Here is a 72,089-nt window from a genome sequence, read left to right on the forward strand (position 1 = left end):
CAGATGTTGGGAACCTCATTGCAATACATCAGCGTATCATTATTAGGCTTGCCCAATGGAATCGGGGATGGGAGGGCCTGAGGATGGAAGGGGTTCTGGGGGGGAAGGGGTGTGAAAGGCGGGAAGGGGTGCGAATGGGGGAAGGGGTGCGGAGGGTGCAAGGGGGAAGGGGTGTGGAGGGGATTGGGTTGTGAATGGGGGAAGGGGAAGGGGTACAGAAGAGGGAAGGTGTTCAAAAGTAGGAAGGGGTGCGAAGGGGAGAAGCGGTGTAGAAGGGGGATGCGCAGGTGACTGGTAGGTAATGTGAATGGGAGGGGTCGGATAGGTCTATGTCTGCCTCCTGAGGAGTGAACTGTGGGTGGGCTTGGTATAGAGGAAGGGTGAGAATGACCGAGGGCAGAGTGAGGCGGTAGGGTGGGAGGATGAGGGTACGAAGGGATGGTGAGGGTGGTTAGTGGGGACCGGAGGCAGACACGGACCCTGAGTGTGGGAAGGAGGAGATTGGGGAGGTGAATTTGGATGAGGGTGGGATTTTCGGGAAGGAAGGGAATGTGCATGTTCACCAGGACATCCCCGAAGGAAAAGGGTTGTGACTGGTAGGTAACGGAGGGGAGGTGGAAGATGATGCCGGGGGGGGTCAACTGTGATGGGGGAAAGGAAATGCGGGACTGGAGGGGCAAAGATGAGGGAGCTGATGATAAAGCAAATCCAGACCGTGCTGTCCAAATCGAAAGTGAAATGATAGTCATGGTCAGGGAGTGTGGTCAGTGGGTGGGCGGAGATGCAGTCAGTTCAGATGGACAAATGAAAGAGAGCCCCAGCAGGCAGCATTGAAAATGCTCAAGACATTGAGATGAGCGTGAAATATGAAGGATCTGCATGTGTGTGACAGTGCTTGCATGAGGCTCTGAAAGGTCCTGCCACACACACACTTATCCCTCCAGAATCACTCACGGGCAAGTTGCTCCCTCTGCGGTGAAGAGGATGAGGTCAAGAGGATGAGGTTACAGGCAAAGGGGACTCAGAGGGAAAGGTAAGCCTCTGAGATTCCTCAATGGATGACCCAGGAGTATCCAGTGTTGCTCCTCCTCCTCTCGGGTGCCTGAGGGCCCTGGCCTGAGTCCTTGAGGGGAAGGCGCACCTGGAGGGACTTTGAGGTTCCCTGTTTCCCTCTTGAGATGCCAATGCAGGAACTCAGCCATGCCTACCATGATGGAGTGCAGGTCTGCGCACATCTTTCTTTTCTGCTGGACCAGGGTCTCCATGGTGTCTGCCATCCTTCCCATGGATGCGTGCACTTGTGTGCACCACTGTATCAGAGAGCAAGTGGACACACTCCTCCAACTCGTGTGCCACTCTACTGAGGGCTTTCAACAGCTCTGCGTGATGCTCCCCTGCCTTCTGCTAACTCTCCATGATGAGTTGGAACGCCAAATCCAGAGATTTGTTACTTGACGAGCACTTCGCGGATGTCTCTTCCCCAGCAGTCCTCCAAGTGCTGGGGAGCTTGGCTGAACCTGCCTCTTCCTGCTGCAGACTCATATCCGTGAGGTGACCACCAGATTGTGAACTCAAGCCTGCCCTAGATCTATGTCTTACCGAGGTGTGTGTCTGTGTGCTGCTGGAGGGTGTGGGTAAGTGCTGTGACACGTTTTCCAGGCTGCTTATTTCCAGCCCATCAATGGAGGAGGTGTCATGTTGGCTGGACATGAGGATATGGATGGAGCTGAAGGACTGGCTGGCTGACGGTTTCGGTCGCTTGGCAGAGCTCCCTGTGCACCAACATAGAGATAATTAGTGCATGGCAGCAGAGTCAAAAACAGGGGAGAGAGCACTCACATTTGCATTGAGGGGGGGATGATGTGGTACAAGATCCCTACAAGGGTGTTCACCGCCAACCTCACTGTTGCCACAGGCAGGGTCAACATCTTCACCAATCAGCACAATGGCACACTCCTCAAAGTGAGTGAGGGGCCTAATGTGGGCCACTCCATACCCTCCAGTTTGGGACATCTCCCTGCTGATGTGAGCCAGCTTCTCCTGCATGGGAACAGATGGAGAGAGTGTGAGCAGGACGCATACAACTGCGTGGAATGTTTGTGTGGTGGGCGGAGCCATGGACAAGATGAGGATGTGAGCTCCAGAGGATTTGAGCCTGATGGAGATGTGAGGGTGTGTGTGAGTTAGAGATGTTGTCCCTTGAGGTGTGAGATCCCTATGGATGTGTGATGGGTTTATGAGTGTGTGAATTGAGAGTGATGAGAAGAGTGAGTTACCCTGGCGGAATGGATGAGACCATTTATCCTGTAGCGGCACTGGGTGGCTGTCCTCTTTTGCAGGGCATTGGCACTGAGTACCACTGCCACTGCCTCCCAGGCTGGATTGGTAATGCCACTGCTCGTCCTGTGGCCAGAACTGGGGTAGAAGACATCACAGTGGGCCTCCACTGCATCCAAATAGCATTCCAGTGATGTGTCATTAAACCTGGGGTTGCAGTCTTATTGCCTTTTGTAGACATCTTCCTTGTAGTAGTTGTTAGCTGGAAGAACTGAGATGAGTGTGCACGGCTGGACTTTAAATGTGGCGCCTGGTGTGATGAAGTAGCAAGGTGATGGCATGGCGGGCGAACGAGAGCCCACCTGCCATGGAAACTGCGTGTTTCCTGGGAATGCATAACTAATGTGGTGGGTTTGGGACGATATGGTGTGAAAATCTGCTATCTCCTGCTACAGCACTTAGTGCAAATCTGGGACAATTCCACCCAGTAGGAAGGTTTGGGGATGACATTCCCCCACTACCTGAACATCTGAGAGAATTGCATAAGGAAGTAGAACAATCCAGATGAGTGTTCTATCAATTGCAACAACAAAACAGTTTGATTCTAAAACAGTACAGGTAATCCCTGACCAGAGTGGGTGGGAAAGGCTATGGAATTATGCGACCAATATTCTGATCCGCCCTTGGATCTGTTATCACTTGCATGTTTTGGTTATTGTACAACTGGTTGTTGCATTGAATTTGTTGTGGGATTTATGCTATGGACGCAGACAAAAGAAATTAGTATGCAGGTACAGAAAGTGATTAGGAAGGCGGATGGAATGTTAGATAAAAACAAAAAAACTGTGGATGCTGGAAATCCAAAACAAAAACAAAAACAGAATTACCTGGAAAAACTCAGCAGGTCTGGCAGCATCGGCGGAGAAGAAAAGAGTTGACGTTTCGAGTCCTCATGACCCTTCGACAGAACTTGAGTTTGAGTCCAAGAAAGAGTTGAAATATAAGCTGGTTTAAGGTGTGTGTGTGGGGGGGCGGAGAGATAGGGAGAGAGAGAAGTGGAGTGGGGGTGTGGTTGTAGGGACAAACAAGCAGTGATAGAAGCAGATCATCAAAAGATGTCACATTCGTTTAGATAATATCACCAACTTTAACTTTAACACCTATGTGTTCTTTTATTCTATTGTTGTTGACATCTTTTGATGATCTGCTTCTATCACTGCTTGTTTGTCCCTACAACCACACCCCCACTCCACTTCTCTCTCTCTCTCTCTCTCTCTCCGCCCCCCACACACACACCTAAAACCAGCTTATATTTCAACTCTTTCTTGGACTCGAACTCAAGTTCTGTCGAAGGGTCATGAGGACTCGAAACGTCAACTCTTTTCTTCTCCGCCGATGCTGCCAGACCTGCTGAGTTTTTCCAGGTAATTCTGTTTTTGTTTTTGTTTTGGAATGTTAGAGTTTATTGCGAGGGGATCGAGTATAATAGTAGGGAAGTGTTGCTACAGCTGTACAGGGCTTTAGTTAGACCACATCTGGAGCAGCCAATGTGTGCATGTCCCCCGCAAACAACAATGTGATAAATGATCAAATAATCTGTTCTAGTGATGTTGGTTGTGGGGTAAACGTTGACCAGGATACCAGGAGAGCTCCCCTGCTTTTCTTCATGGGATCTTTTACATTCACTTGAGAGAATAGGCAGAGCCTGGGAGTAACATCTTATGTGAAAGACAGCACCTCCATCAGTGCAGCACTCCCTTAGACTGATGGAGTTTTGTCCATGATTATGTCTTCAAGTCTCTGGAGTAGGGCTTGAACCCATGACCTTCTGACTGAGGGGCAATAGAGCTACCACTGAGCTAATGTTTAACAAAGGGTGGTGTCTTGTAGGAATTACTGGGGACAGTCTGACTCTGTGGGACACCATCCCTGCCTGAGTCAGGAAGGGGGATGAGATATAAAATGAGAAACAGAGGATTAAAAATAAACATCTAGAAAGTATATAAAAGAGACTGAGAGAGTCAATGTGAGTATTGATCTTCAAATGTGTTACAGCATTGTAAAAATAGGCTGCAGAGAAAGTTCCAAGCAGTTGCCATTGTTACAGAATCAGGAACATCAGAATAATGTCAGGAGGTCAGACGAGAAAACCAGATAATTGGTGAAGAGAATGGAAGCAAAGAGGGAGCTGAAACCTCACAGCAGAGCCCAGGAGGAGCAAATCAATCTAAGGGAGAAGCAAAAACCAACAGAAAGACAGAACTGGAGAAAAGGAAAGAGAAAGATTGTGTTCTAACGTAGCAGAGGTTGTCAGGGAAGGGTTAATCACACTAGCCTGATCTCTGCTTATGTTACAGCGCTATTGATTTTTCTTTATATTGTAGTAATAGTAACCTTTAGCTTTTGCCTGTCCTATGGGGAAGGGTAAATCAATTTAGATGCAGCGACCATTGAACAGTTGAATTAAGACTGACCTTAAATCAATGGTTGGTTTAGTCATTTCTGTAAAGCTAATTAATAGAGATCCCAGTTTATGCTGGACAAGTGCAGGGAAAACAGTTGGTTCCATATAGAGGAACATCTGAGTATACATCATCCTTTTCAGATTCAGGAGAAAGGTATGGAATGGTGCTGAATCAAAAATCATTAAAGTTTCACTTGGTGGAGTCGCAATTACATGTAACAAGAGTAAAACTATCACTAAGATAACAAAGCAGGGGTGTTGTACAGGTTGACAGGAAAAGATTTTGTGAGGAAAGCTATAGTTATCGATAAGGGAGAAATCAATTAAACTTTCCTTAATTGGTGCTATATTCTAACAAGTATCAACTGTGTGGATAGCTACATGCTGGGAGTAAGATAAATATGTAAAAACTGACAGTTTGTAATGAGTGCTCAACACTTGATAATAAATAAAACAGAAAGATTGAATCAAAAAATCATCAACTGGATCTCTTGCAAGAATATAAAGGCAGCCATCAAAAGTTTCTACAAGTATATAAAAAGGATAAGAATAGCTAAAGTAAACATTGGTCCCTTTGGGGATGAGACTGGGGAATTAATACTGGGAAACAAGTAAATGGGAGAGAATTTGAACAAGTATTGTATATATGTCTTCACAGTAGAAGATTCTAAAAGCATCGCAACAATAGTTAAAAATCAAGGGAGGAATGTAAAACAATCATCATCATTAGAGAATAAATACTAGGAAAACTAATGGGACTAAAGGCTGACAAGTCCCTTTATATATTTTATATTGCTTGTTAGTTTACTTTCATATTCTAATTTCTCACTCTTTAATTTTTTTAGTCATCCTTTGTTGGTTTGTAAAATAATTCCAATCTTCTGGTCTATCACTTATCCTCGCTGCATTGTAAACATTTTCTTTCAAATTGATACCACCTTTAACTTCCTTAGTTAGCCTGCATCCTAGGGTCTCAAAAGGGTTGGCTGCAGAGAAAGTCGATCCATTATTTGTAGAACTCAAGAAGCTCAACACCATGCAGGACAAAGCAGCCTGCTTGATTGGCACCCCATCCACCTTAAACAGTCCCTCCACCTCTGAAACACAGTGACAGCAGTGTGTAACATCTACAAGATGCACTGCAACAGCACACCAAGGCTCCTTCAGCAGCATCTTCAAAATCCATGACCTCTGCCGCCTAGAAAGACAAGGGCAGCAGATGAATGGGAACACCATCACCTGCAAACTCCCCTCCAACCCATACACCCTCCTGACTTGGAATTATATTGCTGCTCGTTCACTGGCACTTGGTCAAAACACTGGAACTCTCTTCCAAACAGCAGTTTGTGTCAATCTACACCATGAGGACTGCACAAGTTGAAGAAGGCAGCTCACCACCATCTTGTCAAGGGCAATTAGGGATGGGCAACAAACGCTGGCCTCACCAGTGACGCTCACACTGAAAGAATGAAAGAAATAATTATTATGAGGCCGGTAAGTTCTGTCTCCAAGTAAAACCTCCCTTGTCGGTTTTAGCATAAGATTTTTCTGTTCTTTGTTGCTGTTTCCATGGTGAAGACAGAACTCAGGACCTTGATGATAATAAGAGTTCTAACAGTTTCATACTTAGTTCTTGAAAATTAGCAAAAAGATTTATAACTGATTTTATTTCAACAGTTTAGAAATGCTCTGTGCATTCCCGTGTTCAGAAGAATGTACCCTTTGTTCTTTCCTAGCGATAGTGTGTGTCTTTCAAAACCAAGGCATACAGAACCTTGAGCCAGCAGAAAATTCAAGGCAGAAAGAAACATTTCAGAGAAAAACGCAAGGCTATTTAACTCTTGCAATGCCTAATCCCTCAAAATATCCTGAAAAATCTATATTCTCACACTACATTCTTCGCAATGTCTAGTTTCTGCAGACATTTTATTCCAGCTTCCACTGAAACCACTGCCCCCTCTCTGCGTCTTTCCTGGCAAAGATGCTAAGTGCTTATGGATTGATGTCCACACAGGGTCAGTGTCCACATTAAAACTGGGATTGTATTAGGAGTCGGACTTACAGCTTCCACTATTCCACTTTTCATGCTCTGCCCAGCACCTTCCACCCATCGTGTTGTTGCCTCTCGGAGCCCTACACCAGGAAAGGTGAAGAAACTTCTTTCACAGATACAATATTCAATGGGATCGAGGGTCACTGATTGTGAGCAGCAATTCCCAGTGTTATTCCGGCCCAATATTAAATTCCACCACATCATTAGTAATTCAGGTTGAGCCTATACACATCACACTCATTGGGCAGAATTTTCCGTGCCCGCTGGTAGCGGGCGTGATGGGTGGTGTGAGCAGACAATATGACGTGATCGGTTTCATGACAGCGGGAAGGCAGGTCGCGAATTGTCCGCTCAGCCCACCGACGGTTGTCCGCGTTTCCTGCCATCGGTCATCAGGAACCTCAATGTAATACATCAGCATTTCATTAGCAGACCATCCCGCAAGGCTCTTTCACTCCTGCTGGATCGTCCGTCCACGTTGGCGTGCTTTCCGGCTGACGTGTCTCACAGCAGCACAGAGGTGACATGCACTTGGCGGCCTTCACTTTATGTGAACTGGAGGTGAGTGAATAGCATTATTCTGCAGAGCTTACCAGAGTGGCCTGTTGCTTTGCAAGCTTCAGGGGTGCTGGGGAGTCGGGGTTAAGTACCGCCCTGCCCAACTGGTGGCAGGGGGGGTATCAGGGAGAAAGTGCAGCCTTGCCGTTGAGGTGACTGGTGGTGGGGGTGGGATGAGTGCTGTGGCGGGTCTTCAGGGAGGGTGCCTCCAAATTTCCTCTTCAGAGGTTTCTTCGGGGCTTGATTGGAGGCCCTGGGTCATGGGTTCTGTTGGCTGTTTGGCAGAAGTGCCTGTGAAAGCAAGGGGAGATAATTAGTGCATGGCAGTGGCCTGTGAAAGACGGCACATCACTCACAGCATGGTTGTCTGATGGATGTTGCACTACTGGATCCTCACTTGGTAAAGCAGCGCCGATGTCACCGTCAGCACAGGACTGGTCCAGATCATGGCCGACCAGCTGGATGGCTCTGTTTTCAAAGTCTGTGAGGACCTTGATTTCAGGTATTCCACCACTGGTCTGTGACAGGCTAATTTGGATTTGGTAATGTGTAATGAGGCAGGTTTAATAAATTATCTCAGAGTAAAAGATCCTCTGGAAAACAGCGACCATATCATGGTAGAATTTAGCATTCAGTTTGAGAGTGAGAAGCTTGGGTTGGGGACAACTATGCTAAACTTGAATAAGGGTAATTACAAAGGAATGAAGGCAGAGTTGGCTGGAGTGGACTGGGAAAGGAGTTTAGCAGAAAAGATGGTTGATGAACAATGGTGACGTTTAAGAAAGTAGTTCCTGACTCACAACAAAGATATATCCCAGTGAGGAAGAAGGATTCTAGGAAGGGGATAAACCAACCATGGTTAACCAAGGAAATTAAGAAGTGTATCAAATTGAAAGAAAAAATGTACAATGTGGCAAATATTAGTGGTGAGCCAGAGGATTGGGAAAGTTTTAAAAACCAACAGAAGACCAAAAAAATAATAAATAGGGAGAAAATAAACTTTGAGGGTAAACTAGCAAGTAATATAAAAACAGACAGTAAGAGCTTTTTAATTATATAAAAAGGAAGAGAGAGGTCAAAGTAAACATAGGCCCCTTAGAGAATGAGGCTGGAGAAATAATAATGGGGAACCAGGAAATGGCAGAAGAATTGAATAAATACTTTTCATCAGTCTTCATGGTAGAAGACACTAATAGCATTCCAACAATACTAAATAATCAAGGGGCGGAGAGGAGATAAATACAAAAACTATCATTAGAAAAAGTTCTAGAGAAACTAATGGGGCTAAAAGCTGATAAGTCCCCTGGACCTGATGGGTTGCATCCTGGGATATTAAAGGAAGTAGGAGATAGTGGATGCACTGGTAGTAGTCTTCCATGAAGCCTTAGATTCTGGAAAAGTTCCAGAGGATTGGAAAACTGCCAATGAAAAATCCTTATTCAAAAAGGGAGACAAAAAACAAATAACTATAGGCCAGTTAGTTAACATCCATCATTGGGAAAATGTTAGAGTCTATTATAAAGGATGTAATAGCAGAGCATTTAGAAATGCATAATATAATCAGAGTCAACATGGCTTGAGGAAGGGAAAATCATGCCTGACAAATTTATCAGGAGGAGGCAACAAGCAGGATAGATAAAGAGGAGCCAGTAGGTGTAATATATTTGGATTTCCAAAAGGCATTTGATAAGGTACCGCAAATAAGGCTATTTAATAAGATAAGTGCCTTTGGTATTGGAGATTGTATATTAGCATGGATAGACGATTGGCTAACTAATAGAAGACAGAGAGTTGGGATAAGAGGGGCATTTTCAGGATGGCAACCTGTGACTAGTCGAATGCCACAGGGATCAGTGCTGGCACCACAATTATTTACAATATGCATTAATGACTTGGATAAGGGAAATGAATGCACTATCACCAATTTTGCGGATGACAGAAAATAGGTGGGAAAGCAAGTACTGAGGAAGATACAAAGAGTCTACAGAGGGATATAGACAGGTTAAGTGAATGGGCAAAAACTTGGCAGATGGAATATAATGTGGGAAAATGTGAGGTTATGCACTTTGGCAGGAAGAATAGAAGAGCTGAATATTATTTAAATGGAGAAAGACTGCAGAAAGCTGCAGAACAAAGGGATTTGGGGGTTCTCGTGAATGAATCCCAAAAAGCTAGCATACAAGTTCAACAGATAATAGGCAAGGCAACTGGATTGTTGGCCTTTATTTCAAAGGGAATGCAGTATAAAATGTGAACAGTTTTGGTTCCCTTATCTAAGGGGAGATGTACAAGCATTGGAGGCAGTCCAGAGAAGGTTCACTAGGTTGATCCCAGGTATGGAGGGATTTTCTTATGAGGAGAGGTTGAGTAGATTGAGCCTGCAATCATTGGAGTTTAGAAGAATGAGAAGTGACCTTATTGAAACATATAAGATTCTTAGGGGTTTGACAGGGTAGATGCTGAGAGGTTGTTTTCCTTTGTGGGAAAGTCTAGGACCATGGGGCATAATCTCGGAGTAAGGGGTCGCTTATTTAAGGCAGCGGTGAGGAGGAATTTATCCTCTCAGAGGTTAGTTAATCTGTGGAATTCTTTACCACCGAGGGCAGTAGAGGCTGGGTCATTAAGTATATTCAAGGCTGAGATAGGCAGACTTTTAATCAGTAAGGGAATCAAAGGTTATGGGGAAAAGGCAAGAATGTGGAGCTGAGGATCATCAGATCAACCATGATCTCATTGAATGGCACAGCAGACTTGATGGGCCGAATGGCCTACTTCTGCTCCTACATCTTATGGTCTTGTTGTGTGCCAGCTTGTTCTGCATGGATAGAGATGGAGAAAGTATAAGCAGGATGCCTGCCAGGCCAGATGACATGTATGCCTGACCTGTGTGGGTGTTGAGTGGTCCCATAGGTGGGATGAGGACAATAGCAGTGAGTGTGTGAGAGAGTGAATGGTGATGTCCCTTGAACTGGCAGTGAATGCGAGCCCTGTGGATGTGTGAAGGGTTTGTGAGTGTGAGTTGAGTGATGAGATGAGTGACTTACCCAGGCAGAATGGAGGAGATCATTCATCCTCTTGCGGCACTGGGTGTCTGTCCTCTTTTGTAGGGCATTAGCACTGACCACCGCTGCTGCTGCCTCCCAAACCTGGTTAGCGCTGTTGCTGCCCATTCTGCAGCCAGAGTGGGGATAGAGGACATCCTGGCGTGCTTCCACGGCATCCAAAAGTCACTCTAGAGATGTGTTGCTGAACCTGGGGGATACAGTCTTCTTTAGATTCAGGCCATGTCTTGCGTGCAGCAGTGGTGAGCTGGAAGCACTGAAATGTGTGCTGGACTTTAAACATGGAGCCAGGCATGATGCAACGGCAGGGTGATGGCTGGTGGGCGTATGAGAGCACGTCTTCCATGAAAACATCATTTTACCCGCCTGTTACCTCACTTAGTGCAAATTTGGGAAAATTCTGCCCATTGTATTGTGTAGAAGGGGAGTTTAACGGATGAGAATATGTCCTGTAACCACGCACACACCGGCTGATGGTTTTAACTTCCCAAAATATCACTACACATAATCTGAAAGGACCTTGTCCAGCAGTGTGTGGTTCGTACATACAGACTGTCAATGTATGAGCCTTTTCACTGTCCCTGGATCAGGGTATAGATATTCTACTTGTTCAGTCTGCTTCTGCAGACCCTTTGATCTTTAAGGCTCTAATAGCCTTGCACCATGAGCTCATTCAGATAGTCCAGGATATTCTTGCAGGTGAACCTTGAATTTAGAGATACTCCCTGAGTATCTCTAAGCTGCGACTTGGTGACCTCAGTGGAATGAATCCATCCAAGATGGATTCCCCAGTTAACAATTCCCCAGTGTGCATTACAATCCTTCCTCCCACAAGAAGCAAGCCTTGTTTCACACTCAACTCCCACAGCACATTGGGGATGGTTGCAGGTTGGCTACACAGCTGAGCTGTGTCAGACTGCAAGAGCAAATAAATATCTTCCAGTTATTGTTGATTCTTTCACCGAATGACTCAAAGCCATCCATCCTCATCCGCTTGACAGGACAGTGGATGGTGGAGATTCCATGAGAGGGTTTGCTAATGAATTCTTAAATGGTGCATTAGAACATTGAGCTTTCGATGATTCTGGCCTTGACATGAGACTGATATGGATGTCGCCATGCTCACATGTCTGACTGAAAACGTGTGGCCTTGATCAAAACATTGAGATTATTGCAATCAAAACTTCAAAATGGAAGATGCAGAAAATAATACAGCTTCAATATCCTACACTCTGGACAGACCCATAGATGAACCTGAACCCTAAATTAACATGTACACATGAAGCTTTTTATCATGATTTGTGATTTGAGATTATTCCAACTTTGGTAAACATTTCTGTATCTTTGTGATCCACCTTATATAATCATATACGTCCATATTATTGATGTAATGATAATGGAAGTGGTTCACGATTTTACTAAGCACAATTCAGGACGAGATCCAGATGGACTATGACCCCCTTAGTGAGGAAAAAGTAGAGGGTCTGCAAATTAGGAGAGATTTAAGGGAATAGCCAGGATCGGAGCAGCTGAAACTGCAGCACCAAGGAACAGGAATAATATTAAGGGAGGGTGGGAACATAAGGAAACACTATGGAACCAGATAAAAGGGCTACTTCAAGGAATGAATAGCCAAACAGGGATATGATTTCAGAGGTAAGAGAATCTCTGGCGTCAATAGCGGCAGTGAAAGCAGGGTTAGGAAAGGGTAAATTTCGTTCTGTAATTATTTACAACAACAAACATTATAGAGAACAACTGATTCCAAAGGCAATCATTGGCAGTGTGTGCAGAGGGTTTCTGTTGAAACAAATTGAGAAAGAAACAAAAATCCCTAATTTTATATTGGACAAACATTAAAATCTGGGATCAGATGGGGATGTGGATTGGTGTACAATGTATAGATATGGATCAATGCATAATGCCAGGAAGTCCTGCAAGGCAAGTGTCACTGAAAATATTTCACAAAGCATTTAACAACAATTTCAATGTGAACAGACTGGATAAGGATTAAAACCTGTGAGAGGATCCTAGCAGAGGGAGGCTAACCTATGTTATATTACCTTTCCCACCATCTCTGCCAGCTGTCTGATATCCTTTTCTACAGCCACATTTCAATGTTGCAGATCAATTCAGTGACATTCAGATGTGACTGTCCAGTGAAGTATTGATTTAAGACTCAGTGACAGTGGTGGAATTGGATTTCCAAACTGAATACTCGTATCAGCTTCCTTCCTTAAACCAATTTCAACCTGGATTTCACAACATTCTGAACATCCACTGGGATCAGGACCAAACTTGTAATTTTTGCAGGTAACTCAGGAGTACAGCAAATGAATAAAGTAATACAGGCCACTCCTGAATCCCATGACAGTCAGCCAAGTTCAGTGTTATGCTGTAATAAACCCCACCTCCCCCCATATATCCATGTCTTGCTTGTCCTGATTTGCATCTTTAAATACTAACAGTACAATTAGGGGAATGCTCATCCAGGGTAAATTCACAAGCTGGGACACTGTCCTGGGTGATATCACACTGACACATCCCTGTGTCTTTGATCAGAGTACAGCAAGATAAATCTGGTGCCACTCTGGTTTCGATGCTCTTTGCCAATACCTTTGGATAGTTAACCAATTATTTATGTTTCCCATTCACGGACACTTATGGACTCCATCTTGAATATCTTGAGAGGCCTATGGTTGGGTGGAAGGTGTGGAATTGTAATAGAGTGAAATATTGTCCTTCTTTCTAGCCTCAAGGGAGTGTTTTACTGGGTATCCAGATCCCAGGCTCGTCCATTTATCAGGGTGTTCATCAGTTATAAAAGAAGGGATATCATTGTTCTCAATATCTTCCAATCCCTTTTGTTTTTTTGACAGCAAAAACCAGCTGCATCTGCTGCACAGGATCCCTTTGGTGATCTGAGTTTCATATATCATTCTGTCATTTATTACTTCAATCATTTTCTCCTGAATTTGCTGAAGGTTGTCAGCCATTTTCTATACAGACAATAAAACTTGTTGCTGTTCACTCCCTGACCCGGTCAGTAACCAATTCCCTCCTTTCATAATGCTCTCTAATTGTTCTCACATGGCTTCATCATGTTCCCATATGTTTTCTTTATTGATCCTGTTCCAAGGAGCTATACCTGCTATAGCCACTATTCCCAACCATTCAGTTATATCCTGTTTCCCTCACTATCTAATGGGGTGTGCGTTGTTGTCCCTTGGAACAGCCTCTAAATCTCGATCTGAATTTCTCTCCATGAACAGTCTCAAGTTCACAGACAACATTTATTGGTTGAGATTCTCATAAGTTTTAAGGGGAACAAGGGGCAGGGCTGGGAACATGGGGCAAAGTCAGGAAACCTGGGGTCAGGGCTGGGAAACCCTGGGATAGGGCTGAGAACATGGGGCAGGGCTGGGAAACCCTGGTGAAGGGCTGAGAACATGGGGCAGGGCCAAGAACCCAGGGCAGGGATGGGTACTTGCGGCAGAGGGTGAGTACTTGGGGCTGGGCTGCCCCTCAGTTCTCTGATACAGACCTTGAGAATATATGAACATATGAAATAGGATCAGAAGTAGGCTCTTCAGGAGTCGGCCCTCAAGCCTGCCCCACCATTCAATAAGATCATGGCTGATCTATTTGTATTTCTAATTCCACATTCTCATCTACCCCTGATAACCTTTGACTCCTTTGTCTAACAAGAATCTATCTACCTCTGCCTTAAAAATATTCAATGACCCTGCCTCCACCGCCTTATGAGGCAGAGAATTCCAAAGTTGCAAAATCCTCTGAGAGAAAAAAATTCTCCTCAACTCTGTTTTATAAGGGCGCCCCCTAATTTTAAAGCAATTCCCCCTAGTTCTGTACTTACCCACAAGAGGAAACAGCATTTCTGCATCCACCTTCTCAAGACCGTTTAGGATCTTATATAACACAAATAAACACACACACACAAACACACAGAAAATGCTGGAAAAACTCAGCAGGTCTAACAGCATCTGTGAAGAGAAAAAAAAACACTCACTCCTCTAAACTCCAGTGGAAACAAGACCAGCTTGTCCAACCTATCCTCATAAGACAACCCACTCATTTCAGGTATCAATCTTGTAAACATCCACTGAACCACCTCTAATACATATACATTCTTTGTTAAATAAGGAGACAGCACACACTAGTCGAGATGTAATCTCACCAATTCCATGTATAGCTGAAGCATAACATCCTTTTATGTTCAATTCCTCTCATAATAAAGCATAGCATTCCATTAGTCTTCTCAATTACTTGTTGTGCTTGCATATCAACTTTTTGTGACTCATGCACCAGAACACCTAGATCCCTCTGCACCTCAGAATTCTGTGGTTGCTCTCCATTTAAGTATTTCTGTGTTTTTTTATTCTTCACATTTTCCCACATTATACTTCATCTACCAGATTTATGCCCATTCAGTCAACTTATCTATATCCGTCTGCAAGCTCCTTATGCCCTCTTCACATTTTCCTACCCATCTTTGTGTCATCTGCAAAGTTAGCTACCATGCCTTCATTCCCCTCATCTAAGTAAGATCTAAGTAAGACTTGTTTATGCATTCTTTCTGTTTTCTGCCAGCCAATTTTCTACCCATGCTAATATGTTACCCTTTACACCATGAGCTTTTATTTTCCACAATAACCTCTGATGCGGCTGGCACCTTTTCAAAAGCCTTCTAGAAATGCAAGTACACTACGTCTACAGGCTCCCCTTTCTCCACAATGCATAATACTCCTTCAAAGATCTCCAATAAATTGGTCAAACATGATTTCTCTTTCACAGAGCCATGCTGACTCTTCCCGATCACCTTGAGTTTTTCTAAGTGCCCAGCTAGAACCTCCTTAATGATGAATTCGAGCACCTTCCCTACGGCAGATGCCAAGCTAACTGGCCTATAGTTTCCTGTTTTCTGCCTCCCTCCCTTCTTGATTGGAGGAGTTATACTTGCTACTTTCCAGTCTGATGGAACCTTTCCAGAATGTTTTTGTATCCTCTGTAATGAAGACAGAAGAAAAAGTATTTGTTCATTTCATCTGCTTTTTTCCTTATTATCTACAATTAACTCCCTATTCTCACTCTGAAGGCAACCAACACTCACCTTACTTACTCTTTTCCTTTTTAAATACCTGGATAAGCTCTTGTTATCTGTTTTAACATTTCTAGCTAGCTTCCTCTCATACTCAAATTTCTTTCACTCCCTGCCATTCTTTATATTCTGTCAAGTCATCTGACCTGCCACTCATCTTTGCGCAGTTATATGCGTTTTCCTTAAGTTTGATGCTTCCCTTAACATCTTTAGTTAAAGGTGGGTCCTCCCCTTAGATTTTTCTTTATGGTAGAAATATACTTATTCTGAATATTCTGAAATTTCCCCTCAAATGTCTCCCACTGCTCCTCTATTGATCTTTCTTCTAGCATAGCTTCCCAGTTCACTTCAGCTAGCTTAGCTTTCATGCCCACATAGTTGCCCTTATTTAAATTAAAAATATTAGTCTTAGACCCACTCTTCTCCCTTTCAAGCTGGATAAAAATTCAAACATATTTTGGTTGCTGCTACTTAGGGGTGCCTTCACTCTGAGGTAATTAATTAATCCTGTCACATTACACAATACTAAATCAAATATAACCCGCTCTCTGGTTGATTCCAGAAGGCTCTGTTCTACGAAGCTTTGTCGAAAACATTCTATGAACTCCTCATCCAAGCTACTACTGCCAATCTGATGTTTCCAGTTTATATGTAGATTAAAATCACCCATAGTTATTGCTGCCCTTTATCTCAAACACCCAATATTTCTTCTTGCATATTTTGCCTTACATTGTGATTACTTTTAGGGGGCCTATAGATCACTCCCACTTGTGAATTCCTTCCCCTACTATTCCTCATCTCTACCCAAACCGATTCTACATTCTGATCTCCTGGCCCAGTCTAACTATTGCACCAATACCATCTTTGATTAACAGTGCTACGCCTCTACCTTTACCTAGCTTCCTATTCTTCTTGTATGTCATTTTTCCTCAATATTCAGGACCTTGAAAAGCAGGATGGTCCTCTTCCCTGAGGGGTCTGGGGAAGGCAGCCCACCCATACAAAGCAAGCTTGGCAGGACATTGCTGCAAACATTAGCAAAAAAGCCAGAAACTGTTCAACTACCTTGTATACTCTGGTAATGTGAGTGGCCAACCATTAGGATCGGCATCTGGATGTTCACCCTCCAGCCAATGCACTAGTTGTGGAGCCTCAGGGTGCATGATGCCCCTGAACATGACAGCATGGCTTGGAATGGCTCAGGACCATAGTGCCATTGACGATCTGTCACCATTAAGACAGATGACATTGCTTATGTAGATCAGCATTGCCTTATTTCACTCTCTTTTGTTTTTGCAGGAGAAACTGGCAGATAATGTGAGGGTGAGGGCTCAAATAGGAAGAGGTGTCCTCTACTTTCAAGTGATAACAGCCATGTAGGATCGAGCAATGGAAATGGCCAGGGTCACTGAGCAGTTGGAAGCCTGATCTGGTGAAATGTGCAGTAATGTTGGAGGTGGTGACTGCAGAGGACAATGTGCTTATTGAGATTGTGCATTGCACTCCATCGTGTCTGACAAAATGTTGAACACTGAGTTGCAATGGATTCTGCTTTCCAAGGCTAGATCTCATGATCCTTTCTCGTGTCTCCTACAGCTGCAGATGTCCATCCACGGTCTCCCAAGCAGTGGCCCAAGAGCAGCAGCAACAAACAGAAGAAGCACTGTCTCACCTGACAAGTGCACAATCCACCAACACAGATGCACTCACCTCAGTGGGTTTATGCACATGATTAGAGTCTGTCACTCAGAGGAGAACAGCACTACAGGAACTGCCAGAGTCAGAGGCAGCTGTGGTCAGTTCCCCCTGGAGGAGGGAGAACCGACGCAGTCCTGTTCAGCTGGACACAGACCTCAGGAGTAACACGAGAGAAGGTTTTACTTTCAACAGGGGCAGGAGATGTGCTCCCACACCATAAGACCATAAGATGTAGGAGCAGAAGTAGACCATTCGGCCCACCGAGTCTGCTCGGCCATTCAATGAGATCATGGCTGATCTGATATTCCTCAACTCCACTTTCCTGCCTTTACCCCAAAACTCTTGATTCCCTTACTGATTAAAAATCTGTCTATCTCAGCCTTGAATATACTTAACGACCCAGCCTCTACAGCCCTCTGCCGTAAAGAATTCCACAGATTCATTAGACTTTGAGAGAATAAACTTCTCATCTCTGTCTTAAATAGGCGATCTCTTACTCTGAGATTATGTCCTCTGGTCCTAGACTTTCCCACAAGGAGAAACAACCTTTCAGCATCTACCCTGTCAAGCCCCACATCAGATTTCCCTGAGGCAGTGTGAAATCTTGGGCAGAAGATAGAGGAATCCATCCAGCTCATGTGAGCCACCATGGATAAGGGAAATGTGTACATGAGATCCTTCAGTGAGAGAGTGGCCCACCTCATGGAGAGCCATTTATGGGATCACTCTAGGAGGATGCAGGAGCAACACACCAGCATGTATAGGACGCTTGTACAATGTGCAGCCTGGAGCAGTCCATGACACTGAATTATTTGGAATGGATGCCAGTTATACCTCAGCTGGCTTCTCCCTTCAGCCATCCAGCATGCCTGCCAAGGGCTGAGAATATCACAGAGGAGGATGAGAGTTCCACCTCTCATGGGGACCCTCATCATTCTAGTCCTCTTTGGCTCCTCTGTCAGAGGGAGTGCCTGTACAGTAGGGCCCAATGATGTACACTGACCCTGCAATGATGCTGTTGCAGCAGGAGGTCACCACCTGATCAGTCCAGACACCAGAATTGCAACTTCAGAAGCCCAATGGGCTCCTCAATACTTGCCCTAGTGAACAGGTGGCATTAGTTGTATGGCCTTTGTGTGTCTGCCGCCCTTGTAGATCAAGAGAGATCCCTGGTCCCCTAGGATCCATCCACAGACAGGCAGAGGACAAAGGAGTCAGGGCTGCCAACAGCATAGCAAGCACACACTTGGAGGAAGCTCTTTTTGTGGTCACAGAACAGCTGAATGTTGAGGTGTTGCAAGGAAGGTTGTTAGCATTTATTGCAAGAGGATTTGAGTACAGAAGTAGCAAAGCCTTGCTTCAATTGTTTAAAGCTTGGTTAGACCGCAGCTGGAGTACTGTGTGCAGTTTTGGTCCCCTTACCTTAGGAAGGATATTATTGCTATAGAGGGAGCGCAACGAAGCCTCACCAGACTTGTTCCCTGGATGGCGGGACTGTCTTATGAAGAGAGATTAGGGAAACTAGGCATGTATTCTCTCGAGTTTTGAAGAATGAGAGGTGATCTCATTGAAAGCCTCAAAGGGCTCAAAGACAGGGTAGATGCAGGTAAGATGTTTCCCTTGACTGTGGAGTTTAGAACCAGAGGACACAATTTCAAAATAAGGGGGAAGCCATTTAGGACCGAGGTGAGGAGAATCTTTTTTACTCAGAGAGTTGTGAATCTTTGGAATTCTCTACCCCAGAGGACCGTGGAAGCTCAGTCATTGAGTATGTTTAAAGCAGAGATTGACAGGTTTCTAAATACCAATGATATAAAGGGATATGAGGATAATGTGGGGAAAAAGGCATTCAAGTGGATGATCAGCTGTTATCGTATTGAATGCAGGAGCAGGCTCAATGGGCGGAATGGTCTAATCCAGCTCCTATGTTCCTAAGCCCTTCCTGTTCAGGAATATGATTGTTTTTGTCATTGAGTCGCATGGGTTTAATTGATAGTGCCCTGCACCTGAAGGAATCCAGTGAGGGAAGGTGAAACGTAATGCTCTCTGTGACTGTGATGCCTCGTCTGTCAGGAAATTATTGTATTGTCCAGTTTTGGCAAAAAAAACAATATCAGTGACCTGTGAGATGCAGTGTTGTGTAGCTGTTTGCAACATGGAATGTCCAGAGTTGATCCTTAGAAGGAATGAAAAGCAAAGAAATTCAAGACCACAGTGGCTACTGGCAGGGCATGGTGAGCGTTCCTGCGTGGTGTGAGGGTACAAATCTCTGTTGCCATCTGCATGGAGAGTCACAGTCTCCTCCAGCCCCGATTCTCAGTCATCTCAAGGTAACTCTGTATTTGTCTGTGGATCGTATGCTGTGTGGCATCTGTGTCCTTCTGGCCTCTTGTTTCTCTCTCCTGCCCTCTTGATGTCCAAGCTGTGCCCTTCTAGCTGAGGGTGTTGCCCCTCATTGCCACTGGTCCTGACATTGGAGAGTTTTTCCCCCTTGTCATTTGCAGCGTTCCTTGTGGTCAACCATTGTCCTTGGCAGCCTTGCCCTGGATCTTCTTTCCCTGTAATGCCAGGAGGGTGATGGCACTACACTGCCTGAGTGCTGACTGCCCAGTATGCCCAGCACCTGTGCAGTGCCAAGGGCACCTGTTTAGCAATATCCAAGACCCTCTCTCCTGAAATGTTAATGGCTCCAGGGTAATTCCCTATAGCAACCATGACTGGCTCCCCACTCTGTATCTGTCTCCTTTCACTTGACCTGTCCCATCAGCATATAAAGCTGGTCAGTCCCCATGAAACAGCTTCATCAATGAGCACTTAATGAGCTCTGCCAGCCTCTTAATTGGTCTTAATGGAGGATGTGACAGGATTGTGATCCTCCCCTCCTGTCTTTCAGCCCATTCTCATGAGGCCCAATTGTTGACATACAAAATGTAGCTGGGGTTCAACATGAGAAATTGTGACATCATCCACTTTGAATCCAAGAACGATCAGTCAGAGTATTTTCTAAATGGTAAGAAGTTTGGAACTGTGGAGGAGCAGAGGGATTTAGGGTTCCATGTGCAGAATTTACTGAAAGGGAGTGAAGAAGGTACGGAAAAAAATGTAAGCGTCGAATGTGATGTTGGGCTTTACCTTAGGGCTGAAATCCAATGGGGTGAAAGCTTTGTTACAGCTGTCTAGACCTCTGGTTAGATCACATCTAGAGAAATACATTCAATTCAGAGTCTCACAGCTCAGAAAAGATATATTGGCCTTGCAAGGCGATCAGCATGGATTCACCAGAATGATGCCGGGACTTAAAGGTTTAAATTATGAGGGCTGGGGGTATAGAACAGGTTTTTATTCCGTTGAGCACAGTAAACTAAAGGGTGATTGAATCAACAAGTTTAAGATATTAAAGAACTTGATGTGATTGATGAAGAAAACTATTATCACTGGTGGAGAGTCTAGAACAAAGGAGCATAACTTTCAAATTAAAGCGAGATCATTCAGTGGTGATGTCAAGAGGTAATTCTTCACTTTCTACCCCCAAAAAGAGGCTGGGGGTCAAATGAAAACTTCAAAACCAAGATTTTGTCAGGCAACAAGAATATTAAGAGTTAAGGGCCAAAGATGGATAGATGGAGTTAAGATACAGATCAGGAACGATCTAATTGAATGGTAGAATAGGCATGAGGGCTGAATGACCTCCTCCTATTCCTATGGTAGAACTGAACATGGTATTTGAGATGTATCTGACCAGAACCCTGTACAGTTTGACCATGACTTCCCCTGACTGTATTCTCCTGTTTTGGATTCATCATCTAACATTATATTGTTGCAGCTCTTGCACAGTTTAGAGGCTTTTTGTGGTGAGTTTACTGAGACCTGTAGTCTCTGCTGCTCTGGTTTTTTTTTATCTCTTTGCCACTCTAATGATGCTTTTAACTTTTTCTGTAGATTTTTCTATTCCTCCCGGAAAGCTCCTTCCCCTTCCCCTTAGCATGATTTGTAAAATTTATTTGCCCCCTTTATATCATTTTAAATTCATTTGTTAAATGATTTTGGGTCTGGTATGAGCTTAAGTCTGTGTTTAATAAGCCCAGCTTGTGGTATTCTGGCTCCATACCGTAAAATTACAATCTTGTTTTTCTGTTTTGGTTCTGAACTGCTACTGCAGGCCTGAAAGAGTTAACCTTCAGTAAAGTGAGTCATGAGGTCCTTGCACTGAGTGTTTATTAGGATTTCACTTTGTGCTTTGGTTTCTCATTCTCTCTGATTCTGTATGAAACATCTTCAGCTGCTGCCACAATGGATCCTGAAGTTTTAGAGCATGAATTAACCTGTGCTGTGTGCCTCCACGTGTACAAAGACCCTGCGGCATTACCATGTCAACACAGTTTCTGTCTGAAATGCATTGAAAGAGCTTGGGCCCAATCAGCAGGCCAGGGAGCATTTGAGTGCCCTCAATGTTGCCGGAAATTCAAAAACAAACCGAAACTAGAGAGAAATGTCACGCTGAGTAATATAGTGGAAAAATACAACCAATCACGGCCTCCAGCTAATATATGGCGTACCAGGTGTGATAGCTGTGATGATAAACCATTCCCAGCTGCAAAAATGTGTCTTACTTGTTTAGCTTCCTTTTGTTTCGTTCATTTAAGACCACATTTACGGAATAAGGCCTACAAAGATCACACCCTCATTGAACCTGTGGCTGACATTACGGACAGGCAATGCAACGACCATAAAAAAAATCCTGGAATTTTACTGTAAAGATGATGCAGAGTGTGTGTGTGTTTCCTGTACAATAATAGGGAAACATAAATCCCACACATTGCTGAGCCTGGATGAGGCACAAGCTGCAATTAAGGTAAGTGACACAATTCCTGAAATTAAATATAGTGAGGGAGAGTTTTCCTGTTAATGACCAACATTAATTGGAACTGATTGCAGACAGTGCTGATTTAGTCTGGTGTTTTCTTGCTGTCCTGGGTCTGGGTTCATGGCTGTTTTTTGTCAGTTTTGCTCCCTTACCTTTGTCTTAAGTCTGTTTGAGCATACAGGGTGGGCCCTGAGAGAGGTGTGAGAGTGACCCAGGGTGACTGCCCCTCAGCCATGCGCAACCCTTCCTGGGTTGGGCACTGTAGAGCTCAGTGTTGGCACCTACGTGAACTGGAATTCCATGGCATTGGGCTGTGGAGCACAGCATGTTGTAGCTCTTTGTAATACTGTGGGATTCTGTCCTCTGAGCAGCAAGGATCATCACAAGTTGGAGGAGTGAGAGATACCCACAGAGGGAGACTCGGGGCTGGGTGTAAAAACTGTTCCTTGCAACAAGAGAGAATTGCTGTTGAGAAATTTTGGTTTGTCTGATTCGTGGAAATGGAGGAGCTGAGTCCATGTGCAAATGCAGCACATGGTGTATGACTGTGAAAAGAAACCGGTGTGTGTGTGGTTACTCAGTGTATACAGGGCAGGGAGAGTCTCTTTACTGAGAGCCACAGAGGGAATTTTCCTGCTCTGAGCCGAGACCCTGAGGTTTAGATGGAGGGAGTGCAGGAGCTGTAGCAGCCAGGAAATCTGGAAATGTCGGGAATGTGAAGTTCCAGCTGAATTTAATGTCAAGGCCTCATTAGAAACCTTTTACCCGGCAGTTGACCAGATTGAGACTGAGCACTGCCAGGTGAGAAATCCTGCAGTACAAGGCAGGAGCTGGGAACACTGGGAATGGTCCCAGTCAATCAAAGATCAGAGCTCAGTGGAAGGTTGGGGACAGGGATCGGAGCGCAGGGAAGAGGTCGTGAGAGGAAGAGAAAGAAATGGCAGAACGGAGGACAGAGAAATGTTGGGAGTGAGGGTGATGGTGGGAGGAGGGAGAGATGATGGAGTGAGAGATTGATGGCAGAAGTTAGAGAGAGATGGCATTAGAGAGAGGTGTTAGAGGGAGAGATGGTGGTGGAGACAGAGATAGCAGAAGGGAGGAGAAAGATGGCTGGGAGAGCGAGATAGCATGCAAGAGAGATGGTATTAGAGAGATGATGGTGAGGGAGAGACAGGCGATGGGCTGGGAGAGACTACTAGCAGGGGGGATCGAGAGATGGCACCAGCATGTAGCAATAGAGAAGAAATAACAGCAACAGAATAAAGAGCAGAAATACAAATCAGTTAAAAGAAGCAGAAACCATGGCCAGGATTTCACAACCCCCTCCAGCCTGGCGGGATATTACGGTCCTGCTGAACTGAATGGAGATTTAAATGGCTCACCGCATCCACCAGGGGGAGACATGCCACGGCAGGGCCATAAAATCCTGGCCCTTGAGACAATTGATTGAATAGTTACTATTGTAACCACTTACTTTGTAAGCTTATCCTGTTGGCAATAACAGGATGTTAGTGTGTTCATTTAATTCAAAATGAAAATCTTGTTTCCTCACCCTATCTGAAATGCAATAATAATGGAGAATCAAGGGGAAAATGGAGGGAGAAACCAAAAACCAATCATCATTGGAGAAAAGGTATGAAGCAAATAATGGGCCTAAAGGCTGACAAGTCCCCTAGAACTGATGCCCTGCATCCTAGGTTCCAGTCTTAAAAGAAGTGGCTGCAGAGATAGCAGGTGCATTGGTTGCAATCTTCCAACATTCCCTTGATTCTGGAAAGATTTCACCAGATTGGAAAACTACAAATGTAACATTCAAGAAAGGAAGGAAACAGAAATCAGGGACTTGAATTTATGCTCCCCCAATGGGTGGGTTTCAATGTAGGGGTCTCATAAAATCCACAGAATGTCACAGAAGGAGGCCTTTCAGCCCATCAGGTCTGCACCGGCTCTCCAAATGAGCATCAGTGCCATTGCCCTGCCTTTTCTCCATTGTAGGGGGTGGTGGTGTGTGTCAGTTTCACCTCTGACTTCTGAGCGGTCCGAATCGCTCCCAATCCCTGGGTTCTAGACCTTGGACTTATTTGGGGGTTGTGACAAAGTGCAGCAGACAACTGGTTTTGGTGCAAGAAAAAAAAACTGGGTTTGTTGAAGTCACAAATGAACTTATAACATTAGGATTACACTGAGATTATACAGACCTACAAAGTACACTTAGCTAAGAATGGGAACACACGGCATAATGAGGGAAAATCACACTACTAATCCCCTTACCCTTGTCCCACCCCCAAAACCTAACTAAGTTGAACTAGGAGAGGTCAGGGATCATGCTCACCAACCAGGGTTCCTTGACAGTTTGAAATCCAGCCAGGTAAGCTGGTTGCAGTTTTGGGGTACGCTCTTTGTGTCCTCTGGAGCCTGACGTCCCTACGTGGTCCTGGTCTGTGGAATCTGCGAAGGTTCTTTAGTTGGGTGGAGGGCGCGGTTGTGGGTGGTCAATCTTCGTGGAGGGCTGCGGTTGTGGCCTTGTTGTCTTCGGTTGAGCCTGCCACCCTGGTGCCCCTTGCCGTGATGTTGCTGCGGGCCTGCAAACCTCCAGATCTCCTCCCTCCTTAAACTCTGCTTCAACCACTCCAAAACTGCTCACCCTAAAATGGCTCACCCCTTCGTAACTGGTGGCCCAGTTATACTGTCTTTTTGGATTTCTTATCTGAAACCAAATCAAGGTTAGTTCTTTGTCTGATTTGGGCTTCTGCAGGTGATTGTTGTCTCATTGTTTTTAATGGGCTTGCATGATGTTATCATTGTCTTCCTGTCCCCGTAACTAGTTTTGAACTGAAAGCCATTGTATATGTGGAGTATTGATAGGTTCGCATAATTGCATTGATTGCGGCCTTCCTGCCTCAGTAGTTAGTAGCGATTATTTATGCAAGATTTTGATGGGCTTTAGTTTCGTGTAAGATTAAGTCTTTCTCTGGGTTGATTGTTTTAAAGGGGAGAATGCATACTCTGTTTCCTCTCGTCTGGTTACAGGCAACAATCCACACTACACTCAACAAGCCCAGGCATGTCCAGTCCCTGGCCTTCATGGGCTGCAGGGTTCTACACTTAACTCAGCAGTTGGGTCCTCTGCCTTAAATCATATCCTTGTTGATGATATGAAAAATGTGGGAATTTTGAGAACCTTCACCATATCCTTGCACATTGTTTCTATTCAAATAATCATCTAATGTCCCCTTGGATGCCTCGATTGAGCTTGCCTCTACCATACGTCCAGGCAATGCATTCCAGAGCCAACTTGTGTGAAAAAGTTTTATCTCACGTCACATCTGCTTCTTTTTCAAATCACTTAAATCTGTGCCCTCTCGTTCTTGATCCTTTTACAAGTGGGAACGGCTTCTCCCTTTCTACTCTGTCCAGCCCCCTCATGATCTTGAACATCTCTATCAAATCTCCTCTTAGCCTTCTTCTCTCCAAAGAGAACAGCCCCAACCTCTCTGATCTATCCTCATAGCTGAAGCTTCTCGTCCCTGGAACCATTCTTGTAAACATCTTCTGCACTCTCTCCAATGTGTTCACATCCTTTCTATAATATGGCGCCCAGAACTGTACACAAAATTCCAGCTGAAGTCTAACGAGTGTCTTATATAAATTCAGCATAACCTCCCTGTTCTTGTACTCTATGCCCCTATTAATAAAGCACAGGATCCTATATGCTTTATTAACTGCTCTCTTCACCTGTCCTGCTAACTCAATGATCTATGCACATATACACCCAAGTCTTTCTGCTCCTGAACCCCCTTCAAAATTTCACTCCTTATTTTATATTGTCTGTCCATGTCCTTCCTACCAAAATGCACCATCTCACACTTCTCTGCATTGAACTTCATCTGCTACCTATCTGCCCACTCCACCAACTTGTCTATGTCCTTCTGAAGTTCCACACCATCCTCCTCACAGTTCACAACACTCCCAAGCTTTGTATCATCCGCAAACTTTGAAATTGTCCCCTGCACACCAAGATCTAGATCATTAATATATATCAGGAACACCAAGGGTCCCAATACCAACCCCTGGGGACCTCCACCACAAACCTTCCTCCAGCCCGAAAAACATCCATTGACCATTACTCTCTGCTTCCTATTTTTCAGCCAATTTTGTATCCACATTGCTACTGACCCTTTTATTCCGTGAGCAATAACTTTTCTCACAAGTCTGTTGTGTAGTACTGTGTTAAATGCCTTATCAAAGTCCATGTACACCACAACAACAGCATTACCCTCATTGACTTTTCTGTTACCTCTTCAAAAAATTCCAGCAAGTTTTTAAACACAATTTCCCCTTTAGAAATCCATGCTGGCTCTTCCTTATCAACCCATATTTTTCCATGTGACTACTAATTCTATCCTGAATAATTGTTTCTAGAATCTTGTCCACTACTGAAGTTAAACTGACTGGTCTGTAATTGCTGGGCTTATCCTTACAACCTTTTTTGAACAAGGGCGTAATGTTTGCAAGTCTCTGGTCGTCTGGCACCACCCCTGAGTCTAGGGGAGACTGAAAGATTATGGCCAGTGCCCCTGCAATTTCTACTCTCATTTCCTTCAATATCCTTGAATACATCTCGTCTGGTCCCGGTACCTTGTCAACTTTAATTACCGACAGTCTATTCAACATTTCTTCCTTGTCAATTTTGAACCCTTCTAGTGACAGGGTTTCCTCGTCTGTCACCATGGCCTGGGAAGCATCTATCTTCTTGGTAAAGATGGATGCAAGGTATTCATTTAATATCTCAGCCATGGCCTCTTCATCCATGTATAAATTCCCTTTTGGGTCCCTAATCCTTTAACCAACCTTTTACTATTTATATGCCAAGAGAAGACTTTGGGATTCCCCTTTATGTTGGCTGCAAGTCTTTTCTCATAATCCCTCTTCACTTCTCTAACATGCTTTTTCACCTCCCCCCTGAACCTTCTGTATTCCTCTTGGTTCCCAATCGTATTTTCTACCTGACACCTGTCATAAACTCACTTTTTCTTCTTTACCTTGATTTCAATCTCATTTTTCATCCAGGGAGCTCTGGATTTGTTTGTTCTACCTTTCCCTTCCAATGGAATATACCTTGACTGTGCCTAAACCAATTCTTTTTTGAAGGTAGTCCATTGTTCAGCTACAGTTTTTCCTGCCAACCTTTCATTCCAGTCTGGAAAAACTCATCGGGGGGAGGCCCTCATGGGAAGCCCAGCAGTTTTAATTGCAAGGGCAGTGTCAGCAAGTGTTAGGGTGGTGACCTTCTTTGTGGGTCCCCTGGGCCCATTAGAGGCATCTCCCCAAGGTCATACCTCTCCCTTTACCCTCCTCCCCTGGCCTTTCAAACCCAGCCCTCCACACCCCCTTGCTGGGTCCTTCCAGCTTGTTCCCAGCAAAACACCAGGCTTATCTCTGAGCCCGGCCTCCTCTTTGTTTGGACTGTCTTTAGCCCTAGGGCCATTGCTCCTGCCTAGCACTGGTGGGACTACAGACCTGCTGGCCATCTGATAGGGCAGAAGTCTTGTCTGAAAGCAATTAATACTGCTCCCAGTGTTAAATTGCTGCAAGCAGCTGGTGGGATTGTAGCAGGATCCCCCACTGAGCTTTTAGCTGAGAATGTGAACACTGCAGTGCCCAGTTAAATCCAGCCCCAGGAAACTATAGGCCAATTAGCATCACTTTTGTCATTAGGAAAATGCTGGAATGAATTTTAATGAAGTAGTATTGGAGCATTTAGAAAGTCATAATACAATCAAGCAGAATCAACATGGTTTTAGGAAAGTATGAAGAATCTGTGCTCACAAAGCTTGAATGTTTTGAGATGGACCCTAACCAAAAAGGGAAACATAGAAAGGAAATTGACCCTTCTACTTTCTAAGGAAACTAAAACTGAAACTGCAATTCCAAGCCAAAACTTCTAGGGAGACTGAAATTGGTCAAAGCACAAAAAAGGAGACAGAGCCATCTGAGCTCACTAGATGAGGATGATTCCGGTACTGCAGTACAGATTGGCAGAAGAACAAAAAGGTGAGATCCAGAAGCTGAGAGTAAACAAAGATATAGCTGCTGCACTTGACCTTAGTGTTATGAAGATAACCCTGGTGGCTCTATGTCATCCAGATTATCGTAATCAGAATTGAGGAGGTTCAGGAGGCATGCGTTGCCATTTTTGCTGAAGGCCAAACTTGGGTTGGTTGCGCCCTGCTGTGGCGATCTGACTAAATCCTAGAAGAGGAGCTAAAATTGTTCATGAGGAAAACAGAGTTTTGAAGGGCTTTGTGACTGAGATTGATGACCTAGAGCGGAATTGTCCCAGATTTGCACTAAGTGTGATAGGGGAAGGCTAGAACGACGTTTTACCTGCCGGACGCAATGGCGGCTCTTCACGCCATATCGTCTCAAACCCACCACATTAAATATGCATTCCTAGGAAACACGCTGTTTCCATGGCAGACGGGCTCTCATTCACCTGTCACATCATTACCTGGCCGTTTCATCACACTGAGCGCCATATTTAAAGTGCAGCTGTGCGCACACTTCTCAGTGTTTCCAGCCCACCACTGCTGCATGGTCCCAAATGGCAAGAAGACTGCAGCCCCGAGGTTCAATGACGTGTCCCTCGAGCACCTTTTAGATACAATGGAGATCCGCTGTGATGTCTTCTACCGCCGCTCTGGCTGCAGGATAGGCAGCAACGTCAATAATCTGCCAAGAAGGGTGCCACTGCCACACAGCAGGACCCCGAAAGCAGGCTGGGGAGGCGGTGGCAGCAGTGGTCAGTGCTAATGCCCCACAAAAGAGGATAGCCACCCAGTGCCACAAGAGGATGAATAATGATCTCTGTTCTGCCAGGGTAAATCACTCTGCTCATCACTCCCAACTCACACACAAACCCATCACACATCCACAGGGCCATCACTCACTGCCAGTTCAAGGGACATCACCATTCACTCTCTCACACATACCTTCATTATCGTGGTGGACCACACACCACCCGCACATGCCAGGCATAGTTATCATCTGGCCAGGCTGGCATCCTGCTTACACTCTCTCTCCATTTCTATTCATGCAGGACAAGCTGGCACACGACAAGAGGGAAATGTTGCAGACTGGTGGAGGAATGCCTGAAATCGAAGCCCTCAAGGACTTTGAAATCAGAGCCATCCAGCTGGCCAGCGATGACCAGGACCGGTCCTGTGCTGACGGTAAGGTCAGCAGTGCTCTACCAAGTGAGGGTGTAGCAGTGCAACATCCATCAGACAATCATGTTGTGAATGATGTGTCCTATTTCACAGGCACTGCCATGCACCAATTATCTCTCCTTGCTTTCACAGGCATTTATGGGAAACTGCCAAGAAAGTTCACGACTCAGGGCCTCCAAAAAAGCCCCAAGGGAAGCTCAGAAGAGGAATCCGCTGAAACCCTCCCTGAAGACCCATCACAGCACTCACCCACACCCTCTACCAATGCAGAGACACACACCTTGGTGGGACCTAGCATTAGAGTAGCCTTGGAATCAAAATTTGGTGAGCACACCACAGCAGCCGGAGGAAGGGACTTCCCAGGTGTCCGGCACCCTGTGGACTGCTGGAGGCCAGAAATTTGCTGAGTCTGAGTCAGATGACGAGCTTCAGGACTCGGTCATGTCATAGTTCCTGGAGCTGCAAAGGCAACTCGGGAACATCAGAAGGGATGTCCGCTGCACTCCTCAGATTGCAAGGCACAATGGAAGAGTCATCCGCCATCAGTCTGAGCTGATAGCGCTGGCATGCCAACGCACTGAGGTCAACACTGGTAGGATGGTGGCAGCCATGGAGACCTTGGTCCAGGACATCGCTCCTGCACTACTGAATAGGCAGAACTCCCATTGCTGACACCATAGTTGGCCTCCAACGTGAGAGGGGTGCGGGGTTGTCTGATCTCAGCTACTTCAGCTACTCCTTCTTCTCAGGGAGTCAGCCAGGCGCCCTTGGGCACTCACAAGGAGGAGGATCAGCAGGTGCACCACCTGGGCCATCCATCCAGACGACCCTGGGAGTGTCCGGCCCATCCAAATACCCTCTTCCTGTGATGTCAACAGCTCCAGCTCCACAGGCTGAGGAGGGTGCCACTGCCGCATAGCAGGACCCTGGAAGCAGGCTGGGGCCCTCCAGGACTCAGCCCTCCAAAGGACGCCAGCCAAGGTCTTCATAGACATGGTATTGCAGTCAACAGGCTGCCACCACCTCTATGTGATAAGCCAGGAAGCCGCAAGATGTAGCGGTGGGTTAGGAAGGATAAGAAGATGTAGTTACACAGCCTGGGAATGGGTGTGAATCACTTGTACATAATGTTCACTATTGTAAATAAACTCCCAAGAATGTCCCCCTGCCTATGGCTCCTTGCTCTGATCAGCAGTGTTTGAGTCACTCAGATTTGAAACTTTTCTGCACAAGATAAAGGCAGGTATCTCAGTCCAGGGCCTCTTCGCTATGCTTTGAGCTGCCTTCAGACCACAGTGATGATCCAGCCTCACACTCCTTGGACATATTAGTGATTCCTGCACCTCGATGTTGCTTGTCATTACTGTCAGAATGTAGTGGGCAGGTGTCACAGAGTTCCGCCATTTTCTTGATGTGCCCTCAGCACATTTAATGTGGGGCTGGCGCCCATCTCTTCAGCATCTGTGACCACTGATGCTGTGCTCCAGAAGGAGTCAGATGCTGAAGGCTGCATCTAAAGGGTGCATTTAAAGTTTCATGGCTGCGTCTCTATGATATGACCCTGATCACGGAGTGCAAGTGAGCTGCCCTCAGCTAGACAGGAGTCACACATTCTCAGAGGCTATGTGAAGATCTATGGAGTGTCCTCACTGCATGTCGTCATCATCCTCCTGCAACTGAACGACTATTAGGGCCTCCACTGTGTCTCCATGACCACCTGTGTCTCATGGCATCAGGTCAAACATGGACAAGGAAACTTCCTGCTGATTACAGTGTACTGCTCCCCAGCATTCCACCTCAGCTGATGAATCAGTATCCCTCTATGTTGAACACTACTTTGAGGAAGCACTGAGGGTGGCAAGGGTGCAGAATGCACTCTGGGCGAGGAACTTCAATGTCCATCACCAAGAATGGCTCAATAGCACCACCACAGACTGAGCTGACCAAGTCCTAAAGGGCATAGTTGCTAGACTGGGTCTAGTTGCTAGGTGGTGAGGGAACCAACAAGAGGGAAAAACATACCATACTTGACCTCATCCTCACCAACCTGCCTGCCACAGGTGCATCCGTCCATGACAGTATTGGTAGGATTGACCGCCACACAGACCTTGTCTTCACATTCAGAATACCCTCCATCATGCTGTGTGGCACTACCACCATCCTAAATGGGATAGATTTCGAACAGATCTAGCATTCAAGACTGGGCATCATGAAGCGCTATGGACCATCAGCAGCAGCAGAATTGTGCTAAAACCCAATCTGTAACCTCATGGCCTGGCATATCCCCCACTCTAGCATCACTATCAAGCCAGGGGATCAACCTGCTTCAATGAAGAGTGCAGGAGGGCATGCCAGAAGCAGCATCAGGCATACTTAAAAAATGAGGTGTCAACCTGGTGAAGCTACAACACAGGACTACCTGCGTGCCAAATAGCATAAGCAGCAAGTGATAGACAGAGCTAAGCAATTCCACAACCAACACATCAGATTTAAGCTCTCAGTCCTGCCACATCCAGCCATGAATGGTGGTGGATAATTAAATAACTCACTGGCGGAGGTGGCTCCACAAATATCCCCGTCTTCAATGGAGGAGGAGCCCAGCACATCAGTGCAAAAGATAAGGCTGAAGCATTTGCTAGAATCTACCGCCAGCCTCCTCTGGAGGTCCCCAGCATCACAGATGCTAATCTTCAGCCAATTTGATTCACTCCATTTGACCAAGTGTGGCATCAAGGAGCCCTAGCAAAACTGGAGTCAATGGGAATCAGGGAGAAAACTTTCCACTGGTTGGTGTCATACCTAGCACAACGGAAGATGGTTGTGGTTGCTGGAGGTCAATCATCTCAATTCCAGGACATCACTGCAGAAGTTCCTCAAGGTGGTGTCCTAGCCCCAACCATCTTCAGCTGCTTCATCAATGACCTTCCTTCCATCATAAGGTCAGAAGTGGGGATGTTCGCTGATGATTGAACAATGTTCAGCACCATTTGCGACTCCTCAGATACTGAAGCAGTCCATGTCCAAATGCAGCCAGACCTGGATAATATCCAGGCTTAGGCTGACAAGTGGCAAGTAACATTCACACCACACAAGAGTCAGGCAATGACCATCTCCAACAAGAGAGAATCTAACCATTGATCCTTGGCATTCAATGGCATTACCATCGCTGAATACCCCAATATCAACATCCTGGGGGTTACCATTGACCAGAAGCTGAACTGGACTAGCCATATAGATACTGTAGCTACAAGAGCAGGTCAGAGGCTAGGAATCCTGTGGCAAGTAACTCACCTCCTGATTCGCCAAACTCTGTCCACCATCTATAAGGCACAAGTCAGGAATGTGATGGAATATTCTCCATTTGCCTGGATGAGGTGTAGCTCCAACAATACTCAGGAAGCTTGACACCATCCAGGTTAAAGCAGCCCGCTTGATTAGCACCCACATTCACAAGCATTCACTCCATCCACCACCGATGAACAGTGGCAGCAGATTGTGTGCACTATCTACAAGATGCACTGCAGAAATTCACCAAGGCTCCTTAGGCAACACCTTTGAAACCTACGACCGCTACCATCTAGAAGGACTAGGGCAGCAGTTACATGGGAACACCACCACATGGAAGTTCCCCTCCAAGCCATACACCATTCTGACTTGGAAATATATCACCATTCCTTCACTGTCGCTGGGTCAAAATCCTGTAAATCCCTTCCTAACAGCACTATGGGTACACCTACACCACATGGACTACAGCAGTTCAAGAAGGTAGCTCACCACCACCTTCTCAAGGGCAATTAGGGATGGGCAATAAATGCTGGCTTAGCCAGTGATGCCCACAACCTGTAAATTAATTTTAAAAAATTGAAGACAAAAAGCTGGAAATTATAGGTCAGTTATCCTAACATCTGTGATTGGGAAAATGTTGGGATCAATTATTGAGAAAGTGGTAGCAGGAGATTTAGAAAATCATAATACAATCAGGCAGAGTTAACATAGTTTTGTGAAAGGGAAATTGTTAGTGTCCTTTGAGGATGTAACAAGCAGGGTGGATAAAGGGGAGCTAATAGATGTGCTATATTTGGATTTCCAAAAGGCATTAAATACGGTGCCACATAAAAGATTACTACATAAGGTAAGAGCTCATGGTGTTGGTGATTAGTGCAGGTAGAGGATTTGCTAACAGGAAACAGAGAGTTAGGATAAATGGGTCATATTCAGGTTGGCACAATGCTGAGGCCTCAACTTTCTATAATCTATGTTGATGATTTGGATGAAGGAAAACTGCACCGTAGCCATTTTTTTGATGATACAAGGATAGGTAGAAAAGCAAGTAGAAAAGGATGCAAGGAATCTGCAAAGTTATGTAGGGTGTTGGATGCCGTTCAATAGGTTTCAATGAAGTCTTCACAGTCTTAAAAACAGAATTACCTGGAAAAACTCAGCAGGTCTGGCAGCATCGGCGGAGAAGAAAAGAGTTGATGTTTCGAGTCCTCATGACCCTTCAACAGTTCTGCTGATGCTGCCAGACCTGCTGAGTTTTTCCAGGTAATTCTGTTTTTGTTTTGGATTTCCAGCATCCGCAGTTTTTTGTTTTTATCTCTTCATAGTCTTAAGTAGGTTAACTATATTCATTATTATTGCAAGATCAATGCACATTTATACAGCAAAGGGTTCAAGCTGCTTATTCACATGGCTCTGCCCAACACTGGACTGACCTAGGTGTGGGTCATTGTTCTCTTACATCACTGTGTGGGCAGTACTGTACTCAGTCCCATGATGACTCTATATGTACCAGACCCATAAGCTACACTTCCCCAAAGTCTTTATCCAATGTATTTCAAGTTATTCCAGTTTGCCTCTTGTATTTCCATTGTTATTACTACCCCATCTCCCCCTTTCAAGTCTCTGAGTTCATTGGGTCAGGCAGTCTGGAGGCCTTACAACCCTTCCGTAATTCATTTGCACTATTGTCGGAGGAGTGGTAAGCTCTGTCGTTGCATTGTTGATTTAGAGGTTGTTCTGGCATCTGGGTATCTTCCTTGGTGTCTCCCACTATACTGTGGGAACGGACAGTGTAGGGATGAGGAGGAAACTTCTTCTGTTTCTCTGGCATGCCAACCAGTTGGACCAAGGTAGATCATTGTCCTTTCTGATGATAGTAGCCTCTCAAGGTCTTTACTCCAGACCCTATCATCCTTGCATACTTGTGATAAGTGTCAGGTGCGATACCTTTTGATGTAGATAGAAGCCTGCTTCTGCCTATAGAACTGCTCTCTTGCTTGGACGTCCTGGTAATCCTTGGTTACCAACCCTGGTATTAGTTTTTTGCGGCAAAATTGGAAGTTGTGTGTGGAGTTTCCTGCCCATCAGGAGATCGAATGGGGCCAGGCTGCATTATAATGGGGTGGACCTGTCGGTTGGCAGTGCTGTGGGAAAGTCTTCATTCTTTTTTAGGAGGGCTTTTACAGTGCAGGCTTCTCTTTCGGCCTCCCCATTTTAAAAAAAAATTATTCACGGGATGTGGGCTTCACTGGCTGGTCCAGCATTTATTGCCCATCCTTAGTTGCCCTTGAAAAGGTGGTGGTGAGCTGCCTTCTTGAACTGCTACAGTCTATGTGGTGTAGGTACACCCACAGTGCTGTTAGGAAGGGAGTTCCAGGATTTTGATCCAGTGACAGTGAAGGAACGGCAATATATTTCCAAGACAGGATGGTGAGTGGCTTGGAGGGAAACTTCCAGGTGATGATGTTCCCATCTATCTGCTGCCCTTGTCCTTCCAGATGGTAGTGGTCGTGGGTTTGGAAGGTGCTGTTTAAGGAGCCTTAGTGAATTCCTGCAGTACATCTTGTAGATGGTATACACTGCTGCTGCTGCTGTGCGTCAGTGGTGGGGGGAGTGAATGTTTGTGGATGTGGTGCCAATCAAGTGGACTGCTTTGTCCTGGGCAGTGTCCAGCTTCTTCAGTGTTGTAGGAGCTGAACTCATCCAGGCATGTGGGGAGTATTCCATCACACTCCTGACTTGTGCCTTGTAGATGATGGACAGGCTTGGGGGGTCAGGAGGCGAGTTATTCGCCGCACGATTCCTAGCCTCTGCCCTGCTCTTGTAGCCACAGTGTTTATATGGCTAGTCCAGTTCAGTTTCTGGTCAATGGTAACCCCACGGATGTTGATAGTGGGGGATTCAGTGATGGTAATGCCATTGAACATCAAGGAGCAATGGTTGGATACTCTCTTGTTGGAGACAGTCATTGCCTGACACTTGTGTGGCGCAAATGTTACTTGCCACTTGTCAGCCCAGGCCTGGATATTGTCCAGGACTTGCTGCATTTGGACATGGACTGCTTCAGTATCTGAGGAGTCGCGAGACCCCCACTTGACTGTGGGTATCTTGGGGAGCTGGTATGGTGGTGGAAGCTGCATGTGGTGGTGATGTGGCGAAGTACTCATTTGAAAGTTGTGGGTGGCTATCAGACACAATCTTGTCCGGGATGCCATGGTTCACAAATATTTCTTTCAGTGTCTTAATTACTGCCTCTGTGGAGTCATGTATAGTTGCTTTACCCCAACCTATCTGGAAAAGTAATCTACTACTGTAAGGAACAATTTGCTATTGAAGACAAATAGGTCGATGGCCAGCCTCTCCCACGGCCTGGTGGGGATCTGTCTGGGGATGAGGGCCTCTCTTCGGTTTTGCCTGTGCAACGCACGCACCTGACAATTCGCTATAGTGTTCTCAATCCTCCTGAAATGCCTGGCCACCAGACAGCGGATTGGGCTTGTGCCCTGCACTTGGTGATGCCCAGGTGGTTCTGGTGTATATTTTGAAGGAGCTCCAGCTGAAGAGAAACTGGAATGACCTGTCTCTTATTGTAGACCAGGAGATTGTCAATGACTGTAAAGTGTTTTTCAAACCAAGCTTTCAAGGTACCACCACTTGGACTCTGTTGTGGCTAGCCTCGTTGACAGTAATGGCAATCCCGTACACTCTTTATCACGCATTTGTTCCTGGCAAATCTGTTGGAGTTTACTTGTGGTCACTGGCAGGTATCTCCTTGTCAACTGGGTGTACGTTTCTAGCTCTTTGATGAGGTTGACATCCTATTTTGTAGGAAGGCCTTCTGTGGCCCTGGAAAGTGTGTCTGCTGTTGTTTGGTTTTTACCTTGGATATATAACATCTCATGAGGAATAGGTGGAACCTCTGAATTTGGGGAGGAATCTTTGCTAGCTCCTTCTCATTCAGTAATGAGACTAGTGGTTTACACTTGTTTCGAGTGTGACCTTGAGGCCGATGACGTGTTCTGAAAACTTCTCGCATATCCACATGACTGTGGGGGCTTCCTTTTCTATGGTGGCGTATCTCATCTCCTTATCTCTTTGACAGCCCTCTGGAAGCGTAGTAAACTGATCGGCAACTTCCATCCAATTGGTCCTAGAATAGGATTGCTCCAAGGCCTGTGGACGAAACATCCACTGCTATGGTGATGGGCAGGGATGGATTGTAGTGGGCCAGAACACCATTGGAGAGCAGCTTTGCCTTTATTTGAGTGAATGCTTGCTCTTGATGTGAGTTCCAGCACCATGCCTGGTCTTTCTTAAGCAGGTGCCTCAAATTTTGTAAAGGTTTTACCAGCTGGTTCACCATCTCCAAGAGTCCTTGGAGGTCTGGAATTGAGGATTGGGTTGGGAACTCACTAATAGCTTTAGTTTTTTGTGTGTTTGCCCTGATAGCTTTATTGCTGATGATGTGGCCCAGGAATTGAATTGTTGTTTTGGAGAACTCACATTTCTCATTCAGCATCAGCCCTGCTTCTTGCAGGCACTCTAAGACTGCTGTGAGCCTCTTGTCAAGGTCCTCCACCATTGTACCATGAACCAATACATCATCCATGTGGCAAATGACCCCCTGTAGGCCCTGCAAATAGACCACATTGTACATTGAAATTTTTCTAGCACCGAAGTAATTCCAAACAGAAGGTAGTTAAAACAGAACCTGCCAAAGTGGGTAAAGAATGTGGTCAGCAGCCTTGACTCTTCATCAAGAGAAAGATGCCAAAAGCCTCTGTTGGTGACGAGCTTTGAAAATAATGTGCTCTTTGACAGTTTAATCAGGTTTTCATCCACTGAGGACATGGGATGTGCTTCTTTGGCAATAGCTTTATTGAGTCAGGTCAATGCAAATACAGATGGACCCAGTTGATTTTGGAACTAGGAACATCCTGGAACACCATGCAGCTGATTGTCTGTCTGTGGAGATGACTCCCATGTTTGTCATCTCGTCCAGCTCCTGCTGCGCTTGTTTCATGAGTGGGTGGGGAATCTGTTGTGGCATGAATAGGCACACAGGTTTAGCATCCTCCCTCATTATGATCTTGTACCCATTTTTCAGTTGCCCCAGTTCTGTAAAGAATTTTGGGAGCTCACTTTTATACTTGGAGTCAAGCCCTTCTTGGTTGAGCTGGTCAATTTTTTATAGAAGGTTAAGTTTGACATAGACTTTGTGGCTTAATAGTAGACAGTCCTGGTTGTGGACCATGGTCTCTCAGATTATTTTATCCTTGTACCTCAGTGACCTGCAGAGTGCCTTTCACCAGCAGCTATATACCTCTTGCTCCGAATAGGTGTGTCATGGATGGCATCAGCCTTTGGGTCACCAGCCATGGTCTTCTATTGACAGGATTGTAACACTGCCCACCCCCCCGCCCCCATCCAATTTAAATCTTGTGAGGTGGCCATTAACCAAAATGTCCACATTCCAAACAAAAATATAGGATCTTTGACCTCACCCAATAAGCATGGCTGTGTGTCCTCTTGGTGTGCAGTCTCGACCTCATGAATCATCTTTGGGTTTTCTGTGTGTTTAGGTGTTTTGACCTTGCAGTTTACCTAAATGTCCAATCCTGTTACATTAAAAGCATTGGGCTGAAATTGCAGGAAATTGATTTTGCCTTTCAGGACACTTTGCTTCACATTGCTGGCATGGTATCTCTACTGGTCAGTTAGGGTATTGTTGCCCTTGGCCTGGAGTGTCCTTGTTTCTGTGCTGCTTAACTAAATGGACTGAGGGTTTTCTTTGTACCACGGTTTACTTTCTCCTCTTAAAATTAATCTGTGCTATACACAGAGTTCAGACTGCCTAAAAATCTGGATAGCTTTCTCAAGGGCTAGATATCCCTTCACTTGCAGCATGTCTGGGAGTGGGTTGGCCATTATTCTTACAACCATTCTATCCTTGCCTAGCAATAATGCCATCCACCATCAGACCTACTGAATAAAGCAGTGTGTTAATCTGTTCAGCTTCTGTCTTTTTATCCAGGCCTGAAGCAATTGTGTATCTGAGGAATCTTTCTCTACAAATTATGTGATTTATCTGGGCCTTGGATAAGTTCAAACTGATCTGGAAGAGTGGATTTCTGATCAATAATTGAAAAATTTTAAAGAGTAGTTCAGCTCAGAAGTTGCTGAAATTCAAGATGGCATCGCTGTTCATTTGAAGACAAAGGGTTCACCCACCCATATTGGTTTGGGTAGGCTCCTGCTGTAATGGCGCTCTCACACAGTCTTGAAAAAACATTAAACAATGGCACCTGGATCAACTGGCTGCAGAATTCTCTGTTTCAGAGCTATGCTTTAGGGTTGCAAAAGCGTTGAATCCTGGCCTTTGCTGATCTTTAAAGCTGATTCTTGAATCATGAATCTTCTGAATTAATTAAATTTTTCTTCGTGGATTGAGCTTGGGAATCTGTTTATCCCAACAAAGATTTTAAGTGGCAATTTCTGACCACTGATCTATTTAAAACTTTCTCAGGACTTGCTGTATCTGGGAATTTAGAAAGCTTTGGCTCACCCCTGCTAGGTATGTTGACTCTGCACTCTGGGAATTGAAGCTGAAGTTCCAAGAGATCCCACGGAATCTTCAGCTGCAGTGAGGAATTTTAAATTTCTGCCTGGCGATTTTCCTCTGCACATTTGCTTCTCAAGCTTTTCTTCAGGTCAGAATGCTTCTTCAATTTTTTTTTTTAGTCTTGCAGAATTACGGTCTTTCTTAGCATTTTTTGTAAAGTTTTGGGTTTTTCCATTTATTGCCACCTTATTGTCAAGTGTTGGATACCGTTTGGTATTAATGAAGTCTTTGTACTCTTAAGTAGGTTAAATGTATGTATTTATTAACTACAATAACTATTTGCACATATACAGTAAAGGGTACAAGCTAGAATGCTTGCTGGTACGCAAGGCTCTGTCCAACATTAGACTGACCCTTAGGTGTGCGTAATGTATTCTCTTACGTCATTGTGTGGGTGATACTGTACTCAGTCCCACATTAACCCTACATGTACCAGACCCTCATACTACACAAAGGAACATAGGTTAAGTAAATGGGTTAAATGGCATTTGGAGTATAATGTGGGAAATTGCGAGGTTAGCCACTTTGGTGGAAAGAATAGAAAAGCAGGATATTATTTAAATGCAGAGAGACTGCAGAATGCCATGGTACAGAGGGATTGATGCACCCTTGTACATGAATCACAAAAGGTTAGTAGGTACAGTAAGTAATTAGGAAGGAAAATGGAATTTTAGCCTTTATCTCAAAAGGGTTAGAGTATAGAAGTAGGGAAATCTTGTAACAATTGGGACGGCATTAGAGAGATGACTCCTGAAGATCTGTTTTGTTCTCCTTAATTAAGGAGGAATATACCAGCATTTCAGACAGTTCGAGGAGGCTCACTTGGCTGATTCTTGGGATGAAGGGTCATTATTATGAGGAAAGGTTGTGAAAGATATAACATCCTGAGAGGGCTTGACAGGGTAGATACTGAGAGAATGTTTCCTGTCATGAGGAACTGAGGACACAGTTTAAAAATAAGGAATATCCCATTTAAGATGGAGAGGAGGAGGAATTTCTACTCTCAGAAGGTTGTTAATCTTTGGAATTTTCTATCCCAGACAGCAGTGGAGGCTGGTCATTGAATATATTCAAGCCTGATTTAGAGGGATTTTTGATTAACAAGGGAGTTAAGAGTTATGGGAAACAGGCACAAAAGTGGAGTTAAGGCCACAATCAGATCATCCTTGATCTTATAGAAAGGTGGAGCATGCTTGAGGGATGAATAACCTAATTTTGCTCCTATTTCTTTTGATCTTATGACATCCTTTCTGACTGTAACAAAAGTAAACGATCCATCCTCAACCTTCTGCACCTGACTATGGCCTTAGACATGGTTGACCAAACCATCCTCCTGCAACCCTTCTCCCTGTCATTCAGCAGGATGGGACTGCACTTGTCTGGTTCAATTGTTATTGATTTAATCATCCCCAGCATATCACTTAGAATGGCTGCTCTTCCCAACTCTAAATTGTTATCTCTGAAGTCCCCCATACATCTGTCCTGACCCCTCTGCTATTTCCCAGCTACTTGCTGCCCCTTAGCAACATCATCTGAAAACATAGTTCTAGTTTTCACATGTACACTGGTAACCCAGCTGTACCTCACTACCACCTCTCTCGTCTCTACTGTTGCTAAGTTATCAGACTGCTTATCAGACATCGAGGGCAGAATATTGTCATCGGCGTGTGGGGGCGGGCCCAACACACCCCGACGCATAAAATGACGCGAGGTGACATCGGTTGTGAGTCCTGACGTCATCACGCGTCTGAGGCAGCTGCTCTCCCACTGAACTGTCAAGGGCCTATTAAGGCCATTAAGAAAGCAATTTACCCTATTAACAATGCTGCTGGTCCATCCTTAAGGTTGGCAGGCAGGCGAAGAGCCCAAGCGGCCTTCGCGTTTTCCAGGAAACCTCATCCCCGGGCGGGATGAGTTTTCCAGAAGGTTTTATAAAATTTATAAATAAATTTTGTTCACTTCACAAACATGTCCCAGCTCATGTGACTGTCACATGAGGGGACATATTTAAATAATTTTTTCCTTATTTTTAAAAAACTTTTATCATCCACTTAATCTCCCTGAGGCAGCTCTGTGCCTCAAGGAGATTGCTGCACTCTTTCGCATGCATGTATGAAAGAGCGCAGGCCCCGACTCTTTCTCCTCCCCCTGCTCACACAGGTAGCACTGAGCGCTACCGGCCACGCGTTATACTGGGTAGGCCTTAATTGGCTTGCCCATGTAAAATGGCGGCATGCAGCCAATCTTGGGCAGCGACTGGCTCTGTGCCCGCCTGCCAGAGGTAAGATTCTATTGCTAGTATCCTGAAACGCAGGAATTTTGTTTTATTGAATATTCAGAGGAGTGTTCAGTCACACCAACTCCCTTCCCTCCCTGATTCCCTATCCTCAGCCTCTATCAGCCTCAACCAGACTTATTATAATTGCATTGTCCTATTCAGAGCTGAGCTCTAACACATCTATCTTCTGTATTATGAGGAAAACTTCCACATCATTAATATCACCTGTTTCCTCCCATGCCTCAGCTTATCAGTGAATGAAATCCCCATTCATGCTTTTGTAACCGCCGACGGTTCCAGCATAATAAGAGCAAAAAGCTGCAAATGCGGGAAAACTGAAATAAAAACAGAAAATATTGGAAATACAAAGCAGGTCTAGCAGCACCTGTAGAGAGAAAAGCAGAGTTGACGTTTTGAGTTGAATTTGACTCTTCTTCAGAACTGCAAGAAGATCCTGCTGAGTATTTCTAGCACTTTCTGTTGGCTATTCCAATTCTCTCCTGGTTGTCCTCCCACCTTGCACCCTCAATAAACACAAGTTCATCCAAAAATCTGCTGCTCTTTTCCTGACTCAGATCAAGTCCCGTGCCCACATCAGCCCTGTCCCTCCGGACCTACATTGGGTCCTGGTCTGGTAATGCCTCAATTTTAAAATTCTGAACCTTGTGTCCAAATCTCTCCATGGCCTCACCCCATTCTATCTCTGTAACACCCTCCGATTGTTTGAACATACAACACTGCCTCAATCCTGGTCACTTGTGCATCCCTAACTTCCTTTGCCTGACCATTGGTTTCAATGCCTTCAGCAGTCTAATCCTTTAGTTCAACAACTCCCATCCTAAACCCTCTTCACCTCTTGCTTAAAGACAACTAAAGCTGACTTCTTTAACCAACCACCTGTCCTAATGTCTTCTCCTTTGAGTCAGTAGGAATTTTTGACTGATTACTCTCCTGTGAAGCATCTTGGGATGTTTGACTATGTTAAAATTGCTTTATAAAGCAGGTCATTATTTTAAATATTTTCTAAATGTCTTGCAGGAAGAATTGGAGCGAGAAATCGAGAAGCTTCAGGGAGCCCAGCAGAACTGTTCAAACAAACAGCAAGAGTTGGAGAGATCGGAATTAGAAGTAAAGGTAGAAAAATGTGGACCTGGATTTACAGGATCACAGAATTGTTACAGCACAGAAGGAGGCCATTTGGCCCATTGTGTGGGCACCATCTCTCCAAATGAGCAATTCACTTACTTCCTTTCTCTTGCCTTCTCCATGTGACTCTGCACATTCTTCCTTTTCACGTAATGGTTTAATCCCCTTTTTAATGCCTCGATTGAACCTGCCTCCACCAAACTCTCAGGCAATGCATTACAGGCTCTAACCACCTGCTGTGTGAATAAGTTCTTTGTAATATCACTTTTGCTTCTTTTACCAATTCTTTAAATCTGTGTTCTCTTGTTCTTGATACTTTCACGAGTGGGAACAGTTTCTCCCTATTTACTTTATCCAGACCCCTCATGATTTTAAATACCTCTATTAGATCTCCCCCTAGCCTCCTGTACTCCAAGGAAAACAGTCCTAACTTCTCCAGTCTATCTTCATAACTGAAGTTCCTCATCCTGGAACCATTCTCATGAATCTTTCTGCACTCTCTCCTACAGAAAGACATTATCTTCTCATTGAGTTAATGAGCACATCAGAAACAGACCTTCCAAACCAGGCTGGTTCTGTTGGGACCAAATTACTGATTACACTGAGTTCCTGTGTGTTTGATATGAGGGGGAGCTGCTAAACTCTACCTGCACCACCCAGAGAATATTATTCCATCACTTAGATATAGGGTTGCCGACTGTGATTAAGTGAATTCCTCGAGGTTTCATCACATGACTTGCCTCCATGCTCCAGCCACTAGTCAGCCAGCACATGCATCCTTGTGATGCACTGCTTTCCTTCACTAATGGGAAAGCAAGATGTTTCATTATCCAATTGGATGATGCTTTACTGTCAGCCAAGAAGTCTTTTTTTTTCTACATTTTCAATATTTTTATATCTGGTAAAGAGAAATGTTCAAAGGACAAAAATTAACAACCTTTTTGAATGTCCCGATGATTTTTTTCCAGGGTTGCATGCAGCAGTATTCTGGGGATTGATCTTCAATTCCTAGAGACTCCAGGCCAATCCTGGAAGGTTGGCAACCCTACGTGGGCTCTGGATTTACTGAAACAGACACAGCCAGGGACTGTCAGTTGAGGACTTGTCCTGAAGTCTGAATCATATAAACATAGAAAGGAAGAGGAAGAAAAGCACATTAGCCCCAGTGAGCCTGCCCCATGCAGACAGGGTTCAATCACACACATCACTGATCCACCCTGAACCATGTAGTCACCTGGGAAAGACAAACAAAGGAGAGAATAACCCCTACAGCCAATTCAGGACAAACCCCAGCTCCCTTTTAAAGGGTGGTAGTGACTCCATATCCACCACATGTTCAGGGAGCCTGTTCCAGACATTGAAGGTCTGGTGTCTAACCTAACTCTGTGTCCATGGATTTTATACACAGACCCTCTAGTCCTACCCTCCTGATCCATCTCAAGTACCTCACCCAACAAGTGAGTCCAATAATCCCTCTATCATTTTCAAAACCTCCATCATGTCCCTCTCAGCCTGCCTTTCTCTAAATCACTCAGTCTTTTGGAGCTGATCCACTGAACTAAAATCTATCAGACTCTGTGTCATTCTGGTCATCATCCTCTCCAGAATCTCAATCTCCTTCAACAGGTCTGGGCACCAAAATTGGAGCCATCACTCCAGGTATGGATGGACCAGGTGGCAGTGCCATACCCAGTCTAAATACAGTGGTCTTTCTTTTAAACTCCAGGTAACACTGGTTTACTCTGTTTTCTCTCTCAGTAGACACCACCACCCCCCCCATCCCCACTGTCTATCTTTAACGGGTAGTGATCTAAACAAACTGTCTCACGTCAGCAAAGTGCCGTGTGCTCAGGGTAACATCTGTGTGGAAGGGCCATTTGTAATGAGAGTTGGTTTGGGTTTCAGACACAAATCCATGAGCTGAAAGACAATCTATCAAAGAGTTTCTCCGAATGGAGGAGAAAACTGGAAGAGGATGAAGAATCCACACAGAAACTGATCAATGAGGAGGGGCTCCGAGCCCTCTCACAGATTAGAAGTCATTCAGAAGCAATAAACAAGAGGATGGAACAGATTACATTAATAAATGGAGAAACCCAGAGTCTGGTGCAGAGAGACCGTCTCTCCTTTATTCAGGTACATCTTCAATATAAACAGGGTCATGTCTGGGGACTGGGGTCTTTCTGTGAGGTTGAATTGTTTGGAGATTGTTGGTGGGCCCACCTTTGGAGCTGCCCCCTCAGCCCTGTCTTCGGCATGTTGGTGTTGTCCCAGAATGGAGTGCAGTGAAATGTGGGATTACCTCCCATTCCTGTGAACGGCTCCACACACTGAACTCTTTCCTCTCAAACTGAAATTCACTGTTTGGTTCCATTGGGAGTTGGTTTGTTCGTTGACTGATTTGATCTCCTCTCTTTATTCACAGAATTCAAAGCGGCTTCTTTCCAGGTAAGTTCCTCTCAGTCATAAAGTACCTGCTGCTGATAGAGAACATTCACTGGTATCTGGATGAAGTGTGAAAGTAGAATCATGGCTTGGAAACCTTCCCAAATAAGATGCTTTCAAATGATGAAAATATTAATTGATGTTTTTTTACAAATATGAAGCTAATAATATTGTTATGTTTTGGGTCTGTGTCTTTAATTTAGGTTAAAATGGAGGAATGAAGGGGGTCATGTGATCTGTTCTGAATTCTGCTGACATTGAGGCTGGATTTTTGTTCCTCAGATAGTAGGAGTCAGGAAATTTCCTGGCTTGCTGCACCCGCCTCAGAAGAAAATCCCACGAATGGTAGAATCGTTGCTCAGGTGGGGGTTGGGGGGTAGGGTAGAGTGTGAGGCAACCAGGTTTGGGATGGAGTCGGGCCCCCTGCCCCTGGACACTGATTGGAGGTGGCCACAGGGGCTTCTTTATCCTTTACTCTTCCCCTTGTCCTATCCATGCCAGTTGATGCCAACCATGCACCCCCCACCCACTCCCAATGGACCCTCATACCTCCATGGCAAGTGATGCCCCCTAAGCACTGCTATGGCCCCTTACAGCCCTCATGCAAACTTAATGCCAATCATGTCACCCCAGACCCTCCACTCACCCCCATGACCCCTTATAGCTCTATGCCAACATTCTGCCAATTCACCCACTTCACGCTCTTATATTCTCCATGACAACTCATCCAGTATCCACCATGGGCAGACCTCAGGAGCCACGTTGAGATGAAGTAAAATAAAATTTTAAATTTATATTACAGCCTTCACTATTTTAAAAAAAACTCTCATTCGTGAAGACTAATTCAAAACTTGTAAATACCCTTAAATACTTAATCCCTTATAAAAAAGACTTGTTTTTATAATCCCACATCAACACAGCTAATCCTTTGAACCATCAATAAAATTGTGAATTTAGGATTTCCTGTTGTGATAATTATAGGTTGTGGATAGCAGCCAAGCATTAATAATGAAATAACAATAGTCCTTAGGGTAATGTCAACAAACAGCTATTGCAGCTGCTAGGCCAGATTTTTAAAATCTCTCACTGACCCAGGTAGCCTATATTTTTAAAATTTTAAAGGGCTGGGGATTTAAATAATTTCACATCTTGACAATTCTACTGACTTTATCTGCCCTTCAAGAGCATTTACATTTACTTCCACATTGCATGTTAAGGCCCTTACCATAGCAAATATGGGGCCTGTTTAAACTCAGGCAGGACTAAGTTCAAATGGCCCTAATGAGTTCATATTTCCCTCATTCGAACCATGCCCTGTCTCTTTTTTCTGATCAGCAAAAATGGGATCTGTCGGACATGGGGGCTAGACCTCTGATTCCAGGTCCATCCAGAACCATTTTGGAAGATTCACAGAGTCTCCATGACATTGTAAAAATCTGGGCATAAACTTGAGCAGCTTGATTGTTAATGATTAAATTATGACCCAGATTGTTCCACTCAGAAGAAGGTGCAAGGTGTTCATGCTTGTGGACAATGGCAGAACCATCTGTGCTGACAGTAGTTAGAGTGATAGTCTCCAGAGTTCCAGGAAGGTGTTATGAATGTTGGGTTTTGTAAATGGTTTTATTTTAACTGTCTATTTAATTTCAAGACAGAATAGAATTAGGGTCTAATGAATAGCTAATCAGCATTTCTACTTGGATTCAAGACCCATGTCACCCATGTTGCCATGGAGATGGGCTTTGAGGAGGCAAGAGTTTCTAAGATATCCCTGAATCTTTCAGACACAGGTGATCTTCAGGGATCCGAGAGAGAGAGAGAGATATTTGGCAGAGCATAACTTGGGTAAATGTGACCGTGTCCATTTTGGCAGAAAGAATAGAAAAGCAGTATACTATTTAAATGGAGCGAGATTGCAGAACTTGGTGGTACAGAAGGATTTGGGTATCCTGTTACATGAATTACATAAAGTTAGTAAGCAGGTACAGCAAATGATTAGGAAGGCAAATGGTATATGGGTATTTATTGCAAGAGGAATGGAATATAAGAGTGGGGAAGTTTTAATGCAATTGTACAGGGCCTTGGTGAGACCACATCTGAAGTACAATGTACTGTTTTTGTCTCCTTATTTGAAAAAAAAGATATAATTCTTTAGAAGCAGTTCAAAGAAGGCTCACTTGACTCATTCCTGGGATGAAGGATTTAAGAAGCAAGGTTGAACAGGTTAGGCCTATACACATTGGAGTTCAGAAAAATGAGAGGTTATCTTATTGAAACATATAAGATCCTGAGGGACTGGATAGCGAGAATATTTCCTCTTTTGGGGGAAGCTAGGGCTTGGGGAAATAGTTTAAGAATACGAGGTTTCCCTTTTAAGACAGAGAGGAGGGGTTTTTTTCTTGAATGGTAGAGAGAGAGAGACAGATAGACAGAGAGATCATAATTAGAGGCAGTTAGTCACTACGGTTCATCATGCAGGAATTAATGGGGAGGTGGTGGCGTGTGGTATTGTCACTGGACTAGTAATCATCAGCAGGTTAATGCTCTGGGGACGTGGTTGGAATCTCACCATGGCAGTTGGTGAAATTTGAATTCAATAAAACAATCTAGAATTAAAAATCTAATTATGACCACAAAACATTGTAAAAACCATCTGGTTCACTAATGGCCTACATGTGACTCCAGACCCATAGCAATGTGGTTGACTCTGAAATGGCCTTCTCAAAGGCAATTACGGAGGGGCAATAAATGTTGGTTCTATTCATGTTCGAATCAAAAAAAAATGCAGGTGGGGGCTTGCTGTTGGATTGAAAAGACCAAATTTGTGAGGATTTTAAATGAGATAGGGAGAGAATCTCCAGGAAAGGTCTCTCCATGTAAGACAGTTCTGGGGTTAAAAATTACCAGGCTGGGAAAGGAAAAAATTGGAAATAAACCCCCAGGAGCTGAAATCACTTTAGACTGGTTCCAGGAAAATTCAATGTCTACTTCAGGGACAGAATGAGATATAACTGTAGCATAGGGTAAAAGATAAAGGGGTTTTTGTGGTTTAAAGTATAAGTTCCCCACAAAATAATTTTTAGTCAGTGTTGCTTTTAGTTTGCTTGTTACAGTAAAAATAATTCCTTTTTATTGGTTACATGGAATTCATATTGCTTTTCAAGGGAGATCATAACATATTTAATAGTGGTTTGAGGTGTTATTGGCTCAGGAAACCTGTGAGAAATGCAGTGACATGGTCTATTCCATTGGTATGTGGAGTTTCCCAGGAAACCGTTAGACAGGAATTGAGAGACAAAGCTGCAGTGTCCTTCCTCTATCTAAACCTTTGCCAAACTGGAGCAAAGCAGGGGGCAGGAAGCTGCAGTTGGGGACCTGTGGGGCAGTTCCTGTCAATCAGAGGGGGAAACAGGAGCTCTGGGTCTCCATTGAGAAAGGGGAAATGTATAAGGGATGCTCAAGATTGAAAGGTTGGAGCTGGGGAGGCCAAAGGCTTCCTTGTGTGATCTGGCCCTTCTGGCCCACAAGGAGCGCTAAAAGCAACAGATCTTTAGAACTGACCTTGGACAGTCAGCTCCTCCAGTCTCTGATCCACTGCTGGGCAGTTGACAGCACAGGCCTTGCCCTAACTAGACTCACAATTCAGTTACTGCCCTGATTATATCATCACGTAGTAACTTTCAAATGTCAATTGTACCCCGAATGCCTTTCACAGGAGCCTCATCAACGTCCTGATTTGTGCTTGTTAAAATTTAAATGGATGAGAAGGGAATTGGGTTGCTCGATCCAAATGTTTTAATCCAAAATCCTCTCCCTCCCATCAGGGAGTTAAAATTGATTCACCTGTGAGGGAATCTCACTGATCGCAGGTCCCGGAGAGGATGTTCCTTCTCCTCTCTTCACCTCACCTGATTGTAGTGAGTGTGTTCCTGCAGAGTTGGAGAAGCACAGACTGGAGACCCTCAGGATAATTCATTATTAATAAAGCAAAGATGAGGCTCCAGTACAGAGAAACTGGGCTGCACACAGACGGATTTGACAATCACAAACTGAGCTGAAGTGGCAGCAAAGCAGGATCCTACTGCACATGTGGTGACAGTGTGAATGCAGGGAGACTGTAAACCACAGGATTCTTCCATTTTCAGGGTGGGTTGCTGCGGGGTGTCAGTATGAGCTTTAGAAGGGGTGCAGGTTGTTGCACTGATCACTGGTTCCACTTTGTGTTTCTGATCTGAAATGTCTACACTGATAAAAACATTCTCTCCTCTTTCATTACAGAGTGACTGAGTCTCGGAGAATTACAAACCCAGGTGTTGCAGAGCTCAACCCGAACCTGTCCAATATATCTCAACTTATCCAGAAGAAGCTGAATGGATGGGAAAAGTACCACACAGACATATTGGGAATCATCAGTAAGAACATGCTGCTTTTCTCCAATATAAGGGACTGAGAGCAGGTTGGGTTAGTTGTGTTCAGACAGCTGAGAATATCCGAGTGTCATTAAAGAGTAATGTAGTAAAAAGACTTTGGTTTAGATTTTCCGCTCCTGCCAGCAGCGGGCACTGTTGGCTAATTGAAATTTGGCCACTCTCCAAATTTTCCCATCCTGCCCACAACGAGGCTTGCTGCTGATGGGGCCAGAAAATCCTGCCCTTCCATTTATTTAGAGCTTTTCATGACCAACCCTAAGTATTTAGAGTCAATGAAGTTCTATTTTTGAAGTGTAGTCACTGTTGTAACGTAGAATATATAAGGATGGAATATATAACCCACCATTGAGTAACATGAAGGAGGCTGGACCTCATTGCATCACAATTCCCAATCACAGCGTGCCTTGTTTACAGTGCCAACTTCCACCAAATACAGGACGGGAGAGAGCCCACTGAATGAAACTCTTTCCCCAGACAGCGTCTCTGTCTCAGAGACTGTCCTCCAGCCATTGACTGGGATCTATGGAAGAACGGGAATATTTCAAGGTCTGTTTACAATCTTGAACAGGAATCACATTGACTGTAATTTATATTTAACACTTTCTTTTTAGTGATGTTCCTCACTCAGAATTTAGTGTGAGGAGTTTAAGGTTCAAGTTCCTGCTCCTGTTCCCTTCTCACAGCTCTGAATTGGTCCAAGTCTCAGAGCTAGGCCTAAGAGAGTGTTGGTGAATTCAGGGAGAACAGGGAGCAACAGTTTAACATACAGGAGGAACACCAGATTCATCTCAATTCACAACTGAATTTTCACTGCTGTGTGACAACAGGCAGAGACTTCAAGTTGTATTCAGGATGGAACAGTAACAAGAGGCAGAGAGCCCAGGACACACTCCTGTACTCAGGATGGGACAGTAACAGGAGGCAGAGAGCCCAGGACACACTCCTGTACTCAGGATGGGACAGTAACAGGAGGCAAAGAGCCCAGGACACACTCCTGTATTCAGGATTTGTCAGGACCAGGAGCGGAGTGAGTCCAGGGCACACTCCACTGAGCTATGTATTCCCAGTATGGCCAGTGCTGAGACTGTGGGTCTGTAACTGTGAGATGTGTTGTGTGTCTGTGAATTCCCCCGCCCTTGTGTTTGTGGGAACATGTGCACAGTATCAGGGGTTTGTGTGATTAAACTGACTGCTACTATTTGTCTCACTGCAGTGTTTGCACTCAGTGAACAACACAGGGACCCACACACTGCTATTGAACAGGGATCTGACTGAAGGCCATTTATTTAACATGGGGAGAATATAGCCTAACAGGTAGAACGGGGTTGACAGTGTCTGAGAAATACTGATAGTCCTAGCTTACAGCTGTCAGTCATTGAACTGAGTGGAATCACCCTGTCTGACCAATCTCTTCTCTCCTCTCTAGGGAAAAACTCCTTGAGCCTGGATCCAAAGACAGCAAACTGGAACTTGGTTCTGTCTGATGATCTGAGATCAGTAACATGGACTGAACATGAACAACCCTACCCACCTGACCCAGAGAGATTTAAAGAGCGTCCCCAAGTCCTCTGCTCCCAGAGCTTTTCTTCTGGATCCCATTCCTGGGATGTGGAAACTAACGGGGATTACTGGAGAATAGGGATTGTTTATGGAAGTTTAGAGAGGGAGGGGGAAATCTCTTATCTTGGGAACAACGATAAATCCTGGAGTTTGGATTTTATTGCTGGTTACCTGACAGCCTGGCACAATTCCCAGTTCACAGTCCTCCTATCGATTCCGTCTAAAAACAGGATCTGGGTTCAGTTGGATTATGAGGCTGGGACTGTGTCATTTTATCAGGTCACTGACTTAGTGACACATACTTACACATTTCAAACAAGATTCACTGAACCAGTGTTTCCAGCATTTTATAGTTGGGACAAATCGTTAAAACTGTTAAATTAATTCTGATATCTGAGACTCTGTTACATCACTTCTGGTTCAGGGGATTTGATGATGACACTTCCAGCCTTTTGGGCTCTAAATGAGACAAAAGCTGTGCAAGAGCCCAAGGTAAAATCCCTGTGTCTGCATATTCAGGTTCAAGGCAGTGTTTGGGCATTGGACCTCATGTGGCGTGACATCAAAGCTGAAGAGTAAAACAAAACTTTTAAAAAATTTTTAACAACAATTCTTCATCTTCTCCATTCCTCAAAGAAATTTAAGACAGATATTCCATTCTGAAAATTCAGCCAGAATATGTAAAATTAAGTATCCCTTTCTGATTGGTGTATTCTGATGATGCCATTGCCACGTCACCCCCTTTGATGATGTAGTACCTGAGTGTCCTGCCCTGATGATGTCAGGAACTTGGTGCTTTGGTGTTTTTAAGGATCTGTGGGGCCTTTACGCTTTTCCTTGTACGATCTGCCATTAAAGCTAAAAACAGCTGCTTTTAGTGACTTTGCTGCAATTTGTAGTGTTTCAATTGATTATCCACCTCAGTTGTATAATTTTACACTTTTAGTTGTATAATTGTTGTGGTACTAATCTCACTAGTAAATCATAGTTGTGGCACTCATGTGTGCATTAAACTCCATAAAGTACTGGCAAGCACACCTCTTTTAACCTCGGTGGTGTATCATAGTAGCATTAATCATGGTTAAATGTTTTGTATTAGTTTTAGCCATGTTTCCGTTAGCAATGTTCGAGTAATAAAAAGAATTCCAGTTAGACAGTGTTTTCACTGATAAAACTGCCTTTGTTAGCTCCAGCCTTGAAAAGGCACCTCTGTCATTGACCTGGAAAATTAGGGAGTGGGTCAAGTTATGGTTAGTTAATCCTGTTCAAACTGCAGTTATCACACCTAATTCGACGAGGTAATACCTTGAAACATGTGGATCCTCAAATAGCGAGAGTGAAAGAAAGGTATAAAAAGAAACTGTTAGAATAGATACTTCCGATTTCAACAAGGCTTGGTCCGCTGATCCCCTCAAGCTCGAAACCTGTGACTCAGTGAATTCTCCGGTCTTTACCTTTAGCATACATGATTATTATTAAGAAAAGTTATCATAGTACCTATGTGATTACTGGTAATAATAATTATCTTTCTTTGCCTAACTCCTATGAAAACGAAAAAATGCTTTTGAAATCTATTGACTTGTGGAATAATTTATGAAGTTATAATTTATGAAGTTATAATTAAGAACTTTAACAGTTGGCACCACAGATAAAGGGGGCAAATGCGTTGGCTATACATGGCAGGACATAGTGTTTAGGATGGCAACCTGTATATACCTGATATTTAACGTTACCATGTTACAGTAAATTATTGTGCCAGGTCCATTATCAAACTCTAAACTACTTGAGAGTTTACAGAAACCTATCCTTGCTCTCCAAGCATCAAAGAATTTGTACTCAACGCAGTCAGATACAGAGTCGCATTTAAATGGCTTTGAGCCTCTTTGGTGACGGATCACAGACAAATGTAAGGCAAATGATTCCTGGATTATATTTGCAGAGTTCACCACTGTGATAAATGCAGTGAGGTGTAGACAGAGCTTGGAATGTTGGGTGGTTTTTGGGTTGGAACCAGCAGGGTCAGATACAATAATCTGGGACTGTTGACTGGTGTCCCAACGTCGCTATACACCAGTATTCTGTACCAGTTCATCTCTCCCTTTGTCCAAAGATGGAATGAAAAAAGAGAAGTTAAGACCTCACAGCAAGCATCAAAAAGTAAAGTTGTTGTGAGGAGAAAATGGTCAGGCAGAAGGCTGATGGGTTAAGATTAATTGTTGTAGAGACTCAAGCCAGACAATGGAACACGATCATTTACTGTGGAAACAGATTCCTCCTCTTTTGATTGATGTGTAAGGATGATATCATTCGCTTTAAGAATTTGCAGGTTCTCCCTTTTAAAAGGGCACCAACATTTAACTTTCTATTAAACCAAAATTAAAGAAAACTTATTAGTAATCAGGTAAATAGTCAGGCCAAAGGACTCCCTCGACAGACTGATGCCTGGACCTGTTATTGGCCACCTTCACCAGGCCAGGCCCAGGAGTACTCCCATAAGAAGGTTCACTGATCTGCCAGCTTCCCTCTGCACCAGATGGCCATAGATCAGCAGCATGGAATTGAAATGCAGTCTGAAATTGAGGAGCAGTCCTCTCAGATAATGGAAGAGGGTCTGCATTCTCTCACTCTCTTATTCATCCTTTGAGGCAAAGTTATCCATGGGGATTGTCTGGGATGTTTGGTAGAGTTCTGGTGGGTACATAGGTAACTGCTAAGGCCGATTTGCACCCAGAAAGTTCTGCTGTAAACAGGACAGGATAGCGTAGACAATTGAGTTTTGGGTGAGTTGCTTACTTGGGATTTTCTTTCCTTGTGTATTATTAATAATACTAAGAAGATTATAAATAATTAGTAGGTAATAAATACAAAATAAATATAAAAATATTTAAGAGGGAAGTGAGGAGAAATGTTTTCTCTCTGAACTCTGTTAGTCTGGAATTCTTTTACCGAGAGCGGTGGAGTCAGGGTCATTGAATATTTTTCAGGCTGAGTTAGATAGATTCTTAAGCAAAAACAAAAATTGCTGGATAAACTCAGCAGGTCTGACAGCATCTGCGGAGAGAAAGACAGAGTTAACATTTCAGGTCTGTATGACTTTTCTTCAGAACACTGATAGAAAGATTCTTGATTGACAATAGAGTCATAGGTTATCAAAAAGCACAGCAGGCGCAGGGTTGGGCGAATGGTCTACTCCTGCTCCTAATTGTACGAAACTCCTAAGTGAAGCCTTCAGATTGTCCATATAGTGCTTCCTTTGACCACCATAAGAGCGCACCCCAGACTCACACTCTCCATGGAAGATTCGCTTTAGTGAGCGTCGGGCGGTTTGGCTATATGACCAGCCTAATTTATGTGGTGTCTGTCTCAATATGGTGTGGATGCTCAGCTTGACAGCCTGGATGAGCACCTCAGTGTTCTGTCCTGTCATCTGATCTTCAGAAGCTTCTGAAGGCAGCTCAGGTAAAAGTGGTTGATCTTCTTGGCATGACACTAGTACACAGTCCAAATCTCACATGTGTAGAGCAGAGTGAGCAGACTTACCTCTCTTCATTTCCAGGCAGATGTTCAAAGTCTGCCAAAGGCTACACTTGCTTTGGCCATTCTTGCATGTGTTTTATCATTGGTATAGATAGCACAAGAGAGTGTACTTCTGAGATAAGTGAACTTATTCACTGTTGACAGGTTCTGGTCATGGACCGAAACCTTGGGCTTGAGGTAGGGCTTTCGTAGAGCAGGCTGGTACGTTACTTCAATTTTGTTCATGCTGATTGTCAGGCTGAAGTTGTTTGCATGTGTTAGAGAACAAATCCATGTTACATTGCATGTCCAGCTCTGAACCAACATCTAGTGCACAATCATCAGCAAACAGGAAATGATGAAATATGTCCATGGAGACTGAGTCTTTGCCTGGAGTTGTCTCAGATTGAGCATCTTCCCGTTAGTGCGATATCTGATATTGATGCTAGGGGATCACCAAAGGCATTGGGGGAGATAAATAGGTGAAGCTGGTTGATGCTAGCACAGAGCCCTGTTCAACTTCATTTGTGACTGGAAATGAATCAGAAGACTCATCGTCATCCAGGACACATATGAGCAGGCCATCATGGAACTGTTGAACCATTGTGGTGAATTTCTCTCTTACTTCCAAAGTTCCTCACAGTTGACCATGTCAAAGGCCTTGGTCAGGTTAACAAATGTGGGGTAGAGGTCCATGTTCTACCTTTGGAATTTTTCACATGCTACATAAACATGAAACACAAACTCCTTTATAAAACTCTGGTTGGACCCCAACAACTATTGTGTCCAATTCTGGTCACCACACTTTAGGGAGGGTGTAAGGTCCTTGAGAAGGTTCAGAAGAAATTTACTAGAATAGTTCCAGGGATGGAGGTTTTAGTTCCAAGATTAGGAACATAGGAAATAGAAACAGAAGTAGGCCATTACGCCCGTAAGTTTGCTCCGCCAATTAAACAGATCATGGCTGATCATTTACCTCTATGCCATTTTTCCCCACTATCCCCATGCCCTTGATGTCATTAGTATCCAGAAATCTATTGATTTCTGTCTTGAACATGATCAATGATTGGGCTTCCACAGCCCTCTGGTGTAGAGAATTCCAAGGAATCACCACCCTCTGAGTGAAGAAATTCCTCTTAATCTCAGTTTTAAATGGCCTGCCCCTTATTCTGCGACGGTGTCCCCTGGTTCCCCCAGGGGAAACATCATATCCACAACTACCCTGTTGAGCCCTGTAAGAATTTTGTAAGTTTCAATGATATCACCTCTCATTCTTCAAAACTCTGGGGAATACAGGCCCAGTTTCCACAGTCTCTCCTCATAAAACCAGGTTAGCCTGGTGAACCTCTATTCACTCCCTCTATGGCAAATACATCCTTTCTTAGGTAGGGAGACCGAAACTGTCCATAATACTCCAGGTGAGGTCTCACCAATGGTCTATAAAACTGCAGCAAAACAACTTTACTCCTGTACCCAAATCCCATTGCAATGAAGGTCAACATACCATTTTCCTTCTTAAAAAGGAAAAGCTGGGCTTGTTCTCCTTGGAACAAAGGAGATTGAGGGGGAGGTTTGATAGAAGTGTACAAGATTATGACAGATTTAGATTAGGTAGACAAGGATATATGGTTTTCATTAGCTGATGGAAGGAATAAGGGACACAAATTTAAAGTTTTGGGCAAAAAATGCAGTGGAAATGTAAGGAGCAGCTTTTTTTTATACACACAGCCAGTAGTAATGACCTTGAACTCTTTTCTCACAAACATGGTGGAAGTGGAAATAATAATGATTTCAAAAGGAAACTGGATGCACACTTGAAAGAAATAAACCCGCAGGGCTCCAGGGGGGACATGGGACTGACAGGATTTCTCCATGGAGAGCTGGTATTGACACAATGGCTGAATGGCCTCCTTCTGTGTTGTAAATGGCTATGGGTAGAATCGTCTCAGATTTGCACCAAGTGCGGTAGCCTTTGTGAAAAAAAGTCATTTTACCCAACAGCTGCAATGATGGATTTTCAAGCTGTACCATCCCATTCCCAGTGTGTCCAGCCTCATTAATAACACATTCACTGGAAACACTTGGATTTGCCCACCACGCTGTGACCTCAGTGCTTCCTCACTCCAGGCGCCATATTTAAAGTGCACCCGAGTGCATGCCTACTTCATGTCTACAGACCAGGACTGCTGCAGGTGACAGATAGCCCCGAAAGCAAAGAAGAGGGCAACTCCCACATTTAGTGACGCTTCTCTGAGTTCCCGCTAGACACAGTGGAAGGCTGCCACGATGTCCTCTACCTCCGAACTGGCTGCAGGAAGTACACCAGAATCACCAATCCACCCTGGGAGGGGTGGCAGCAGAGGTCAGCGCCACCGGAACACAAGAGGCCAGCCATCCAGTGCAGGAACAGGAAGAATGCTCTCATCCATTCCGCCAGGGTAAGTCAACCACCTCATCACTCTCAGCTCACACACTCACAAACCCATCACACATCCACTGAGATCTCAGATCTCAAAGGGCAACACTACTCACTCTCACACACACCTTCACATCTCCATCAGGCTCATATCCTCTGGAGCTCGTGTCCTCACCCCATCTATGACTCCGCTCACTAAACATTCCAACAGTGCCATGCGTCCTGCTCACACTCTCTCCATTTGTTTTCATGCAGAAGAATCTGGCTCACAACAGCAGGGAGAGGTTCCACCTGGGGTGGAGTGGCCCACATTAGGCCCCTTACTCACTTTGAGGAGTGTGCCATTGTGCGGAGTGGTGAGGACGTGACATTACCTATGGCAACAGTGAGGTCAGCAGCGAACACCAACATGAGGATCCTGCATCACATCATCCCTCTCTCAACACAAATGTGAGTGTTTTCTCTCCTGCTTTTTACGCTGCTGCCATGCACTAATTATCTCTACTTTGCTACACAGGGAAATCTGCAAAGCGACTGACGTCCTCAGCCAGCCAGTCCTTCAGCTCCATCCACATCCAAGAGGTCATCTCCTGCATTGGAGAGCTGAAATAAGCATCCTGGAAGACCCATTACAGCGCTTACCCACATCCTGCACCAGCGCAGAGACACACACCTCAGTGGGACCTTGATCTAGAGCAGACTTGGGTTCACAACCTGGTGGTCACCGCACAGACATGGGTCTGCAGCAGGAGGAGGCAGGTTTAGCCGAGCTTCACGGTACTCAGAGGTCTGCTGGGGAAGAGGTATCTATGAGGTCCGAGTCAGATGACAAGCCACTGGATTCTGTGGGAGAACATCACGCACAGCTGTTGGAAACACTCAACAGAGTGGCACGTGATCGGAGAAGTGCGTTCACATGCACTATAATGAAGTGGTGCCCACATGTGCGCGCATGAAGTTCTCCTTGGGAAAGTTGGCCGACACCGTTGAGACCCTAGTCCAGCAGAATGCGGAGATGTGCGCAGACCTGCAGTCCATCGCCTTAGCCATCGGTTAGTTCCTGCAGTGGCAACACGAGAGGGAAACTGGGAACCTCGATGTCACTCCAGGTGCTTGTTCCTCTCAAGGAGTCAGGCCAGGGCCCTCAGGCACCCGATTGGAGGAGGAGCAGCAGCTGGACACCCTTGAGTCATCCACTCAGGAATTTCAGAGGCTGTCTGCTCTCACTGAGTCCCCTTTGCCTGTGACCCCCTCAACCTTGTCATCTGTCACCACAGAGGAGGCAGCTGACCCCAGGAGGACAGCCAAAGTGAACCGAGGCCCTCAAGACCTCGGCTCTCCAGGTGATGCATGCTGAGGTCATCAGAGGAAACAGGACCAGCCATTGCACAGGCTGTCTCCAACCCTGCTGTGAATGTCAGGGTAGCACCTAGAAGAAGTGGTAGGCCTAGAAAAGTTAAATTCTGACCACAAGTGGTTTCTTGGGTAAACTTATTTTGTCACTTTATAATCTGAAAATATATTCACTTTCACTGAATAATGTGTAATGTTGTCTTTCAGCTTCATTGACAGGCTTCATGAGCCCTCCCACTGCATTCGACCCCCGCCAGCAGTCAGCTAAATGTAACTGGACCACTAGTGATTCTGGAGGGAGAACTGTGTGTGTGTGTGTGTGTGTGTGGCAGGAGCCTTGTGCAAGCATTCCCACTTGACCGCACCTGGATCCTTCCTCCATCACACTCATCTCAATATCCTGAGCATTTTCAATGCAACCAGGTGCGGCTCTCATTCAGTTGTCCATCTGAGGCGACCTGCATCTCCGCCCACCCACTGATCACATTCCCACGCAGAACCTGAGCCTGTCTAACATGATGTTCCGCTCACTTTTGATTTCGACCGCCATGGTAGTTGTTAAGTTTTTGATCAGCTCCCCTATCCTTTCCCCTCCCACAGTCATCCATGTCCTTTCCCCTATCACTGTCAACCCCCCTAGCACCTACCACCTCTCCACCATCACCTATCAACCCGAATCCTTGTCTTTTCAGGATGTCCAGGTGACCATGCATGTTGCTTACCTTCCTGAGAATCCCAATCCCATCAACTGACCTCTCCAACCTCCTCCTTCCCAGCCCCAGAGTCCGTGTCTGGCCCCGAGTCCCTATCAACCACCCTCGCTGTCCCTTCTACTGCTACCGAGGCACCCTCAACCACCCTTCCAGCTCCCTCTGTCCCCTCTCATACTCACCCTTCCCTCCTACCATGCCTACCCTCAGTTCGCACCCCTGGATGCTGTCATTGACTCCACAGACCCCTCCCTTGCATGTTCACCTGGACATTCCCCACCCCTTTCTCCCTCCTCCACCCTTACTTGCTCCTCCACACTTACTCCTCCACCCCCCTGGACACCTTCCCCCTTCCAAACTCCTTCCTCCCTCTGAACTCCTTCCCCACTCCAAACTCCTTTTCTTACACCTTCCTCCCCCTTTACACCTACCTCCCCACTTGCTGCATTCTCCCCCGTTACACCCTCCCCCTGTACTCCCTCCTCCCCCTCCAAACCTCAACCATCAACATTTTGGTCCTCCCCTTCCAACCTCACACCCCCTCTGAAACCTTCGTAATGGTAAATCTGGCATGAGAGCAACAATTCTGGTCGGGCCTTACTTTGTGTCCCATTACTGGAATGCAAATCGGGTTCACGCCGGCTTCCAGCAGGATTTGTATTCTGTCATGGTGGATACCATCGGATGATCCCACTGTTCCTTCATGCTGGCGTCAAACCAATTTTTGGACTTCTCACTATACTGTCCCCGACCACCTGCCATGGCACCCAACACCAACAAGACCGGAAAATTCCAGCCTATGACTCTATGACTCTTCCAGGCCACAGAGATTACAAATTAAAATCTAGAGATTGGGTGGGAATATGGTGTGATTGCACCAAGACATGATATGTTCGATCATAAGACTAATTGAGAGTACAAAGGGTAATCTATATTTCTATTTCACACTTGCACATTGATGCATAATATAATGTTTTTGCTAAATTTATGTGTACTTAATCATAATTTTGGTGTCTTTTGGAGTATGAGAGCAAAAGTTCATGGCATGCCCCATGTTTGTCATGCTTTGATAGTTCAAGAGGAGACAGGGACATAGGGCGAAATTGCCTGGTGTTGTTGGCATCAGGTGTCATGGCGGCATGAGAGGACAATATGGCATGAAGGCAAAAAATCGGTTTTATGCCGTTGTGAAACCAGTTTGTGATCGTTTGCTCCATTTCTCAACAGCAGACCCTGTTTCCTGCCACCGCACATTGGGAACCTAATTTCAATACTTCAGCATCCCATTAAAAAGCCTGCTTGCCTGAATCATCCCCCCCAAGTCAAATTTCATGGCCACGTCAGCATGACTTCAGAACAGCGTGCTTTACAATTGCCTTTAAAAGGTATGCACCTGGTGACCGGAACTTCAAGGGGAACTCAGGGGTAAGTGCAGAGAACCTTGTGCAGTGCCCGTAGGACATCAAGGAAGAGGCGCCATGCATTCAGGCAGGGGCACAGCCAAGTTGCTTTTTCCTGACTGGCTTTCTGTGCGATGCTGGGGCAAGGGCTTCAGTGTGGGTAAGGCCGGTGGGGTGGGATGGAGGGCAAGGCAGCACAGACTGGAGGAGGTACACAAGCACATGCTGTGGGGGAAAGGGGGTGGGGGGGGGGGGGTGGAATGTGAGGGAAGCGGCCACGGACTTGGAAAGCTTGTCAAAAGTGAGCATGCTATTGTAGCTGAGACCATTCAGCAGCAGCTCCATTTACATACTTGGAATTGGATCTCTGAAACTTTTCTGCCCAATCAAGCAACACAAAAGTATTAATGTGCCACCAAATGCTCCAGAACTTTTCACCCCTAAGGTGCAGACTGGAAATTAATGTGTGTTTTTCAGGGACAGCAGAACAATTGGTTGTCTGGGCAAATTCTAGAATCCCCTTGCGAAAGGTAGCCATGGCGCAGTCACTGATGGAGGTGCTCAGAGCTCCTTGCAATATTTTTATTAAGGTTTAGATCAGTATTCCTTATGTTTCCAACTAACAATGCAGCCTTGCAGTGCGAGTTAGGAGAATGCCTGCACCTGAGCTGTGGACACAGCATGCAGTCCAGTGACCGAAGCTACTGCCAATTGGTCAAGTGGACAAGGGTGGGGTTTTGGACAGCCAATGAGGGCACTACACAATACCCATCCAAGTGTGGCGAGCACTCTCCTGCATGCATGAAGAGGCCTTCAGACTTAACCAAGAGAGATTCTTAGTACGCCTCTGTAAACACGCATTTCTCTTTGATCCTGCAGCAGGAGAACATCAGGATCATGGAGACTGGTGATTTAGTGGTAGGCTAAAGAGAGCAGAGAAGAAGAAAAGTGCAGAGGAAGCACCTGGCTTAGCAAAGGGAGGAGCACCTCTCTCAAGTTGAAAGGGCAGCAGGGAGTGCTGTGCATGCAGCTGAAGATCCTCAGAGAGCTGTCGCTTCGCTAGACCCAGGGTCTACAGAAAGCACTTGTCATTCCTGCAGATGGCAGAGAAATACTGTCGACGACGACTGTGCATGTCTAGGGAACTGGTCAGTCACATATGCCACCTGCTGCAGGATTTCACACCAAAGGGACATAGAGGGCATCTATTGCCAGTGGCCTTGAAAATGACCACGGCACTCAATTTTTATGCCAGTGGCTCCTTCCAGAGCTTCATAGGTGTGAGATCTTGCAAGCTTCCATGCACAAGTGTATCCAAGGGGTCATGGACACCATTCTTGTGAAGGCAGAGAACTTAGTGCATTTCGACAGGGATCAATAAAGCCAGGAAGCAAGAGTGCTGGGATTTGCACAGATCTCTGGTTTTCCACAGGTGCAGGCTACCGTCGACTGCACTCACATGGCATTTAAATATCCATGACAACAAGAAGTCAACTAGGTCAATCGCAAGGGCATCCACTTATTGAATGTTCAGCTGGTGTGTGACCACCACAAAAGGTTCCTACAGGTCTGAGCACGATTCCCAGGGAGCGTCCATGACTCCTACATCCTCAACGGGTCTCAGATCCCTGACATCTTCCAGGGCGCACAGAGTCTGCAGAGTTGGCTCATAGACGTTTACAGCACAGAAGGAGGCCATTCGGCCCATCATGTCCATGCTGGTCAACAAAGATCTGACCACACTAATCCCATTTTCCAGCACTTGGCCCATAGCCCTGGAGGCTATGGAAATGCAAGTGAATATCTGATTACTTCTTAAATGTTGAGAGTTTCTGACTCCCACCACCCTCTGGGGGAAAAAATTTCTCAACTCCCCTCTTAGCCTTCTACCTCTTACCTTCAGTCTATGCCCCTGATTATTGGCCCCTCTACTGATGGAAAAAGTGCCTTCCAATTCATCCTATCTTTGCCCCTCATAACCTTATACACCTCTATCAGGTCCCCTCTCAACCTTCATTGCTCCAAGGAAAACAACCACAGCCTATCCAATCTTTCCTCATAGCTCAAACCCTCCAGCCCAAGCAGCATCCTGGTAAATCTCCTCTGCACCCTTTCCTGTGCTATCACATTTTTCCTACAATGTAGTGACCAGAACTGCACACAGTAATCCAGGTGTGGCCTAACCAGCGTAACAACTTGCTGGGTAGAAACAAATCTCCTCAGCTCCCTCTGGTTCTTTTATCAATTTCTTTAAATCGGTGTCCTCTGGTTACAGTTTCTCTTTATTTACTCTATCAGGACCCTTCATGATTTTGAAAATCTCTATTAAATCTCCTTCAAACATTCTCTGCTCCAAGGAGAAATATTCTTGGTTCTCCATTTTTGTTTGGTGACCATGGGACAACCAAGTGTCACCCTCACTAATCAGAGAAGCCACAGTCCCTCAGTTGTGATTTGAGCTTTTCCCAGGGCTTGGCCCCTTTGTGGTTTATGGCACTGCTGCAAATGTGAAACTGACCTACCAGGAGAGTGGGGAATTCACACTCACATAATAGGAGCCAAGTTTACTGCAGCACTGAGACCAGATCAGATGTTGCAGCCACCGTAAAGCAAGCTAGAGAATCGTGGCTGTGCTGAGGGACAGAACCCAGGGCAACTGCCTGGTAAACTTTTCTCCACTGCAATGTGCACTTCAGCTCGCTCCCATCACCACAGATTGTGATAATGGGCTTACACTTATGGAGTCTAATAGGAGGCACTACAAGGCAAACAGCAGCCTGAGGGACAGCAGCATTTTTCACCTTTCCTCTGACCAGCAGGACAATAATCATCATTATTCATTAGCATGATATTATTATCATTAAACTTCTCCAACAACAATTTCAGAAGCTCTATGGTAATGTTCATGGTTCTTTCTCATTCATGACCTTGGGTGAAATGATCCACTCTTTCAGCAGCTTGAATATTTGCTTCAGAAGCTATTGCGGAGAATTGATAGTTTCAATATAAACCATTGTGGTATTTTTTGTGTTATCATTTGTACCTTTGTCATTGTCCACTTCAACAGGTATTGAACTGAAAGTACTAGTCAAGCAGGTTTAAACCAAACACATGTGTCAGTTTGGTCTGATTCAATACGAATATGAGATAAATGCAGGCATTCACAGCTAATTGCAGGAGCTTGGGTGACTCAGTCTTGACAAGGTATGTTTGATAGCAGCTTTTTTCTGTTAAAGTTGCTGAAAACTGGTGAATTGAATGTAGGGATCTGGCCATCAGTCATAGTGACAAAGTCCAGTAAGCATGGTCAAAGGACATCCTCCATCCTATCTGCAACTGTGATCATAAACATCATTGTTTCACATGCTGGAACTAAATCTTTATCTGTTATCTGGTCTGACTGATGAATGAATGGTACCAGGATCCTTGAAACAATAGATGTAGTAGACTGTTAGTTCAGGAATTGCAGGGGTATGTTAGCATAGTGGTTATGTTGTAGAATAGTAATCCAGAAGTCCAGATTGAGAGACATGCATTCAAATCCCATCACACGGGAGAATTTGAAGTCAGTTTTTTAATTAAATAAATCTGGAATGAAAAGCCAGTATCAGTTAATTGTGACCAATTACATGTGAAATAGGGGAAGGAGTGGACCATCCGGCCTCTCAAGCCTGCCCCACCATTCAATACAATTGTTGTCGACAACACAACTTTCCCATTTGATCCTTATATCCCTTGATTCTCTGAGAGACCAGAAATCTGTCTATCCCAGCCTTAAATATAGTCAACGATGTAGCATCCACAGCAAAACTACACACAGTGACATAGGTGTGGTCTCACTAAAACTCTACACAATTGTAGAAAAACTTCCTAACGGATGTACTTTAATCCCCTTGCAACAAAGGTCAACATGCCATCTGCCTTCCTAATTGCTTGCTGTACCTGCATTCTAACTCTGTATTCCTTGTATAAGTGCACCCAAGTCCCTCTGAACATCAACATTTACAAGTTTCATGCCTTTTTAAAAATATGCTATTTTTCTATTCTGACTACCAATGTAAGTAATCTCATAGATTCCCCAGATTATACTCCAGTTACCACCTTGTTCCCCACTCAATTATTCTTTGGAGCCTCTTATAGTTCCACCTAGCTTTGTATAATCAGCAAAGTTAGATGCACTACTCCAGGTATCTTTATCTAAGCCATTAATATAGATTGTAAATAACTGAAGCCCCAGCACTGATCTTTGTGGTACTCGGTTACTCACATGCTGCCAACTTCAAAATGCCATTTATCCCTACTCTCTGCTCCTTGTCCATTAACTAATCATCTCTCCACACTAATATATTACCTCAGCTCCAAATGCCTTTATCTTGTATATTCACCTGTTGTTTGGCATCTTATTGAATGTCTTTTGGATCCAATCACACTACATCTACTGGCTCCTTTTTACCTACTCTACTAGTTACATACTCAAAAATTTGAACCTACTGGATCGCCATATAAACCCATCTATTCAATAAAATCCTTTTAAGGAAGAGAAATCTGCTGCCCTTACCCGGTCTGGCCTGCTTATCACTGCAGACCCTATGTGACTGGTTCTTAACTGCCTTTGGAAATGGTCTAAAAACAACTCAGTTGTGCAATTCGGGCTGGGCAATAAATTTTGGCCCTGCCAGTGAAGCCCACATTCTGTGAATGAATTGAAAAAAAGAATTGCACCACTGCTTTTTCTTCCTTTGGCTCAAAGTAACCTTGCTGAGCAATGGCACGCACTGGCTGGGGAATTTTTCTGATGGCAGCTCTGGTCTAGGAGCACTGGTTTTATAGCAGCCACAATCTGAACCTTCTTCGTCTCAAAGTGGGAGGAGGCCAACCAACTTGATGAGGTGCCTCCGCACATTGAGTGCTCCTGCTCTCATGGTCAGCGTTCTCTAACTTGGGTAGGAAGAATTTGACCAATGACTCTGCATAAACCCAGACCAAAAGTGTGAAACAGCAAAGGATCAGACTGTTCTTCTTCACAGCAAGATGGTTATTAGAACCCTAAAGGCAACAGAGAGCTGACAGAGCCCACAGCTTCCACTATTGGGATACTCACTTCAGAGGACACCTTCTCAAGATAAATCATGAACAACAGACTATAGATAATGTTGATCACGGTGGAGAAAGACTCCTTATTCTCTATCGTGTTGATGGTTTTCTCCACGTTTCCCTGATAAATCAGGAAGTGCTTGTTAAAGCTCCCCTGTGTTGAGGTGAATACAAACTTCAGCTCAGCCTGTTTAACTCAATGAGAACTGGAATCATGGTCCTTAAGATAGATTTCAGTAAAGGAACCATGCTGTACACATTTTATATTGACATTTTTATCACATGCGGAAGATGCCCTTGTTTGAAATTTCTTGTTGTCATTTGTCAGCATCATTGATGAATCTGAAGCTCCTGGAAACCAGGAGATTGCTCGCTCCTGGCTGTCAGCTTGTGTTCCTGTTAATATCACTACCAACAATGCAGACAAAGAGATAACTTTCTGAGCACATCTCAGCTAATTTGATCAGGGGTGTCATTCATAATCATCACTGTGTTCTCCAATAAAACTCCCTGTGGAGCTGTCAGCACGGCATGAATGGCACAGATAGACAAGGCAGGTTATTATCACTATTTCTAGGTGTTGACACCCGAGTGTATTTGCAGCATTTGATATTTCCGGTGGGTAGCTTTCATTTTTATCAGCAGTCACCTTTATGTGGGCAACTGAGAATGATTCCATGCTGAAGTACATTTGAACAGTCTTTCCGCAGTCCACTGGAAGTTTAGAATTCTTCACTTCAGTATTAGAGCGCGATCCTGTTCTTCACTCAAAGTTTTAATAATCTTCTTTAAAATATTTATTCATTCAAGGGTGGTAAACCAGGGAACTATAGGCCAGTGAGTCTAACATCAGTGGTAGGGAGTATTTTTGAAAAATTTCTGAGGGACAGAATTAATCTCCTCTTGGAGAGGCAAGGATTAATCAAGGATAGTCAGCATGATTTTGTTAGGGGGAGATCATGTCTAACAAATTGCACCACATTAGCTGTCCCCCAGTACTCTGGCACCTCTCCTGTGACCAGAGGGGATTTGAAAATTAATGTCAGGGCCCTTGTAATCTCCTTCCTTGCCTCCCACAGCAGCCTGGCATACATCTCATCAGGGCCTAGGGATTTATCCACTTTTAAACCCGATAAAATCGCTAATACCTCCTCCCTCTCAATGCTAATTTGTTCAAGTATATTACAGTCCCCCTCCCTGATTTCTATACCTACATCGTCCTCCTCTATAGTGAATACAGATGCAAAGTACTCATTTAAAACCTCACCTGCATCTTCTAACTCCTCACACAGATTGAACACTCAAAAAAACTTCCCTTTCTTTCCTTATCCAGTCCTGTACATTCCTCAATATCCAGGTTCTCTGTACTTGTTGGTTCCACCCTTCACCGGGAACATGTTGGCCCTGCACTCTCAATATTTCCTTTTTGAATGACTCCCACTGCTCTGATGTAGCTACTCCCAGTCCACTTTGGCCAGATCCTGGCTTATCATATTAAAATTGGCCTTCACCCAACTCAGAACCTTTATTTCTGGTCCACCTTTGTCCTTTTCTATAACCACTTTAAATCTTACTGAGTTATGGTCACTATCACTGAAATGCACCCCCACTGGCACTTCTACCACTTGCCAGGCTTCATTCCCTAAAACTAGGTCCATCACTGTCCCATCTCTTGTAGGACTTTCTATGTGCTGGCTTAAAAAGCTCTCCTGGATACATTTTAAGAATTCTGTCCCCGCTAAGCCTTTCACACTTTGTCTATCCCAGCTAATATTGGGGAAGTTGAAATCCCCTACTATTATTACCCTATTATTTATACTTTTCTGAGTTTTGCCCTTCTTTCTCTCCCTTTCTTTCCCTACTCAGTCCTGTACATTCCCAGTTCACTCCCAGCAATGTGATTGCCCCCTTTTTGCATTTAAGTTCTACCCAAATGGCCTCATTTGAGGAGCCTTCTAAGATATCATCCCTCCTTATTGCAGCAATTGACTCCTTGATCAATACCCCAACACCACCTCTTCTTTTACACGTGCCACCGCCCAACACCCCCCCACCCCCACATCCATCTCACCTGAAAATTCCATAACCCGGAATACTGAGCTGCCAGTCTTGTCCCTCCCTCAACCTTGTCTCTGTGATATCATTACTATCATATTCCTATGTGTTAATAAACCCCATGGGGAGATGACGGCGTAGTTGTATTGTCGCTGAACTAGTTATTGAGAAACCCAAGGTAATGCTCTGAGGACAAGCGTTCGAATCATGCCATGGCATAAGGAATTTGAATTCAATAAAAATTTGGAATTAAAAGTCTAATGATGACCATGAAACGATTGTTGCAAAAACGCATCTGGTTCATTAATGCCCTTTAGGGGAGACAATGTGCTGTCCTTGCCTGGCCAACATATGACTCCAGACCTACAACAATGTGGTTGACTCTGAAATGCCCTCTGAACAACGGGATGGCCAATAAATGCTGGCTTAGCCAGTGACTCCCAAGCGAATGAAAAAAGACTCATCCTTACTCTCAAAACTCCTTGCATTAAAGTAAATAGCCACCCAGCCCTAACTTGACTATATACGCTCTGCCAGACTGACTTAGGGCAGGATTTTGCCCTTGGCGGGATTGCTCATTGGGGCCAGCCGGACAGCTGACTGCCACGATCAGCTCCACACTGCGCTTTCACAAGGGCAGGCCAATTAAGGCCTGCCCTGCATGGATCGTGAGCGGCAGCGCTGAGCGCTGCCTGTGCGGGCGGGGTGAGGAGGGAGAGTCAGGCCTAGCGTGCATTTCATGCGAAAGAGCTCTTCGACCTCCCTGAGGCATGGAGATTGAAGTGCTTTTATAAAAAATTAATAAAGACAGTAAAAAATTAATAAAAGACAATCCCTCATGTAACTCTGTCACATGAGATGGGACATGTTTTTAATTCCAAAATAAGGTTTTTATTTAATGTTTATTTGCTTTAGGAAATCTCATCTTGCTGGAGGATGCAGTTTCCTAAAAAATGTAAAGGTCGTTGGGTCTTTTCGCCTGCCCACCAACTGTAAGGTTGGACGGGCAGTGTAGAATTGCATTTAACTAGCCTGTTAATGGCCTTAATAGGCCTTTTAATTATCGGCGGGTGCGCAGCCGACTCTGGCGCGCGCCCGCCAAACAAAATATTGCGCAATTGCGCCCATGATGTCGGAACACATGCCCTACATCATCACGTGTTATTTTACGCTCGGGTGTGTCGGGCATATGCCCATACGCCGAGCATAAAGTTCTGCCCCTGGTTTTTCTTCTATACTTGTCTGTACCTCCACTAAATGGGATACTATACCGTCTCCTGTTCCCCCTGCCAAATAAGTTTAAATCCCCACCAACAGCACTAGCAAACCGCCCCCTCCCCACCCCAATAACGATGTTGGTTCCATTCTGGTTCAGGTGCAACTGATTTATACAGGTCCCACCATCTCTAGAAACGGACCCAGTGGTTCAGGAATCTTAAGGCCTTCCCTCCTGCACCAACTTTTCAGCCACCTATTCCTATACTCACTAATAAGTGGCACCGGGAGTTTTTTTTTTATTCATTCAGGGGATGTTGGCTTCGCTGGCTGGGCCACCATTTACTGCCCATCTCTAGTTGCCCTTGAGAAGGTGGTGGTGATCTGCTATCTTGAATCACTGCAGTCCATGTGGTGTAGGTACACCCACAGTGCTGATAGGGAGGAAGTTCTAGGATTTTGAACCAGCGACAGTGAAGGAACGGCGATATATTTCCAAGTCAGGATGGTGAATGATTTCAAAGGGAACTTTCAGGTGATGGTGTTCCCAGCTGCTGCTACCATGCGTCAGTGGTGGAGAGGGTGAATGTTTGTGGATGTGCTGCCAATCAAGTGGGCTGCTTTGTCCTGGATGGTGACAAGCTTCTTGAGCGCTGTGGGAGCTGCACTGCTCCAGGCAAGTGGGGAGTATTCCATCACACTGCTGACTTGTGCCTTGTAGGTGGTGGACAGACTTTGGGGAGCAATCCAGAGATTACAACCTACAACCTTTGAGGTCCTGTTTTTCAATTCGCTACCTAGCTCCCTAAATTCTTGTTGCAGGACCCCATCCCTCTTTCTACCTATGTCATTGGTACCAATGTGAACCATGATCACTGACTGCCCTCCCCCTTCAGAATGCCCTGCAGCCATTCACTGACATCCTTGACCCTGGCCCCAGGGAGGCACCACACCATTCTGGAGTCGTGTCTGTGGCTGCAGAAATGCCTGTCTGTACCCCCCACTAGTGAGTCTCCTACCACCACTGCTCTTCCTTTCTTTCTCCTCTCCCCTTGTGCAGCTGGGCTGTGGCTGCACTCCCCAGAGGAACCATCACTCTCACCATTTTCCAACACAGAAAAACTGTTCTTGAGTGAGATGCACTCTGGAGCTTTCCTGACTACCAGCCTGCCTCCCTTTTCTAACTGGTGGTAACCATTCCTCCTCTAACTGCACTTCCTTAAGCTGCAGGGTGACCAGGTCTAAAAACATGCTATCAACGTAACTCAGCCTCGCGGATGCACTGCTGTGCCTCCAGCCGATGCTCAAGCTCTGAAACCAGGTGCTCAGGCTGGTTAAACCAGTGGCACTTTCTGCAGATGTGGTCATCCAGACTGCCAGGAGTGTCTAAGACTTCCCACATACTGCAGGCCTCGCAACACACAGGACTAAGCTCCCCTGCCATACCTTTAGTTAAAATACACAGCCTAAATTTAAGCCAAGTAGAAAATTATTTAAGCTTCTTTCTTTTTTTAAAATAGCTAGAACGCTTACCTTTCCTTAATGTAGCTGTAAATTGGAGAAAAACGACTTATCCACGACCAACCAATCAGCTCTCTGCTTTTTGTAAGCCTTTGCGAATTCTGGCAGGGTTCATGTTGGGATTAGCTGCTGCTCCGACTGGCTTGATCTGGGTTTTAACACTCAAGCTTTTATTGAGAAGCTCCACTGGTGCTGTTCAACTCTATGTTCGCTCCTCTCCCGCTCCAAATGGCTCAGCCAGATTCAGCACACCATTACCAGAACCATTTTGTTCTCGCGCATTTTGTTTCCTCTTCTCCCATGAGGACAAGGGCTCATTCACGAGTCCCTCCTCAATATGGAAAAAGTTTAAATCCTCCCCCCACCCATCCAGCATTGCTAATCCATGTGCCCAACACATCGGAAGCCTCAACATGCGGAAGCCCACACATAAACATTCATTCAAGGTACAAAGGGGCTTCCTTACTCACCCACGCAGAGGGGAGATCATTCAGCCTGTTTCGATACTGCATCCAGGTCCCTCGGATGACCCCACGGCTGCTGACTCTTGCTGCGATCTCAGTCCAGAGCTTCTAGGTGACAAGTGGAGGCCTCCTCTTGCTGTCATGTGACAGCAGTATCTCCCAGTGATCATTTATTGCCTGCATGAGTGTTCGCAAGCAATCATCTGAGAAATAAGGGTCATTTCCATGCCCACTTCCTTGGTTTGAACTCTGGACGACATTACTCTACTCCTGGCACAAGTTGCTCCTGGCTTTGAATCTGGATGCAATGATTTGAATTTCTACTTCCACAGCAGTATCTCCCATGAGTCCTCATCACGGCCTTCACTGCTTTCTTCCTTTTGTCCTTTTAAACTCCCCACCCGCAGCTGACTCCATGGAGATACCCACCCTTTTCCCACTCACCCTGGCAGCACTGGCCCTCTCACACTGGGAGGCTGTTAATTGGCCAGCCAGTACATGATTGATGTCGGCTACTGTCTCAGGCAGGAGCAGAGTCTCATGGGGGGCTAGGGGGCAGAGTTTGCATCTGCTGTCCAGGCCCACTGATTGCACATGCACTGTTATGATCCCAGCTATGTTTCTACTGGATAAGCCAGATCCTGGGGTGGAATCCAGCTTGACAGATCCTAACTTTTATTTTTTGTTCAGAAACGTGGAGGGTGGCTACTGAACAGAGTCACAGGAGTCAGCTGATGAACTATTAATTAAAGAATAAAACATTTATTATAGAAGAAAAGATGAACTATATTACAGTACTCCTTCACCCACACCTATACCTTTATACATATATTCAGGTTTGTAAGGATAACACAAGTTACAAAAGTTGTCTTAAATTCATGTTCACAGTAAGTACACAGTCCTTGTAAACCAATAGGCGACCTGTGGTCAGGTACATCAGGTACTCTGAAACCAACTGACAGATGCCACCCCAAACAGATGTTATGGGTTTCTCATCAACTCCCCCAAGACACTTGCCACACCATGAGCCAACCGGTCTCACTGAACTCTGTCTTTCACACAAGAGTTTCCAATCTCCACTCTCAAAGAACCTGTTTTGGAATTTTTTCCAAATGACGCTTTCCCTTGAATGCCTTCCACAAGGGTCTACATCCAGGGTTTCAAACTGTCTTTCCAATGTTCTTCTCTCCTGGATTGCCATGTGCATTCAAGCTTTGCCTTGCACACACACTCTCTCAGACTCAGCTGTACCAGCAGA

At 45.0% G+C, this 72,089-nt stretch overlaps 1 protein-coding gene and 1 long non-coding RNA gene across 2 annotated transcripts; both read left to right on the forward strand.

The window, feature by feature from the left end:
• Positions 1-22,026: 22,026 nt before the first annotated feature.
• On the forward strand, positions 22,027-44,579 carry LOC121281300. The gene is made up of 3 exons (XR_005943857.1): positions 22,027-22,083; positions 42,545-42,640; positions 44,558-44,579. It is a non-coding gene; the product is annotated as an uncharacterized LOC121281300 (long non-coding RNA).
• Position 44,580: 1 nt separating this feature from the next.
• On the forward strand, positions 44,581-51,651 carry LOC121281299 (E3 ubiquitin-protein ligase TRIM7-like). The gene is made up of 4 exons (XM_041194173.1): positions 44,581-44,788; positions 45,078-45,100; positions 49,376-49,509; positions 50,954-51,651. Exons 1-4 carry the CDS (start codon positions 44,717-44,719, stop codon positions 51,469-51,471), a joined length of 747 nt encoding a protein of 248 aa, XP_041050107.1. The 5' UTR covers positions 44,581-44,716; the 3' UTR covers positions 51,472-51,651.
• Positions 51,652-72,089: the final 20,438 nt, after the last annotated feature.

The sequence above is a fragment of the Carcharodon carcharias genome, chromosome 8 (assembly GCF_017639515.1).
Source record: "Carcharodon carcharias isolate sCarCar2 chromosome 8, sCarCar2.pri, whole genome shotgun sequence".
Taxonomy (NCBI): Eukaryota; Metazoa; Chordata; class Chondrichthyes; order Lamniformes; family Lamnidae; genus Carcharodon; species Carcharodon carcharias.

Bases quoted from the DNA above. Each gene is read 5' to 3' on its own strand.
- LOC121281299 (XM_041194173.1), top strand. From the start codon at position 44,717: ATGGAACAGATTACATTAATAAATGGAGAAACCCAGAGTCTGGTGCAG. The intron at 44,789-45,077 runs GTACATCTTCAA...CTTTATTCACAG, and splicing joins ACCGTCTCTCCTTTATTCAG to AATTCAAAGCGGCTTCTTTC. The intron at 49,510-50,953 runs GTAAGAACATGC...TCTCCTCTCTAG, and splicing joins AGACATATTGGGAATCATCA to GGAAAAACTCCTTGAGCCTG.